At 45.8% G+C, this 71,767-nt stretch overlaps 1 protein-coding gene across 4 annotated transcripts; it reads left to right on the forward strand.

The window, feature by feature from the left end:
* Positions 1 to 20,978: 20,978 nt before the first annotated feature.
* PITX2 (paired like homeodomain 2) lies at positions 20,979 to 55,470 on the forward strand. 4 transcript variants are annotated; one of them, XM_083754736.1, is made up of 6 exons: positions 20,979 to 21,482; positions 26,810 to 26,865; positions 27,675 to 27,812; positions 46,780 to 47,067; positions 49,645 to 49,850; positions 53,969 to 55,470. In XM_083754736.1, exons 2-6 carry the CDS (start codon positions 26,820 to 26,822, stop codon positions 54,530 to 54,532), a joined length of 1,242 nt encoding a protein of 413 aa, XP_083610862.1. In that variant the 5' UTR covers positions 20,979 to 21,482; positions 26,810 to 26,819; the 3' UTR covers positions 54,533 to 55,470. The 4 variants fall into 4 exon arrangements, with proteins under 4 accessions (XP_083610862.1, XP_083610859.1, XP_083610860.1 ...); XM_083754733.1 differs by lacking the exon at positions 46,780 to 47,067 and having other exon boundaries at positions 20,982 to 21,482; XM_083754734.1 differs by lacking the exon at positions 46,780 to 47,067 and having other exon boundaries at positions 20,982 to 21,482; positions 27,714 to 27,812.
* Positions 55,471 to 71,767: the final 16,297 nt, after the last annotated feature.

Genomic DNA, 71,767 nt, shown 5'->3' on the forward strand with positions numbered 1-71,767 from the left:
CTTTAACTCTGCTGGGCAAAGATTTCAACACACTAGCTGTTCTTGAGTCTCACAATAATCAAGTCACCTTTGGTGGGAGTTTTCCACACATAAGGACAGACATATTCAACCTGTTTTTTATTGAAGGGATTAGAGCAATTAATTAAATTAAAAAATCAGAAATATATTCCAAACAGTTTGTATTTATTGCAGTAAAATTTCAGAGTGAAGACAAATTTATCCTTTGCAAACATTGAAAGATTTCCTAGTAGTGATAAAGTAATTTAATTACAAAATATGACTGTAATCACAAGCCATGAAATCACTGTTGGCTAAAAGACTGGCTGATTAAATGTAGCAAGCAAATTAAATACGGATGTACTTGAGTTGTAGCCAGCTTGAAAGCAGAACCTTCACTGCCTTTTGGTGCAAAACACTTGTTTCAGGGGGCAATCGCTGTAGAACTGTACTAGAAGTTCCATGATTGTCCTTCATACAGTGGTACCTTGGTTCTCGAACAGCCTAGTTCACGAACAACTTAGAACCCAAACGTTGCAAACCTGCCCAGCTGCTTTGGGGGGAGAGAGAGAGAGAGAGAGAGAGAGATCGTGAGATCACGCTGATTGGGGCAGTGGGGAGAAGCATTTTAGGGGTAGTTTTTCAACAGCCTGGAATGGATTAATTCGTTTTGCATTACTTTCTATGGGAAAGAGCATCTTGGTTTTGGAATGTTTTGGAACAGACTTCCGGAACGGATTAAGTTTGAGAACCAAGGTACCACTGTATATCCTCTTGACACTTTAATCCCACACAAAGATCATTCATATCCATCCAAGTGTCTGATTATTAAAGTTGTGGAGATTCCTTCGGTGAAAGAGATTATGTGAGTCCCTATATAGGTGGACAACCTGAAGGCCTCATATCCAAAGTCACCTGCAAGCAATCAGTTCAGTCCTGTGCCAAGAGCCATCTGTACCTCCACTGGTGGCTCACAGGATACGGCAGGTGGCTAGAGAGAAAGAGAAAAGTGGGGTTAGCAAGATAAAGAGAAAAAGTGAGTGGAAAACACAAAGGGAGCATTTCATGGTTAGGAGCACAAGTCCCATGTTAAACATTCAAAGTGAATCCATTAGCATTGTAATCCTATGCATATCTACACAATGTAGGTCCCACTGAGCTCAACAGGAATTTGTAAGCATGTATAGGATTGTATGGAGCTTGGAATGAACAAGTTCAGTTTAACAAAGTTCATTGAATTAGTTCAACAATCTCTTAACTACACCCAAAAGTAGTTCTTGTCATTTCTGGGAATAATGGATGTGGGGGTATAAAACTCAGCCCACCCCACCATTTACTTCTTAACTTTATTTTTTTGTTTCTAAAAATATATATAACAAACAATTCCCATGTACCCTCACTCCCCAAGAAACAGTCCGTGCATATACAATGTAAATAATACAGTTAAACATTACATGTGTAAATAGTTTAGCATTGATTATATTTGGTAGTATAACATTGACCAATTTCTAGTTCATCTTCAGCTTAATTATTTTACATGTGCTCTTTAACTCTTTAAACTCTTCGGCCCTTTAGGCTGAAAGATCATAATTGTTGGGGAAAATAAATTAAACAATTCACACTCCACTTTCTATGTGTGTTTTGATATTTTATTAGTGTTTTCTTAAGTATATTTTGTGCTGCAGCTTGTAACACTCTGAATTTTGGAAAAATATGGAGCACTTGCATGAACTTGAATTGAACTGGGAACTGAACATGAACTGGTTTTGTAAAGGGCTGAAGATGAACTAGAATTAGTTCATTTTTTGACATCTTGAGCTTGAACTAGTTCCATTTTTTAAATAAAAATAATAAGAAGCTTCCCAAGTTCTGAAATTCCAGCTTTCATAGCCATGAGCAAACCTGTTTCTTTCAGGCGCACTTCTGTAATATGGGCATAAGAATATTGACATGCCTTACAAGGTTATTGCAAGGGTGACTGTGATAAAGAATGCAAAGTGCTACATTAATATTCCGTATACAATGCACCTGACTTAGATTTTATTTGCTTACTATGAACAGCTGCTTATGCTGAACAAAAACCTGGTAACCATTCTCCTTTGAAAACAATGCTTAAGGGATTTTGATCTTGTGAGCCACAGTGCAAGCATGTAAGCCCATAGGATTTGACAACTGGGTACCAGTACTGATGCAAGGCTACAGGTGCTGGCCTTCCACTGGCTTTAAGGCCAGACTCTAAGGATAGTACTAAAGTATTTATCCTCTAAACACTAAAGGGTGACCATCCCTACTATGGTGGTACAAACTTGTGTGACTTGGGACAAGCGAACTGGATGAGACACTTAGCATGGGGATTTGTGGGTCTCTTAGAGCAGCAATGGATGGTGGTTTCTTGAGTCTTAAGGGGGCAATGGCTGTAGCATACATTATAACAGATCTAGGTTTTCCACTTGTTTAAATCAGGAGCCACAGCCAATCAATACTGGTTTTCTACTCTGTACCAGGTACCAGCATAGTACATGCATTTTCATTGAGCAGTTTATCACATTCATACTTTACATATTTTTTTTTGTTTTACACCTAAAATATAATGTATGAAAAGGTCATTGGGATTGGCAAAATATTTCCCAGAAGAGAATCTTTTTTTGAAAAAATGTATGTTGCCTGTTTTCACTGCTGTGGCTACAATTCTGTAGTGTAGCAGAGATGGGGGGAGATGTGTACAATGGAAACTAAGTTTTGATGTCACTGGGCATATGGGCTTTAATAAGGAACTAGATTGTTTCTTCAAAATCAGTATGTTTGGGGGGAAAGACAGAGAAGATAAAAAATAAATAGAAAATGAAGATTCATGTTCTTCTTTTTCAGTCCGGATAATCTTATGCTAATTGTATATTGTGAGGCTGTATGGTGTGTTTGTGTAGTAAGGATAAAAGCTTAGAAAAACATAAACCTGGCTTATATAGTTCATATTGTTGGTGTCTTATGGTAGCCAAAACGGGTTCCAAAGCATTTTGTCTAGTATAAAAGGAGACCCCCTGTATTGTTGTTTTCTAAACCACTATTACACATCATGAGATGTAGTGGTAAATGTGCTAGTTAGACATGATACTTATTCTATGTCTATCTGTTTAACAGGGAGGAAAGGGAAAGGAATCAACATTACCTGAAAGGTATGTAAATAGAAGTTCGCTGTGGTTAACAGTTACTATGGATGATGTATTTACAGAGCTGCTATTTAGAAAGGCACAAATCACATTCCCTCCAAAGAACAAAAGATCAGTAGCTGGAGAATCTTTCACAGCATTATCCCACTACAGTTGCGGCCAAGTTCATAGATGCTGGCAAGCACCAACCCACAGCCTAGAGCAAAGAACCAATTGTTCAATAAGATAGTCATATACTTGGGTGTGACCGTGTGTTCAGCTGTTGAATGGGATACACAGTTTTATTTTTTGCTGGGCAATGTCCAGATTTATATTTGAAACAGGAGGGCTCTAAATAAGAACACACACACAAAAATACCATCAACAGATACTACACAGTTTCTCTTCAGGACCGTTAATTTTTTTCAGTCAGATCCAACTATGAGCTAATTGGATCCTGATGTTAAAACCTGAATTCCACTTTAGAAGCTTGAAACTAAAACATACTGAATAATTTGTTCTGCTGAGCCATTCATCCCAAATGTCACAGGAAAAAATTAATCTCAGGCTAAAACTGGCCTACCTTCTGTGAGAGGAGAAAGCTACTAATGCGAAAAAGCCAATGTTTTGTGTTTGCCAAGAAACAAAAGACTTGTTCATATATACATCATTCATAACTTGACTTCTTATCACTTAATGACTCGCAGTTGAAGGTGAAAATTAACTCCATGCAAAGCGCTTGCCTGAGGCGATATGAAGGTAGTGGCTGTGAGGGCACATTCACACATGAAAGATAGCATTAAGTGATGATGAAACCTGCGTTTGTGAACCAGCAAAAACCATTTGCACTTCAGGGGTAATTTATGAATAGCAAGCAAACTCAGTTATCCAAATACTGTTCTGTCTGTAGCCAAAACTCCACCACCAGTACTCAAAAGGGAAGTATCAACAGGTTTGAGAGAACCCAAGGTTTGAAGAAGTACAAAAACTCTTGGGGGAGCAAGGGAAACACCCCAAAAAAACAGCCCAGTGGAGGCCAAGTATCCTCCATGGTCATGAAATGCTGATTGATTGAGGGGTGGGAATTCCAGGGAAAGGCATCATGAGGCAACTCCACCCAAGGGGCTTTTTCATATCAAGAAGGGCATGCAGCTAGGGAGGGTACAGAGTGCTGGAGAAATCTTTACTAGAAAGGGGGGGACACCCCTGAGCCATCTTGCAACCTCAAAAGCCCACACTGACCAAAACTCTAAAGGAACGATCAAGTTCCTTGAGAATGAGGAAGAAAAATCAAAGCCTTGTTCACAAAGAATGGACTTCATCATCTCACTAGTTCAAATGCTGTGTGAGGACCCTGTTGATTCAGGAGATCTTTGGCCTAACTAGCATCCCCACTGACATACCGAACAATCCTAAAATGGTATGGAGAGGAGATCACCTGGTGGAGTAACTGCTATTTCCTAAGCCCAACTAGCTTGTTCTGGCCATAGTGAAAAGTGGGGCTGGGTTTTTTTCAGGAGGCTCTTTTCCATTTTGCTCAATTCCTTCCCAATCAGTCAGGCCAGCTCCAGATCTGATGTAGCTTTATGCCATTTTGTGAACATGTCTGGGGAATGGCAGGGCTTTGGATCCAAGGCCTTCTACAGTCTGCCCCTGAGACATGTCCCTTTTCAAACCCTGTGCACCGGTGCACTTTATAAATAAAGTGGAAAGGAAAAATAACGATTAAATAAATAAATAACTTTGAGGTAAAATGTGGGTATTTATCCTCTTTGAGAGGGCATGCAGCCATCTTGTAAGCAATGTAAAAAAATGGGGTGGGGGGAGGCGAGAGGAAAAAAATGTTCACATCTTTATCTCTGGTGATTTAAACAAATCTCTATCCAAGCCATGGCATCCTACAGGCAAAGCATTGATATTCTAACCCACACCTCCTCCAAAAGGGTTTTTCAAACAGTATGTGACGAATTAGCACAATCCTTTTCTTTTATTCCAGCAAGGATATGCAGACATGCTTTAGTCTCAAAAAAACATTTGTCAAATACTTAAAATTGATTCAACTATATAATACCTCTAATAAATACAACAGATCAATGATTTAAAACTCTAAGCTTAAGGGAAGATCTTTCTTCAAATCTGAATGCTATTTGAGTCTTATGTTACCTTAAAACTCAATGATAGACTAAAATTGAGATTTACATTGAACAGAAGCAGTATTTCCTCACATTACTGCACAAAGCGACAATGGTTTAGCCTTGATGATAGAAGCATTAAAGAGAAACAAAGGAGGATGAGACGTTTGAGATATCAATCCATCGCAAGAATGCAAAGGATGAGGTTAGAGTTACCAGAGGTCTCCAGCTGCAAAGCAGCTGACCCATTTGGTGCAATCTACCCAGCACTGCTGTGGAGCAAACTCTGTTCTTCATAATGAGACATGTGTGGGATTTGTGCTGTGGAAGAGGGGAATAAACAGCAGTGCTGATTGGGAGATTATTCCCATTGATTTCAATGGGAAAATAAATAATCACCACCCAAACTACCCCCAATACCACATTTGTGTCAGTTTCTTTTTTGGGTAGACTTTTCTTACAAATCTGGGTGATTTTGGCTTGCTTTGTGTCTTATAATTGTACAGGCCTAGACTGACCATAAGAATAAGCATCTTAAACTGCAGCATCCTCACCGAATTGGAACTTTTAATATAGGTACCTAGAGCATGAAATAAAATGAAAAGGGCCGGCCCTATTGTTAAGCAGAGTGAGGCACCTGCCTCAGGCAGTAGGTGCTGAGATAGTGTGGAGGTAGCAGTGGTAGTTCCCTGGCTGTAGCTCCTGAGCACTCACAGTTGACCTCTGCTGAATAAGAGAACTGTATAAGCTGCACAACCTGGCCAGGTGCTCTAACTTGTCTGATGCTTCAGGTGTAGAGGAGAGCACTATCCTGTCATCAGTTTTGAAGTAAGAGCCAGCTGCCAATTCAGAGAGCTTCTCAACATGGAACTGGGAGAGGCGCCATTTTGTCTTTTGCCTCAGGCGGCAAAATATCATGGACCAGTCCTGGAAGTGACGTAAGCAAAACTTCAGAAAGACTTATTAAGAAAGAAAGCAGAGCAAATGGATTTTTTTCAATGAGTCAGGCTGGAGATATTTCTCCAACAGATAGAAAGTTGAGATTTGCAACGCATATAGTGCAAAGCGATTACTAAAAGCACTGAAAATGGAACAGTTTTCTACATCTCACTCAAAATATGAAGCCTGTTGTAACAGCAGCCAGAAGCCCAGAGCCCAGAGCTAGACTGTCACTCCTGAGAGTTGTATGGGTGAAGCAATGGAGCATTTCAGCTAACCTCAAAGTGCGAGAGAAGAGACATGTACTGACAGCCAAGAACAGGAGTTGGAAAAAACAGTGTAAGCCAAGTGTGACAAATATGGATGCAATAGATGAGTTCACCAGCAAACATATTAGCAATGCCCGTTTGGAGAGGAGCGGTTCCAGGGGAAACAGAGAAGATATTTAAGATTTCAAAATTTTCTAGTAACTAGAGATGGAACAGAAATTTGATTTCGTTTGCATATTAATGGAAAACTGCCCAAATTCACACTTTTTAAACCAATACGCAAACCAAAACACAGCTATCCTTCAAAATGCACACTTCTTGAAATTTTCTGACACAATTTTTCCAACCAAACAATATGCACAAAATATATATATTACGGGAATGAGTTTTATATGCACATCTTAATGAAAATAATACAAAAATGCATTCTATTAGAGGAAGCCGCTGTCAAAAAGACACGCTTTTGTCAAAACTGACTACAAAAAAGTTTTTATTATGAGACATTTGCAGGAAAATGCTTGCAATATTTTTTTCCTTTATAAAAATGACAAATTGCTGCAGAAATGTAGAGGTTTTAATTGAAGACTGGAAAAATGAGAAACTTTAGAGAACCAAGCTGACAGATTAGTCCAACCATATGTAGTAAGTGTGGCAAAAGTAACCTTATTCTTGATTTAAAGGCTTCATCCCATGACCCTCTCTGCTACAAAACAGCTTAAGACATGGTTACCTTTGTAAGGGATAGTTTGGTTGGTTCTTCCCACCACGATATGATTATGGACAATCCTATCCTGGGGGGGGGGGGGAGCTTCTGTAAGACTTAGTTAAAATAACTGTAGTTGCTGCAAATAGATGTTTGCAAAATCACGACCTAAATCTACCTTTCCTGGGGGATTGAAAACTATTTTAGAATAAGTTTCTCTCAAGTATCTTTCAGTTGAGTGATCTTTCAATTGGATACTATGCATTATTTCACCACAATCCATTTTCAGATATGCGCCCCAGTGGAGTCCAAGCAAGCACAAAAACACACACTTTTATCAGATAACTACCATGTCATTGAGAGCTATTTTATCTATATTATCACATTAAGTCTACCATAAATACAAAGACATCACATAATAAATTTAATCAGAAAAATATTTTCTAAAAGCATTTAAGTGTATTGTTTTGACAGATGGTGCCAGAACGGATTCATATAAAAGTAAAAGATTTGAAAGCCATATTCAGCCAGCAAAGTAAATTTACTATTTTGCTGCCAAATGAAACCTAGTGCAATTTGCAAAGGAGTATTCCACGGGAGAAGCAAATGTACCATTTTGCTTCCAGATGAAACACATTTTCAAAAAAAAAAGAGAGAGAGAGAGAGAGAAAAGAATACTGTATAATAAAGAGCCAATTTTTTGGCATGGTTTATTATAGGGAGTAAAAGAACTTGGCAAAGCTCCCAGACAAAAAGCAATCTACTGCATGCCACTGAATTTGCCCTTAAAAGAGTGCTTTTCCCAATTGGCGCTTAATGTTTTATCCCTTTCAATGTACAGTGAAAGGGAGAATTACAGTTCTCTTCCACAACTGTCTCCATGGAATAGTGTCAGCTTTTAAAACAGCACATAGACTTTGGTTCACATCCTGCTCACCTCCAACAAGTAAGTAGTTTCATTAAAGTCATCAGTTGACAAGCTGCAATCCAGAACCCACTTACCTCAGCATAAGTCCCATGGAACCCATTGGCACCAGGTTCTTTGCACCCATTTGAACCTACCCATGCCTTGAGATTGACCTCAGAAATCTTGTTTGCAAGCCCACCATCAAGACACCTTTGACTGATGTGCATGAGAGACAAGGCCTTCTTAATACTGGCCCCAGATTGTTAGAACTTCTTCCCTGAATATATATGCATGATTCTGACTATACAGTATTTTGAACAGATCCTAAAAACATTTTTTTATTATTTCAAACAGGTTTTTTTAGGATGTATTTATTTTAACTGGTTAATATCACAATATTGTAACTTTTAAAAATATTTACATTTTCTTTTTAAATTTGCTGTATTGTGCTTTTGATCTAAGCAAGTTGCTTTGAGAGGGTTTTGTCAGCATTTTCATTCTCCCATTGCTAGATATGGGATTGTTACATCACATGTCTGTGTCTATTTTCCAAGGCTTGGAAAGTGTGAGAATGGAAATCAGTCTCATCTCTTCCGCTGTGTTGTACTTTTGTACTTTTTACTTTCTCTTGCTCTTTTAGAAAAGATGTAAGAGGACGCCATGATTGCTTTGTCCTGTATATATTGCTTAATAAATTACTTAGAATGCCACACATAAGCTCCACATTGTTTCTGCTATACTCTGATGAGTGAGTACTACTGCAATGCGCTCTACGTGGGGCTACCTTTGAAGGTGACCAGGAAACTACAACTAATCCAGAATGCGGCAGCTAGACTGGTGACTGGGAGCGGCCGCCGAGACCATATAACACCGGTCTTGAAAGACCTACATTGGCTCCCAGTACGTTTCCGAGCACAATTCAAAGTGTTGGTGCTGACCTTTAAAGCCCTAAATGGCCTCGGTCCAGTATATCTGAAGGAGCGTCTCCTCCCCCATCGTTCTGCCCGGACACTGAGGTCCAGCTCCGAGGGCCTTCTGGCGGTTCCCTCACTGCGAGAGGCCAAGTTACAGGGAACCAGGCAGAGGGCCTTCTCGGTAGTGGCGCCCGCCCTGTGGAATGCCCTCCCATCAGATGTCAAAGCGATAAACAACTACCTGACATTCAGAAGACATCTGAAGGCAGCCCTGTTCAGGGAAGTTTTTAATATGTGACATTTTAGTGTATTTTTCATCTCTGTTGAAAGCCGCCCAGAGTGGCTGGGGAAACCCAGCCAGATGGGCGGGGTACAAATAATAAATTATTATTATTATTATTATTATTATTATTATTATTATTATTATTAGTGTGCACATATATTTGGATATAATAATAATAATAAATTTTATTTATATCCTGCCCTCCCCAGCCGAACCCGGGCTCAGGGCAGCTAACAATAATAAAATAATACAACATTCTAAAATCATTTCATTATAAAATTAATTCAAATCAAATTGATGGCAACCATTGGGCTAGAGTTCTGTGAAGATTGCCAAAGGAGGGAGTCAGGCTGTGCCCTGACCAAAGGCCTGGTGGAACAGCTCTGTCTTGCAGGCCCTGCGGAAAGATGTCAAGTCCCGCAGGGCCCTAGTCTCTTGTGACAGAGCATTCCACCAGATCGGAGCCACAGCCGAAAAAGCCCTGGCTCTAGTTGAGGCCAGCCTAACTTCTCTGTGGCCTGGGACCTTCAAGATGTTTTTGTTTGAAGACCGTAAGTTCCTCTGTGGGACATACCAGGAGAGGCAGTCCCGTAGGTATATGTGTCACTGGTGCACACCAGGATCGAAGATTTATGAACGTCCCAGGCTTCGCTTCACAAGGAAGACGCCCAGAGAGGTTTGTCTCGATCCAGGGTCTGTGTGTGCCTCCCAGGCATGTTCTGACAGGTTTTACCCTGAAAGCTGCCATATAAATATTTGAAATACCGGTAAGTAAGCAAACACATTCAGAGAGACTTACCTCTAACCAAACTTGCATAGGATTCGGCTGTGTTTATGATCTCATTCATCAAAGCAGGATGTGACCCTGTATCATTATATATGGAGTTATTGTTTCTCTGGGTTAATTTTCATTTCATTTAAGCAGTCTCTTTCTCTTTACTTGCTAATACAATTCTACTAACAACTCAATCCTATGCAAATATATACATGTTTACTCATAAGTCAGTCCCATTGTATTCCGTGCCACTTGCTCTCTTGGAAGTGTCTTTTGGATTGCAGCCCTGGTATTACCACGATTAATGTTAAATCATTTCTGCTGTGAAACAAGTAAATTTATTTGAAATGGCATAACGGCACTATGATTGCTTTTCAAAGAGTTTCCTAAACTTTAACCCACAATGGATTTTAAAGCTAGCCATATTCTCTCATTAAGTTCAAGCCATTGTTACATCATTGGTCACACTAAAAGCTTATCTTTTCATGCTGTTCTTCTCCTAGTGGGGAAAATCAGAGCTCACTGGCAGAGGACATGGTTTGCATGCAGAAAATCCCAGATTCAATCCATGAACTTTCTCATTAATCCCAGGTAACCTGGGCTGAGAGGCCATTCAGAGTAGACAATACTGAGTTAGATGGATCAGTTGTCTCACTCAGTGCAATACTTAATCATATGTACAAATTGTCAAATTGCATCATGTACACAAGACCATATATGGAAGATATTGTTTGATTAATTAAACTAGAACAGTTATCCCTACCTGCTTCCACATTCAAAGCTGCTGACAGATTAGGATCTCCATTCAATCCCTAACTATCTGCTGGAAGAATGAAAAAAATCGACTCTTTTACCACTTTTTAACTACTCTTGTAGAAGATAGAGGTGTAATTATAGCAGATTAAGGCATAACTATTAAGAAATCCTAAGAGCCACTACTTAAGCTACTTGTTGACCATTAATCAACATCTGAGAACTAGACTCATCCAAGTTGTAAGTTTGAGCCCCATGTTGGGCAAAAGATTCCTTTATTGCAGGAGTTTGGGCTAGAGTTCCTTGCAACTCTACAGTTCTATGGTTCTATGATTCTATGATCCAATGAATTGAAATAGTGGGAGATTCAGTATGGATAAAAATAAGTACTTCTGCACACCCCACATCATGAAACTGTGGTGTTTGTTACCACAAGATGTGCTTGTGACCATCGACTTGGTTGACTTTGAAAGGGGATTAGTCACATTCATGTAGGATAAGGTTATCAATGATTGCGACTCGTGGTGGTTATATGCAACCTCCAGTGCTGTCTCAGAGGCAGCATGCCTCTGAGGACCAGTTGCTGAGGAACAGCAGGAGGCCATTGCCTCGTGCTGGACTCAATCAACCTTCAGTTTGATCCAGTAGGGTCTTTTTACACTATTAATACCAGTGCCAGGACTCAGCAGTGGATCAAGTCACCAGCATGGAATGTTGAAACTCATGTACCACACAGATAAAAGGAGTTCTTGGGAATCACTGAAACTGCGTTTCCTTGACAAAGATGTCAAGGTGAAAGAAAACTAAAAATCACTGATGTAAATCTCATTATTTTTGATATATTTTGATTGATCTCAAAATAAGAAAGGTAGACCTCATTTATAAACAAATAAAAAGAAAACTTTGGCTATCGTAAGGGGAAGAAAATCTGGTCAAAATGTTAATGCCTTTGTTTGTTTGTTTGTTTGTTTGTTTGTTTGTTTGTTTTGTCACTTTATCTCGCACAGGGCAACCCAAAGTGACTTGCAACCACCTTCAACTTGCAACCACCTTCAGGAGGTAGAAATCTGCTGTTGAGTGTATGCTTCCCGATCCATTATTTGGCATTTCTTTAGCATGCTCTGCCAGAAAGAGAGAATGTCATGAGGAGATACTTCTTTTTGTTGCACCTCTCCTCCAACCAGGAATGGAAGATGCATTAACAGAGTTCAATTATGTATTCCAGCCGGGAGGGGGGGGCAGCTATTCTCCTAGATCAAGTAAAACAATAGAAATACTTAACTAATTGACCAATCACATCTGTTCTGCCCCACCTAACAAAAGTCCTGCCCCCCCCATAACAAAAATCCTGGCTATGCCCATGATTCCAGCCAGGCTAAAACAGCAAAGAACAAAGCATAGCATGGGGGGGTCGTATGGCATGAAGAATGTCTCAGAAACTATATAAAGAGAGATTTGCCCCCCAAATCTGATTTTCGATTCTCTTGGTTCACAGTACCCATAATCACCACTCATGCTGATGTCCAGCAGTCAAACCCAGAGCCAAGCAGTCCAGAAACCATTCAGACTGGCCAATCAGCCTAAAGTCAACTCCTTTATCTGACCAGGTGGAACCCCATTGGCCTCTTATATCACCTGACTTCTGATGAGCTGGTACCTACCATATTCTTCTGGCCACCTGAACCAAAGCAAGGTGGAGGCCAGCAGCTTCTTCATTGGCCAAGGTGTATTAATAAAGTCACCTGGGTCCTGCCATGCTAGAACATGGCTCCTGCCCAGTTTGGTCTGGCCCCAAAGTTATGCAAGTTACGTCATCAGCCAAGGGACCTAGCTGGGCTAATATAAAGGAAGGCACTGCTCTCCAAGGGAGAATAACCTGACCAAACATGTCACAAATGCAATCATTGCCATACCATGAAAACAATGGCAAGTCATCCCACTCACTCAGGCAGTCAAGTTTCTGAGAGACGTTCCTGGAAAACTCGTCAGGGCTGCCTAGCCCTTGGTAAACACCAACTCACACGCACCAACTTCCCTCTGAAATCAAAGGGAAATGTTAACAGCTTTGCTTGCTCTCCAGATAGTTCCACTGTTGAAGTACTGCGAAGTGCACCAGTGGGTTCTTTTTCAGTCTCTCATTGCTCAGTATGGGGCTTAGCCGGAGACAGAGCGCACTTCCTTGATAGCGGTGGGGCTTGTTTTCCAAGTACAAATGTGAAATCCGGGCATCTAGTATTTAAATCCAAGCGCTTTGTTGAACTGGGTGTGGATTAAGAAGAGAGGGAGTGGGGAGATGCATGGATAGCCATCAACGTAAAACAATCAGAAGAATGGATGGAACTTCATGATGGACCTTTCCCCTCGCCCTCCCAGTCTCAAACATATATTCGAGTTCAAGATACTTAACTCATATGTCATTGTGGTGGATTCGATCTTGAGTTGTGTCTGTTTGTTTCCTACACAGATTTCCCTTCTCGTAGGGTCAGACCATTGGTCTGTCGATCGCAGTATTGTCTACACTGACTGGCAGTGACTCTGCAGCGTTTCGAGCCGGAGACACTCCCAGACCTACCTGAAGATGTTGGGAGATCGAAAGCAGATGCTCGACCACTGAAACACGGACCTTAGTGACTGATGTACCCAGCTGGCTAAGGGTGCAGAGTTCATCTACATCTCCCACGAAGTTCAAACCCTTTCTGGTTCCTTTCAAGTTCGATCGGACTCCCTTTCTTGGCAGCATCTTGTCATGCATTTTCACAAAGCATCGGTTCTTTCCGTCCTCCATCCATGTTGCCTCTTTCCTTACTTGCTTCCAAGGAGAGCCTGGGCAAAGAGGGCAAAATCCGGGCAAAATCACCAAACAATGCATTGCGCTGGTGGCGGGTGGGGAGGAAGAGAAGAAGGGGGGGGGACAGACACTTTCTCTGATCTGTCCAAAACTTCGAAAGAGCGGGCTGGCTTGAAAAGCGCTCCCCTGTCTTCTCTTTGTAGAAACTGGAGAGGGATTAAGGGAACAAACCGGGGGGGGGGGGTGTTGAGTAGGTAGGTTATTATACAGAAACACTGAGTCAGATGATGATCACGAATCCATTTAGCAGGGGTATTGTCTGTGTTGGCTCTCCAGGGTTGCAGTATCTCCTAGTCCTACCTGATGCCCGGGATTGAATTTGGGACCTTCTGCATACAAGCCAGATGCAGAGCCACGGGCCGGAAAGGTAAACCGCAGGACACAAACCTAACAGAACTGCAGACCTTCCGGCGTCAACCACGTCTTAGTCCAAGATATGGGCTGAGCCAGCTACCGTCATTCAGTGACCAACAGACCTGAACACACTGCATGTGCCCAGAGACACATTCTCTCTACTTTCATAGACCTTGCATTTGGAACAAGCTCCGATTCTAGAGGGGGGGATGCGTCTATCCGTATCAATCCTTCTCGCACCTCTGTTTTCTCTCCATCCTCATCCAACTGGACTTTTCTGGAGGCCTGTTGAAAAACCTCCCAAAATTCTTTTACCTAAGGTAATGGAAAGAAAGACCAAAGGGGGGGGGAAAGTGTTTCTGAATAATTAGGAGAAGTTGCGAATAAGGCAACTCTGTTGGTATCAAGGGTCTCTACCCCCCCCCTTTCTCTCCCCGCCCTCTTCTCTCTCCCCTCTCCCAAGCAGTTGATGTGGTAATTAAGAATTTGGTGAGAGCCCCGGTCAGGTCACCTCGTTTCTCAGATCAGAAATTCTTTCAAGTGTCCTTCTGCGTCGCCAAAGATGACAACAGCAAATCAATAAGTGCTTGAAATGAAAGGGGGATGTTGCTTGGCCCCCAGGCTACAGATTTTCACACCGCCAGCCTCCCCTCTCCACCCGTCCGTCTCTCTCCCTCTCTTTCCCCCTCCCCTCCCTTTCTTCTCCTGAACTTGTAGCATTCCTTTGCTCTGTCTCGCCTCCTCTAGGAAGAGCTGGCCTTTTATGCCTCTGCTCAAGAAGGAGGTAAGTGCCCCCCCTCCTCCCCGTTAGCCTTTCTCTATTGCCTGTGTGGCTCTCCATCCAAGCCTTGCCTGGGAAGAGCCGGGGAGGAAGAAGCGGCCGAAATGTCGAGGGCAGCGGCCAAAGAGCGCCAGTTCCCCTTTCTGCAGAAACCAGAGAACTGCTAGGCGCCACGACTAAAATAAACGCCATACCGTCGAAAAGGCCCTCCATGCCTGCCATTGTCTTTCCTTCCTGCTTGCTTTGGGGAGACGTCCCACCTCACCCACCCACCCCCCAAGTGGTTTAAAGCAGAGTGAAAATAAGTGGGGATTGCGTTCACACGGCTGGCTTCGCCCCTAATGAGTCCGGATTCAAACCGTATTTCTAACGCACCCTTCTCCCATCAGCTTTATTTTCCCTCTCCCTCCCCAGCCCCACAAAAATCCAATCCCCGGGACGTTTTAATGAAGTAATTCATTGCTGAGTCAATGCAGACATTTATATATTCTTTTAGCTCAAGTGGTTAAGCGCCGGTTGCTTCGCGGTGATGATAAAACCACCGGAATACACGAGGTAGTGGGGCAGGTTTTAATTTATATGCAAATCAATGGGTCCGTTTGGAGGGAGGGAAACTCTCTGCTCTCCCCCTCCCCCTTCACCATTTTTTGTATTGGCACCGTTGGATTCAAGATGAGCGAAGTGGAAACAAAATCTGAGGCCAAATAAAAGGGGTTGGGGGACGAATCGAGAAGCCAGCGAATCAATAAGGTAGGAGGGGAGTTGTTCACACACTCACAAGAATATAATTGGAGAGAAATTTGAAAATAATAATTCAGGACTGATTATCACTGCTCAGCAAAGCCTTCTGAAGAGGATTAATTAGGTGTTCACCTGTTTTCAGGGCCAGCGATGGAGAAACTGGAGTCTGGACACTGGGTTATTTTTCTCGTTATTGGTGTCCCCACTCACACCCTTCCCACAAAGACTCACGAGTAAGACATCTCAACTAAAATGGAATAATTACCAGATGAATGGACCTCTTTCTATTATTATCCCCAATGTCAGCTCTCTCATTAGACTAGGTGGATGGGAATCATATCTTCGTCGTCGTCGTCATCCAGCAAGGCTTGCCGAAAATTGTAAACGTGCTGCCTGATCTTAAGACTAATGTTTACTCAGAAGTAAGTCCCCTAGAATCCATTGGATCTGACTCTCTCTAAAACGCACTTAGGACTGCAAGATTTGCAGTACAGTCCTTAGCATGTTTTCTCGGTAAATAACCAAGCTTACTTCTTTGTAAGTGCGTTTAGGATTGCATTCCCAGGCCCGCATAACTTTCGATTGACTTTGCGCGTTCTTATGAGGAACAGGAAACTCTCTTGCCTTCTAAGATAGAACAACAACTTTTCCCAGTTCGTTCCCAAACTAAAAACTGTTTGGTATACTCGTTTTCCTGAAAGTGATTGACTTAACATAGAATTAATTTCTAGGTTAGAGATTTAGACTGCAATCCTAACCCCATTTACCTGGGAGTAAGTCCCATTGAATACAGTAGGACTTACTTTTCGGTATACTTGTTAGGACTGTGCAATCCTAGGCTCCCTCACTCAGAAGTTATTTTCTTATAGGTAAGAAAGTATAGGATTGCAGCCTTAGGTTGCAGTGCCATAAATATGTATTTAGGGAAAGTGCCATTGAACTTAAACAAATTTACTTCTGGCTAAACGTCCGTAAGATATGGCTGTTTGTTTGCAATCCCAATCATCACTGAAAGTCAGTCCAACTGAAATTAATTGGAATTACTTCCGAGGAAACACGGTTAGGATCAAATGTTAGGCTCCCAGGATATGGGTGCATATTGATCCAGGAGAAATTTGCATTAACTCCAACAGGTTGTTTCTGTCCTCCAAGAAAATAATGTCCTGAATCAGATCAACAAATCACAATAAACTTTGCACCCGTTTATTTCCGAGAGCCAGGGGTGTAATTCTTATTTAGCCTGTTTGGATTCACAACTGTAAAACCTCTGGATAAACCTTTCAATAACTGTCACAACCGATTAAAGATTGAGTTAGTCTAACTATCTGAGTTGCAACCAGACGATTAAACAAAACTGCAGTCGGGTCTCTTAATACACATGCTATTTAAAGAAACCAGCTATTTGGTTTAGCTTTGTTGTTTTTGCTAAATGAGACAGATAAACAATGAGTTGAAAATTCTGGTGAACACATTGCCTTCATCAAGAGGTGCGCCTAAGGTGGTCACAACGAAGTCTTCAGCTTGTGAAGGGAGGGGAACCCTGCCATTCAGTCAGTTCCTCGGCTAGAATCCTGCCTCTTCTCATCTCTCCATTCATGGAAATCAATGCCTAGAGGAACCTGCCTAACTGACGACCGATGGCAGGATCGCAGGCCAGACTTGGAGGAGCCGAATCATGCTCTTCTCCATTAATCGAATGAATCTATTACTCGGTTGAGGTTTTCAGAATGATCTAAAATGCGCGGGGGGGGGGCGACAAAATAATATTTTTTAAAAAAATCTTTGCATTTGGGGAGGGAAAATGTATTGTTATCCGGCAAAGTCATTGCTTCAGACAAAGATTAAAATAAAAGGTAAACTTCTAGGAACCCAAGTAGTGAAAACTAGTCAAGCCAAATATTTTGTTTACGTCTGCCCATCTGTTTAAAGTTGCTGGTGTTGCTGTCTGGGAGGAAAACTGGAATCTAAACAGGCGAAAGGGCCTTTACCTAGCTTAGGATTCTATTTCATTTATTGGGAGAAGGAGAAAGTGTGCTGTCGGGGGAGGCAGGGAGAAGGGAAAGAGAGAAATTGAAATCCGTGTATTAAAGCAGCTCCATCGTTTCCAGACACCCTAGAACCCCTGTTCCGCGGCAGCATGTCTAATGTATTCCCCCGTGGTTCTGGGCATTAATTAGTTGTTTAATAGGAGTATGACTAAAAATGTAAAAGAAGGATTAGGAGCGTGAAACGTATGTCCAGATCCTTCCACACACTCGAGGAGGGAATGAAAATCACTCTGTATCTTATGTTTCTCTACAAGCCATTTGCATTTCCCACCAGCTGCTCACTTCAGCTGCACCGGCGATGGAAGTGCCCGGCTTCGAGTCGTGATCCGGGGCTGAAACCCCCCCCCCCCCCAGTATTGACGGCGGGCGGGGGGCGGAGGCGGCAGCAAGGGAGGAAGAGCGGGTCGTCGGGCAGAGCAGTGCGGAGTAGCAGCAGCAACTGCACGCTGGCTGGCTGGCCCGCACAGCTCAGACAGACAGAGAGGGAGAGGGAGAGAGAAAGGGGTTGGGGGAGGGAGGTCTGTGGCAGATCCTAATTTAAAGTCTCTGGAACAGGCAAGTGGTGAGGAACAGGCGAGGCTCTTTGCATGTGTCTCTCTGGACGGAGGCGGGGGGGGGGGGCGAGCCTCCCTCGCATTCTTCAGACGGGTTCAAAGCAAAAGCAGCCACAACACAGCGGATCTGTTTACCTTTGTTATTTTACCCGGTACTGTCCATACATTAATTAGGTACACGGAAGCATGAATTTATTTCAGGAGACGAAGGGGTGTCTGGAAGCTGCTGACGGCCAAACAAAAGGATTTCGGACCGCCTCCACACAAATAGAGTTTAAGGTTAACCCTGCTGGATTTTTTTTTCCGCCATGGGACGGTGGTTGTCCTGGCTTTCTTTAATGAGCTAGGAAAACTCGATTAAATGTACTGTAACCTGTTTCGCTCGTCAGTAGGATGGAAAGAAAGAGCTATTGCCTTGGACCGTTTTCGCACACTTCTATGGTGTTTTGTCTTCCTGCTAGAAATGCGTGCCTGTCCGCCCCGTCCAACATTACGCACATAATCTCACACACCCAGAGATTTCCGGCGCAAAATAAGATGTGGGTAGAGCCACGATCGCCCCTTCTCCAAGTAGACCGCCTTCGCTTGACGTAGTCCCACCCTAGGACGTTTTGCGTTGACGTTTTCACTTTTTGGCAATGTTGTAAATAAGCGGCGATGGAAGAACCGTGATTCTACCAACCCGATTATTAGCGAGTTTACAACCCAATCGTGCCCTGGTGTACTTTGAAACCTCTGATTTCAATGCGATATATTCTCAAGGAAGTGTGCCGAGGATTGTAGACAAGTTATAGGAATGTGTTCATCCTCAACAAAATTAGAGAGAGAAAATTATATTAGAGCCTGATCCATACTACAGTACCAGTACTCAAAAGTAAATCACGTGTCCCTGGGACGCTTTAACGGCAGAAGCGACCAAAATGACGTCCACTTATTTGCATCACCAATTTGGTTAAATTTTCCACCACCTCCCAAGTAACGTAATGGCAATGGCAATAACCTCTAGCCTAAAACAGCTTGTTTTCTTTGTGCGTACGTAACATTTGTTTGTTTAGTATAGATTTTAGTTTTACTAATTTCTGAAATGCAGAAAATGCAATAAAATCGAATTAAGCTGTTAATGATAGGAAACTAAAACTCATTTTTACAATGGAAAGGCTGGTGGTTTTTTGTTTTGTTTTTTTACAGTTGAACTTATTTTATTGTGAGTAATAAATACAAGTAACATTTTTAAAAACGGCAACCCAGTTTTGGCAGTGTTTGTATCTAGTATGTGCAGTTTAACTTTTGTCAAGCATATCCGCCATCGTCTTCCATCGAGCTTTCCTAGTGTTTCTGTTTAACACATGCAAAATATTAATGAGCAAGGTAATAAATCGACGTGATAAACTTTTTTGGGGGGATGAACATATGCACTCTTAGTAGGGAGGAAGGTGGAGTCATCGACCTTCCCTCGGACATAAATCCTACTGAGCTCAAAAAGGCTTACTCCGGAGTCGTGAGTAGGCCACAGATCCACTCCTGCAGACGCGACTCCAAACGCTGCTGAGCTTTGAAGCACCGCATCTTCCGCCTTCCACTCCTCTCTCTCTCTCTCTCTCTCTCTCTCTCTCTCTCTCTCTTTCCTCCCCACCCCCAAACGTAACCTCGTCATTTTAAAAAATGAGTTATCAGTGACCCCACGTGAACTTGATGGGTGCCCATACAGCAAAGGAAATTCTACACTTAAATGCGCATCTGGGGCTTGTACGTCGCAATCCATTCCTTTAAAAGTGGCCAGAAACTCTTCTCTTTCCCCTCCCTCAACTTTCCCAGCTGCGAACTGTAACGTGGACATGTTTTGTTTTTTCCCCTTCCCGCTCCCTCTTTTTAGCTAGAAATGACTTTGAACTCTTGCGAGCGTCCTCGGCGGAGTGACCCGGCCTCTCTTCGCGCTGGCTCGCAGCCCCACGCAGCCGTGCATTTCCTTCCCACTTTCCTTGCGCCGCTTCCTTTCCCTTTCGGGTCTTGATCTTTACCTTCTCCTTGGCCTCTTTTGTTCCTTTCACTACCAACTTTCCCTCTGGGGATCCACACACACACTCTTTCCCTTTCGCCTTGCTACGGCTCGGTCTCCTTTCGCCTCCTTGTCAAAGAAATCCTGGCCACTTGCGCGTAACAGGGCAACGTGTTTGGGCGGTGGGGGGACATAAACCTTTCAAGATCTTTACATCGCTCCCTTGAAACCTTCCTGGAAAGCGCCTCTCCCACTTTCATGCATCCCCCGCGCTCCTAACGCAGCTCCTTCGCCTTTCTGCTTTCCCTTTGTGGTGGGCTGTCGGGGGTGGGGGGTTGGCTTTGTCACGTCCATATTCCTGGGACCATCGGTTTCTCCCTCGACCCAGAGATCTCATCTCCTTTTGTTTCTTAGGCCATCCACCACCTTGATTCCACCTAGCGCTATTTCAGTGTCTACCTGGATTTCGGGGAATGTAGGCTAGGATCGGGGCCTTTCCTTGCACAGGGCGCTTCCACGAGGCTTACTCTCTCAAGGCAGCGCGCAGAGCATCGCCGCCTCGGTCTACTGATGGTTTGACTCTCTGCAATCCGCCCAGCCTTCAGGTCGATCCGTCTGTCCATCTATCCATCCTCCTCCTTCTCTCTCTCTCTCTCTCTCTCTCTCTCTCTCTCTCTCTCTCTCTCTCTCTCTCTCTCTCTCTCTCTCTCTCTCTCTCTCTCAGGTCTTCTCCCAACTGCGCCCCCTGCACTTCGCTCCCCCCCCCCCCGCCCAGTCGTCTCTCTGCTCCGCAGCGGAGTTGAGTTTGGTGGAATCTCTGCTGACGTCACGCGGCTCCCTGGCCAGGCAGAGCGAGGCGAGAGGAGCCCGAGGAGAGGCAAAGAAAGGCAGAGAGACACAGGCAGCGTGTCCGCCCCGGGAAAGCACAGCGGTCCCGCAGCGAAGCCGCCAGGAGCCAGCCAGCCAGCCTGCTTGCCAGCCTGCCGGCCGTCGAGCCGCGGCCAACAGCTCCCTCCCGCCGCGGCCCCCTCGACGGAACGCCGCGCGCCTGCCGGCCAGCCTTCCTTTCTCCTTGGGGATCCTTGCCTTGCTCCGGCTTCCTCGCTGTCCCAGGCTGGCCGTAGTGGTGCTGCTGCTGCTGCTGCTGCTGCTGCTGCGCTTGCTGGAGGAGGCGGAGGAGGCGTCTGTGGGCGACTCGAGTCGTCCACCAACTCTCATCTCGAGCCTGGGATTTGCTAAAAGCTTCGGCCCAGAAGAAGACGACGACGAAGGCGGCGGCGGCGATCGGGGAGGGCGAAGGGGGGAAAACAGAGAGAGCGACGCGCGCTTGCAAAGGGAGCCGGTAAGCAGAGCCAGGGAGGCCCGTCGCTGCCTTTGGCCCGGCGGTGTGAGATAATGTGAATCGGCCAATTGGTTCCACTTCGCCAGACTCGCCCCGAAGGGTGATTTGTGGCGTTTGGGGGGCGAGCGGAGGGGGCCGTCTGGGCTGGCCGCAGACCTTGGGGTGTGTGTGTTTGCAGTTATAAATGCGGTGTGTGGGCTGGGGGGCTTTGGGGAGGGTTGGCTGTGGGCTTGCCAAAAGCAGTGCCCCCCACCCCCACCCCTTTTCGCGCGCTCGCAGTTTAAACCAAGGACTCCAGCTTAAACCAGACGTCTTGGGGGACCGGCCTCCTCCCCCGAGGGGGATGTTGAAAGAAAAGAGGAGTCGAGGCGAAGGACCTGCTGCAGGCCTTTCTGATCTGGGGCCGTTTGCAGACCCATTTGGCTACCTCCACTTTCTCGAGCCGTCGGTTTGGAAGGGCTGGGCTCTCGCTAGGCTTGGAAGCGTCAGCCAACGCTGATCGCCAAGGAAAGACAATAAATTACCCTTGTCTTCTAATTGGCGTAACAACAGTAAACATAATAGTCATCTCCATCAGTACCACTATGATGAGGGGTGCTGCAGCTACTCCCACGACTATTTGCACCAGAAAGCTACTAACGCGCTACCAGTTAAGTATACAGTACCAGCTGCAGATTACTAGTTACGGTATATTAGGATTTAACACAAACACACACCGAGCTTCCTCCAAAGGTTCGTGGCCAGTTTCACTCCCTACCCCTAAAGGTTAATCCGCTGCGTCTTCAAATGCAAAATGAATCATTTTCCTTTACACCCACACACCCTCCCTATTCCCCCCCTTCTTTTTAAAAGGCATCAGAAAAAGAAGTTTAATAAATTAACAAAGGGGTTGCACTGGCAAGAAGAAAGTGCTGCTTTCCTAGGAAATTTGCCTAGTTTTGCAAAAGTTTCTTCTCAGCGCGCGCCTAAGTAAACGGTATTCCTCTGGAGGGAAACGTCATGCATATTGTAGTTTTTCTCTCTCTCTGTCTGTCTGTCTCGCATTTAAGGTTTGCAGATCCTTAAAGTAACGGAAACAAATACAGGCGATGCCTTATGCATATGCCGCTTGTATATTTTTGTTCTCCTTTTGGTCCGGGCCTTGTTTCAGTTACAAAATAAGGCCCGAATTAGCATTTTTTTAAAAAAAGAGTTTAAACTGACTTATGTGTGTACAAAATCGGTTAGGGTTCTGCTGCTGTCTGCAGTCAGCCACCAATTCAATTTCCTCACTTCCTAGAAAGACAGAAAAGAAGCCCCTCCAAATTCTGGTTTCTAATCTGCCATCAATAATATTTTATTTTATTTTTCTCTCGGTAATTATCATTTAATTGTATGCCTCGCTGCATGTTGCTGATAAAAATATCTGAACAGCTTAAAGACGCGAATTTTGCTAAACCATTTTTAAAAGTGTGGGGGAGGCTATCTTTATTATTATTTAATTGTGATTCGCGTTGCTTGCTTGTAAAATAGTTAACAGCGTCTTAAACGGTGCAAATTTTGCTACACGCCTAAAATAGTATTTTAAATCATAATAATACAACAAAATTAAATAAGGGACGAGCAAAAGTGGGTTAAAGATCGGATTTGCAAATGAACAAGAATCTAGTTTTAGTTCTGATCACCCTATTACCCTCCCCCAAATGATTTTCTAATAAGCCGCATTGATTTAATCAATGGGATTCCTTCCACGTAAATCAGTTTAGCATAGGAAGCTAATATTAGTAATATGGCGGAAAGCTTGTGGAGTTACTCGTGAAAAGTTCCTACAGATCCCATGTAATCGGCCTGATTTACTTACCTCCCCCCGTTTTTGTGATGTAGATATATGGAGAAACAAACAGTTATGTAGTTATGGATATAATTAGGACCTGGGTCTTTCAGAATCGATTTAGCGCGACAATTTATTTACAGCGCTAAATTGTGCCCCCCCCACCTCCGCAACACACACTGCAATCTGACAATCGGTGGTGACTCCCCCCCCCCAATAAATGTGCTTAGGTTTGTGCTGCAAAACTGTTTATTTCTTAAGAGCCCTGGAAACCCTGTAGTAAAATAAATATTAATATACATATAAATGGCAGAAGGATTTTTTAAAAGTGTGGATAATTATAACTGTTGACATTCCAGGTGGTTATATGTCTGTCTTTGCAGGATATAATCTTGTCCAGATTTTGGAAGAAGGTTGGAGGGGGGGGAGGCGACTTAAAAACAGAGAAAAATAAATTGCGCGTCTCAGGTGGTTAGATAAATTAGCCATCAAGGTAGGCGTTGAAACAGGGCGACCAAATTTGTCATGCGAGGCTTGTCTTGACAGAACCGGTTTAAGGATCATCAGAGAGGAATTAGGGGGTTTTCTTAATTGCCTTCCTTAACAATTTCACCACAGCACACATACTAGGCCTCTTTATTGGAAAGGGCGTTTCATACACTCAGCGAGCCATCCTCTTTCGGCTCCCTGGAGCTGGGAATATACATGGCTCGGCCCTATTAGAATTCTGAGATTTGTCTCAAGAAATAAACATTCACTGACCTTTCAGGTGCCCCGATCCTCTGCATATTTACCTGGAATGATGTCTCATTTATTTCAGTGGGACCCACTTGGGTATTAAGCTTAAGATCTGGCCGTTAGTTGAAAAGAAGGCCCATAGGCTTCGAAATAAGGCTGCGATCCTAAATCCACGTGCAGCCTGGTCCCAGGGAACTGAGTGAGACTTCTCCCTTAAGTAAGAACCTACGGATTGCACCCTTCAATTGGGGGGGGGGGGAATAAGTTGCATTGCAAGGGGAAGAGTTTGCAAGTAAACGCGCTCAGGATATGGGTGATGCTATTAGGATATTCGATTAGGGGTCGTATTCGGAATCTTCAAAAAAAAATGCTGTCGATGGCGGTTCTCCCCTCTAAAATCTTAACCCGCTTCTTAGTCATATTTATTTATCCGATCCAGATTTCTAAAGAAGGATAAGCACCGGCTAATAGAGGAGCGCCATTGAAATGGGGGAGGGGGGTTTCAAAGGGGGAAATTACCCAAACGATGATGACATGCAAATTTTTCACCCAAATTATCATAAGTAAACATCTGAAGCCTGGACTAATAAAATCCCATCTGTGTTACTTCATATCGAGTTAGTAGAGAGCGCTGATAATGATTTTTGTAATATCTCCCGAACAGACATCTCAATCAGGCACTAATCCTGAGATTTTCCCCACCTTTAAAGAAGGGGGGGACCCTCAGAATTACTAAAACCCGCAGCTTCCAAATGTGGTACCCCAGAGCTCTTCCGAAGAAGGCCTCCTGAGGGTGCCCTCCGTGTAAACCAAGCGGGGTGGGAGCCCTGGCTAGGCGGTGGTCTGCGTTGGGGGACCCTCTTTTCCTCTCGCTCCGCGGGTCATCAGCCAATTCCCCTGAAGGTGTTTAGAACGGTCTTCGAAATCCCTTCTACAAGAATAGGACCGGGAGGTTCTGTATACCTACCTGGTTGAAGGAGTCAGCGAGCTTATCCTGGTCAATTTCTCCGGGGCTACAGAGAGCCAAAACTCACGACGGATTGCACAAGCTCCGTCTCTGATCGGGGTGAACTCAGCCCTCATTTTAAGGGAATCTCCTTCTTAAATTCGGGGGCACCAAAATTTCCGCAGAATGAAAGTCCCTGGACTGCCTGGCACAGTCATTCACGAGAATGTCTTCTTTCTTTTTGATTTTGTGTATTTTTTTCTCTCACTGGGGGGCGGGAGAGAAACACACACACACACACCCCAATGTCCCTGAAAATAAACCCGGCCACTTTGAATCCCGGCTGTTTTTCTAGATTAGCTCTATAGTGAGAGCTACGGATCTCAAAATCCCTTCTCCTCCTTTACTTAAATGGTGGCAACTTTTTAAAAGCCTGACAAAAGGGGAAAGACCGCGCAGGGTTTAATTTTCAATTCAGGGAAGCAGCTGGTTGCCTTTTTTGAATGGGTTTAGGCACGCCTAGCTCGGCATAGGATCGGACTGAGCCTCATTAATTAGCTGTCAGCCCGATCCTAACCCTGCATTTACTGGGAATTAAGTCGCGGGAAGTTTAGTACGACTTGCTCCCAGGTAAGTGCGCAACCTTATGCGCCCGATCCTCCTGTTTTCTCCTCGATGTGTAGGAAGTGTCTGGGATCGGAGCACCGGAAGTGCATCCTACTGAGTTTCACTCGGGCCTACTTTTGCAACAAAGAATTAAAGGGTCAGGATTCTACATCACCAGGGTAGGCCAGTCCCATTGACAGCAGCGCGTCGCTTCAAATTTGGCTAGTGAAGGTCCCCCTGGTAGCTTAGTGAAACTGAACGAAGCTTTTTACAGAGGAAGAAGGGTAAATTCCATTCAAAGACATTTTTATTAGACAAGCTGAGCAAAGCTATTTTCTCTCTCTGTCTTCCCAGCAAGGCACAGGGTGGGTAGCGCCTGACTACAGCCACAGGTTTGTTTTTTTTACAAACCTAAGGGAAGTCCAATCCCAACACCCCTCCCCACAATAATAATTCTTTCAAGTGTTTCTGAATTGAGACGGTTATGTCAAGTGAGAAATATCCCTAGAGGCGATGGGCATTACTCAGATTCCACGCGTCAAATGATGCACATTAATTTACATTAGTTTTGCATTGGTGAGGATGCGGATAATTGTGTATTATTATTATTACTATTACTACTACTATTTTCTGCCTTGTATCTTCCATAGTGGGTCTTTACAACACCAAAACTGAGACACAAGGAAGGGGAAAAGTTGAATGTCCAGGTACCACATTAATTTTCTCCAAAACCAAAAAGCCAGAACCGCACTACTCAGTCAAGCCGACTCTCTTTGAGTTCCAGGAGAGGTAGTTCAATCGATTTTAAGCAAACAAACAAGCCTCGATTTTCCTGGACTGGGAGTCGGGACTAAAAAAAAATCGCGTAGGGATCTCCGCCCTCCCCTTCCTCTTGCGTTTAAATGCCCAAAGAGGAAAGAAACCAGCAACACAAGCCTAAGCATACTCCCCTCTCCGCCCACGAAGTTAAGTCCCACCGAATGTGTTTAGGACTGCAGACACCTCCCTCCAACCAAACATCTGCCGCCCCCCACTTTTCACCTCCTTTCTTCTCCAGTCGGGGGGGGGGGACGGATGGTAAACTAGGCAACTGTTACGAGTTTTGTTTTGTTTTTCTTTCCTTTGCTTAAGACTTCTTTTTAAGAGGCGCTCGGCGTCCTCTGTTCGCCCAGCCGAGCTTCATTCTGTGTGTCTTCTTAACGCCCATATGCATCTAATGTTTTGCAGATAACGGGTTATGGAGTCCAACTGTCGTAAACTTGTATCGGCTTGCGTTCAGTTAGGTAAGAGAGATATTTCCCATCGATTTACACTTCGCAAGAATGATGTCGACGTGCGGTGTGCATTTGTTTTGATTTGTGGGTGGGTTGTGTTTGGTTTTTTTAAAGTCTGTTAAAGCACCTGGGTGATGGGCACGCGGGTGTATGCATAATATCTACCGAAGGATGTCCTGGCAAAGAGGACCACCCCCAGTGGCCACTTCCATCTCCATCCCATTTGCAGCCCGATCCCTAATCCAGTTGAGGGGGTGTCCTGTGGCCTTTTGGCTGTTTGCTGGAGCCCAGCTCCCATCAGCCAAAGGCCAGGGGAGATAAAAGTTAACCGATTTCCGAAGAGCCAAAGGTTGCGTAATTTATTTATTTATTATTACAGTATTGCAATGCTTCTGTGTTGAGAGTAGGAATCGAGGGGTGAAAATTCACTGAAGGGATCGGGACTAGCCTGGCTTTCAGTCTTCGAACTCCGGCTTAGCTGGACTGTGTTTCCAGCGCCCTTGAGTTCCCTATCCTGTGCCCATTGGCCTGGCTAAGGCAGGCTGCCGAGGTGGTTGCTCCGGGTCCAAGGCAGAGAAAGCGGAGGAGCGGGGAGTCCCAGGGTTGGGTTGGGTTGGGGGGTATGAGACGGGACTGCCCTTTCCACAAACGTGTCCTAAGCGTGCTTGCTTTCCAAACGCACTTTCCCTAACTCGCTGTCTCTCTTTCTTTGTCCCCCCTCCGTCGCTCTCTCTGCCTGCTTGCCTGGCCTTTCCTTCTCCCGATCCACGACCCTCTTTTTCTTTCTCTTTCTCTTCCTCCCTCTCCCTCTCTCTCAGGGGTACAACCTTCTGCTGTTGAATGTCTTTTCTCCAAAGACTCTGAGATTAAAAAAGGAGAATTCAATGATTCTCCAGAGAGCAGGAAGGAAGCTTCTAGCAGCAAACTGTTCGGAAGGCAACACCCCAGCGCCAATGGTGAGTCTGCCCACCCCTTTCTGGTCAGCCTCGCACTTGAATCTAGCCTCCCCTACCCCCCCCCCCAATATTCCCATCGGTGTCTCCTAGGAAAGGTTGATAGGTGCGATCTTGTATCACTGCGCCCAGTCGAACGAGATTCAAGTTGCGACCACAATGTATAGCGTATTGTGTGTGGGCCAGGAAAGCGGTGCGCGGGTGGGGCGGGGCACTTCTATTGCTTCTGCCTTTTAAAGCTTTCTTTAGCAGCTGTTGGAGTCTACGCGGCCGCCCTGGTGATGTTTGTGCGCCTCCCTGGCCCAATCTCCCCTCTTTCTGTTTTAATCGCCAGCGCTGCGCCTCGACCTAAAGGAAGTGCAACAGCGCCCTCTGCTGCTCAGGTCCATGGGAACTGCGGGCAGCGCGGGGTGTGGGCGGGGGAGCGGGTAAATTCTGGACGAAAAGGCTTGTTTGCCAAAGTTAATTTGGTTCGGGATTTTCCGCGTGAAGGGTGTAACAATTGTACTGAGCTTGTCTCTGTGGTCCCGAGGTGTTCTCGGTAAGCAGCAATCCTCTCCCGAAGCAGGGGGCGATTCCCCCCACCCCAAACAGCAGCCGCCTCAACCAAACTCCCATACAAACTTTCACTAAATTCAAGGCAGGGGCGTCTTCGCCTTAGACGTGCGGTGTTTGCAAAAGAGCAACATGGCAACATCAGAGAGCTGGGAAGGGCCGGAGGCATCCGCGAAGGCGCAGTCAGGTACCCTTCGCTTGCTGCCTGACATCATTAGAAGAGCTGGCATGTTCCTTTCCGAAAGCAGCTCAATCCTTCTGAATGTTTACTTGGAATATATATATATATATGGAACAAATCCCACCCCACTTAAAAGAATGAGCACCCACCCACCCAAAAAGGACCACAAGCATAACTTAGTAGCTTCTCAGTTAAGAACCAAAGACCTGGCGTGGATGGGTGAAATAAAATGTTTTTGATCTTTAAAAAGCCATCAAAGGCTCCAGGCTTACAAATGAGGTGCCACCACTGGAGAGGCCCCATATAAAATGCTTACAAAATAATAGACCTTAGCTCACCACAACTCTCTGACACAAAGCGAGCTCTGCTTGATTTTACTTGGAGCAGCTTAGAACGAACGAGTTACACAGTATCTCTCCCAGGCTAGAAAACAAAGACATTGCGGTGCCATGATTTCTGCCGTATATGATGCCAACCTAATTTTGCTGGCATAAGATATAGTAATCTAAATTAACATTAAAGGAGAAGAGACTGTGTTAAGAATGTAACTTCTGTGATAAACAGTGGCATGAAGTAACATAGACTCTCTCTCTAACGCACACCCACCCAATGGTCAATTGTTTTCAGTCGACATCCACTGATTTCCTAGACTCCGATTGGATACCAGTTCTTTTTACATAGAAAACTGAAAGCCTTGTATAATTTTAAAAGCTGGGGGGGGAGAGGTTAGTTTTAAACTTTCCTCTTGATGACCGGTAGGCATATCCCGTCAGAAACACGCATTTTTCCACAATTTAAAATAAAATACAAAACACAATCCTTTATATGTCTACTCAGAAGTAAATCCTATTGACTTCATTGGGGCTTATTCCGAGGTAAGTGGCATAGAGTGGCCGCATTGATTTAAGCTCTGTGTAATAGATCAAGATACGCTGATACCACGCTCACTATACCATACATACCACACCCAGTTCTTATACCAACATTTACAAAAGCATCGCATTTTCTGCAGTGAGGGGTGGGGTGGGAGAGAGCTACTTTAGAGTAAGGATTCGATGCTTTACATCCTACTATTGAAATCAAGGTGTTAAAATCCCGGTTTTGATCGTGATTGAAAGATAAGTCAAAGGCCTTCCTAGTGCACTTTTACTTGGAAGCAGGTCGGTTTTATCTGGTGGTGAAAGACCCATCAATGAGTGAAAAGTCATTTCTTCAATTCAAGTAACAGGTGATTACAGTGGTACCTCAGGTTAAGTACTTAATTCGTTCCGGAGGTCCGTTCTTAACCTGAAACTGTTCTTAACCTGAAGCACCACTTTAGCTAATGGGGCCTCCTGCTGCTGCCGCGCCGCCGGAACAAGATTTCTGTTCTCATCCTGAAGCAAAGTTCTTAACCTGAAGCACTATTTCTGGGTTAGCGGAGTTTGCAACCTGAAGCGTATGTAACCCGAGGTACCACTGTATTATACCGTCCGTCTATCAAGGGAAATGAGAGTCTTAACGTTGGAGGTCACTTTTTAGGCTGCACTTGCACTTTGTTGTTTAGTCGTTTAGTCGTGTCCGACTCTTCGTGACCCCATGGACCAGAGCACGCCAGGCACTCTTGTCTTCCACTGCCTCCCGCAGTCTGCTCAAACTCATGCTGGTAGCCTCGAGAACACTATCCAACCATCTCGTCCTCTGTCGTCCCCTTCTCCTTGTGCCCTCCAGTTTCCCAACATCAGGGTCTTTTCCAGTGCACTTGCACTTACCTGAGAGTAACTCCCATTGAGCCCAATTTGGCTTACTTATGAGGAGACATGCGTAGGATCGTGGTGTTGAGCGTGATGTGATTTGAGCTACACACTTGCTTGGGAACGAACCCTATTGAATTCTGTGGGACGTTCTTCTGAGACATTCTTCTGAGACATCAGACTTAGAGGGTTGTGTCATATATGGTGTCGTAGATCGATCGGAGCCCCACTGAAAAGGAGGACTCTGTTCTGTTTAATATATTCAGATGCCCAGATGTGCTCCTCAGCGCCTGTATTCGTGCCACCTTCAGAACAGAATCTTTGATTGCTGACTAATTAATATAGACTCTGCTAATTGGCCGCATTTACGAACTGAGATGAGGACCTTCTAATTCCACGTGGAAACACCCGCTGAAAGAGATCTTCCTGCGCTATTCAGCCAATCTGAAGGAGAAGCATGTAGCCCGCCTTAAGTAATTCCGGGATGCTCCATCAAACGCCAGTTGCACTGACATCCAGCAATCCGATTTCTGAGCGAGAGCTTAGATTTGGAACCATTTCCAAATGCTTGGTGACCTTTTCACTCTTCTCGCTGAGAAACAAGTGGCTATTTTTCTAACCGTTCATTAAGAGCCTGGGGTTTTGTATCTACATGTTACATTTCCTGCCCTGCACAATGATCCGTGAGTCTGTTTTTCGCCCTCTGAAATCAGAAGGGAAATTGCTATGTAAACATATAAAGACCATTGGTGGGGGGTGTTGTTGTTAAAACACACCGACAAGCAAGTTTAGCCTACGAATTCGATTCAACGGCTGCCATCGGATACACGCTTACCTGGAAATAAGTCCCAACTCAATGGCACTTCCGAGTAGACATCCACAGGATTGCACTGTAGGTTGATTAGTTGCACTGGAAAGAGTGGCACGAAACCGGCTTCAGACAAGATATTTCGGCTGAAGTAAGTTTCGGGCTGTTCTGTCCTACCTAAGGAATCCATTGGCCTTCACGGTATAATAGTAATGCTATCCATTAGCCTTTGGTACAAGGTGACCACCTTCATAGCGGAAGGGACTGGCCAATGTGTGGAGATGACAGAACTAAACTGAGCAGCCAGACATGGCTAGGCAAAGGGTAGATCAGGCTCAACTGGTAGATCTCTGGGCGACTTGCAGTAGATCCCAAGGATTTCTGAATTAAGGATAACAACAGATTCTGGTGGTGGTGGTTATTGTTTTCAAAATTAGGCTGGTGGGGGTAAGGAAGTTTGGGAAGAAAACCTGGAATGGATTTGTGTGTCTATGGATGGGGACCTCAGTTCTGACACTGAAAACAAAGTCCTTGGCTGAGATGCACTCTGGGTGCCCTTTTCCTTAATTCTTTGTGACCATAGCACCTCTTGTTCTGGTTTGGGAAGAGAGAAAGGAGCTTCCACAAAGCTGAAGTGAGAAAGTTTGACGCAAATGTTTAGCTTTGATTGCCTTTTTAAATACTGTAAGTGAGATTTAAGTGTTTCCTTTTCACCTGCCACACCAGCCATGCTTAAGAGCAGACACGATCCCCAAACGCTCTTTCCCAGAGAAAAGTCCCACTGATTGAGGATTGGAAAGGCTTGGCCAGCGTATTAAATCCTTACTCCAAAGGAAACGATTTTCAGAAGGGTAGCTGTGTCACTCTGTTAAAGGGAAAACTAGCCTAGTCTTGTGGCACTTCGAGGATGTCCTCAAATGTATTCATAGATTTTCTAACTCTAGACGCGTTGGGCTTCAACTACAAAAGTGCGGGATCTGCCAGGAAGGTCTCCTGCGCAAGCCCCATTGAAATGAACGGGGGCTCCACCAGTTCAGGATGGCCTGGCTTAACAATTTCTTTTTCTTCTTTGGCATCACTCATGGCCGAGTAAGATTGTCTTCCATGAACATGGAAGTGAGTCCGTAAGTGACTGTGGAAGCCAATTCTGGATCCACACGTCCTTCTACAGTCGGGAAATAGGGGTTTGTTTTTTTGGGAGGGGGGAGTTGATAACGGTGAGGGTTTGCCAAACGTGCCTTTCTCTTGGCACGTTTCTCCCTTTCGTTCTGAGTTCCATCATCTTCAATGTCCATGACACCTTTGGTAAAAAGACTGTTCTCCAATCGGAACGCTCACAAGGCCAGCGTTTCCCAGTTGTCTGTATTTATGCTACATTTTTTTAGGTTTGCCTTGAGAGAGTCTTTAAACCTCTTTTGTTGGCCGCCAGCATTATGCTTTCCATTTTTAGGTTCGGAATAGAGTAGTTGCTTTGGCAGACGATAATCAGGCATCCGAACAACATGACCAGTCCAACGAAGTTGATGTTGAAGAATCACTGCTTCGACACTAGTGATCTTTGCTTCTTCCAGTACACTGGCATTAGTTCGCCTGTCTTCCCAAGTTGTCTAGTTGCCACGTTGTCTAGTGCAATGGGACTTGGATGTGACTGGTCTTCTTGCCAGGTGGGGTAGTCTCCGTTCATTTCAACCTTGCTTCCCGGCTGATTTTGGAAAGAAGGAATGAGAGGAGATTATCTGGATCGGGTTTTGAGTCCCTCAGTAAAGAGGAGTGAATTGTCAGTCGCCTGGATGTCTCTTTTCAGTTCGCTTCTTGAAACTTCCTCTGCAAGGTATTTTTGTTAAAGCCAACACAACCCTAGGCACTGCAGATTAGGGCGTTGAAAATGCGAGTATTTCTTTATATTTTAACCCACAAGTCCTCGATGGTTGATGAAAAGCAAGAAGTATTTGGGGGGTAGATGCTTTAAAAAAAACAACGAAAATGCCTGCATAAACTTCCCGTTAAAAGTTTGTAGCATTTCCCAGGTAACAGTAACATATCAAGTTCATATATTGACTTTCCGAAATGAGGGCAACATTGTAGGGGTTTTTTTGTTTTGTTTTGTTTTTTAAAAAAGGATGTGGTCATTGGTTAAATCCTATACATATCTACTCAGAAGTAAGTTCCCCTGAATTCAATAAGATTTACTTCCAGGTAAGTAGGTACAGTATGCCAGCCTGTTCCTGGTTAATTCATGCATGATAGGCTAATTTAATTCAATTATTTGTTTATTGAAGTGGGGGTGTTGAATTAGATACATATGTGAAATCCAATTAAACTGAAGTAGATCCGGGTTTCATTTAGTTTAACCCCAACACCTCGGCTGCGATCCTGAAAGTCGGTTCTTGCATAATAATAAATCAGTATTTCAGATAAATAATAGCCTCTCTCAGGCGTGTAAGATGCACTTCTGTGTGAACATTCGTGGTAGGGGAAAGCAAGTTCGACTGGCTACAGTGGGTCTACTTTCCAATTAAAGGTGTAGATGATCTGGGGCCCCTGCGTAGTTTTTCGATCCCATAGGAACAGCCCTGTCTGTCCACATCTTGCTACAGGAAGACTATATGGCATTTCCGTCACCCGGTTCCTAGGAAGCAAGCAGCACTTTGCTTAAATAGGAGCCCGGCAGAAGCTTCACCAAACCTTTCAGAGCCAAATCGAGGAAGGGCCGTAGTTCAGTGGTAATACTTTTGCTTTGCATGCAGAAGGTCCCAGGTTCAGTCTCCGGCACCTCCAGGTTAGGGCTGGGGATGACCCTTGTCTGAAAGCTTGGAACCTCCCTGTCAGTGAATGTGGACAATGCCGAGCTAAACGGACCGGTGGTCTAAGGTAGCTCTATCCCTAGGGCTAGACAGATCAGCTCGAGGAGGGAGTATAGCAGTGCTGATCCCTGAAAAGCGGCATATAAGTCTCAGAAAAAAACAAATGCATACCTTTAAAGTTTAGCTAAGGCCAAATACTTAGTTAACAGCAACAACAACATTAAATGGGGCCGCAGTGTTATTATTTAGGCAAGGATCTGACAGATTAATCGAGTTTTAGACACAGTGATCTAGTAAAAATATGCCCTTCTTAATTAATAGACCTCCTTTTTTAAACTTTATCATTATTTTAAATACAAGTATCAGCACCGTCTTAAGGGAGGCATTGTGTTCCTTGTGAGAGGAATTCTTCACATGGGTCCATCATTTAAACAAGCCCAAACCATTGCTTTTTTAATGTAAAGCCATTGCTTTTTTTCCGTATGAAGATTCAATGGTTGCATTAGTCGATTAGTTGACTGAAAACATGCGATCAATCGATTAGGATTTGCTTGATAAGTGCTACCTGTTGTTCACTAATTTTTAAAGCCAAGCACAGCCAACGTTGCACCCCTTTCCAAGGCTGTGGTCCTAATGCACAAATACCTCGGAGTCAGTGTCCTGCATGTTCGTTTGATTTCAGTGGGAAAAACTTATTCTGTGTTCATTCAGCTCAGTGCTGTCTACACTGAAGGGAGCCTGTGGCGCAATGGGTCAGTGTGGGTCTGACTTGTAACCAGAAGGTTGGTGGTTCGAGCCACCCAGGGACGGCTGTGGGCAGAATTCCTGTGTTGCAGAGGGTTGGACTCGATGACCCCCCCACACACACCTCTTCCAATTCTACAGTTTTATGGTTCTATGAGTCTCCAGGGCTTCAGACAGGGGACATCGCCAGTCCTACCTGGAGATGTCGGGCATTATATTTGGGACCGTCTGCAAGGCTGAAGGCTCTTCCACATTCTGCTGGCATATGCTGAATATTTCTTCCACTGAAATCTGTGTGGGGTCTGTCACCTGACCATATCCATGCCTACTCGGAAGTTAGTCCCATTGAGATCAATGGCGCTGGTTCCAGTTCTTCTAACGAGGACTTAGAAGGGCTAAATTCTGTCTCAAGGGTACCCATTCAAGGGAGGGGGGGGACACACTTAGATCAAGAATACCATCAAATCAATATTGCTGTGAAGCTCGGGGCAAATACGCCTGACCTGTGGAACCTTTTTCGGATCTAGTGAACAGGAAAGAACTGGAGTCGCGTGTCGAGCCCTTTTCCAGGGAACAAGTTCCATTCAACTCAGTGGGACCTACTCCTGGAAAAAAAAAAAGCTTGTTGAGGATTGCTCTGTCAGCCAAATCGTTTTCTTGAGGACTCGGAATCCATCCAGTCAACATTTCGTTTATTTCTTAAAATAAATTCGATGCCGCTATTCATTCCCGGAAGTTTCAAAGTGGTTTACATTCCACAACGCAACAAAAGCGTCCTCGTTATATGTGAACCCTGCTTCCCACGCAAAGTTGGTTTACAAAGCGGCTTCCAATTAAAAATTCAAAGTGATAGTATAAGTGTGTGAGCGTGTGTGAGAGTGAGAGTGAGAGTGAGAGTGAGTGAGTGAGTGAGTGAGAGAGAGAGAGAGAGAGAGAGAGAATAAATCTCGTTGAGTCCAGTGGGACTTGATTCCAGGTATATAGAATTGCGGCTGCTCTCTGTGCGTGCGTTCCTGGGAGAGGAGGAGTGGGGGGGGGGAATCCTTGCAGCTCCTTGTCCTAACTCTGTTTTGTTGTTTGTCTACCGGGATGCTCTGGCTGCACTTCTGAACCCCCTCGCTTGGACATCCATCCCACTGAACTCAGGGGGACTCGCTTCCAAGGCGGCGGATGAGGCTATGTATCTAGTAGTGCAGTTTCAAAAGGACTGGGGAGGTACAGGCAACCATAGCATAACTAGGTTGTTTCAGATACGAGCGTCTTCAGGTTGCTCTGTACTGTATACACTGTTTACTCGAATAAAAGACCTCTAAGAAGTTTGCCATAGTTTGCTAGAAAATGCTCTCTCATTCATTTCAATGTTACGTCTTTCCTCCAGCAAGCTCTCTAGGTGGCCGACATGGTACTTCCCTTGCCCGTTTTATCCTCACAACAACCCTGTGAGGTAGGCCAGACCAAGGGGCTGCTTCACAAGGAATGGGAGAGGAGCAAAATGTATTGGGCTGACTCCACAAAAGTACATAGATTAATGAGATTCATAAAACTGGATTTTTAAGCCTGAATAGAGGGCGAACTGCTGAGTCTGAACCGGGGATCCGAGTTTAATTATCTGCTACGTTAATGCTTCCCTAGTTATGGCACGCTTTGGCATATTAGGTAAATAGGGAAGCGATGCCTATCCAAACTACATCTCCCAGCATCCCTGATTATTGGCCAACCTGGGTGAAGCTGATGGGAATTGGAGTCTCATATCTTGAGGTTCACATGTTCCCGTGATTGGCAGTAGAAATCAGATGCCTCTCAAAAGCTCAAAATAAAGTTGAGAAGCCATCTCTTGTTGGGTTTTCTCCAACACACCTGTTAATCAGTGATATACTGCACCTGACCATGGAGTTTCCACCTCACCCCGACTTACAAGGCTGTTGTGAGGGGCCGGGGAAATCAGATGACAGAACGAAGCATTTTTGTACGCATGAAAAGTGCTTTGCATAATACTACTGATAAGATGACGGTGGTGATGAAAAAGCCCAATTTCATCTTCTTTCTTTGGAATTTATTTAAGGAAGCGTTGTGCAGGGAGGAAAAGCCGTACACCTGACGCTAAGAAGAGTGGAGCGTAAGAGACTAGATTTATTTTACTTTATTTTCGGCTTGAGAGGGATCTTCCGAGAGGAAAGCTCCTGGAGGATTTGCAGACGAGGCAGGGAGGGGAAGTCAGGAAGAGAATGGGGGGAAGAGAGGGGCGGGTGCTCCTATTTCTAACTCGAAACCTGTCCGCTGTGCTAAATAACACGCAGACTTGCCCACATATCCGTCCCCAGCCGGGAGAGCCTGATCCCATCTCCCCAGGCCAGCTGTTCCGAAATCGAGTCCAATGTCGCCTTCCAATACTACTCCAAATGGAGATAACAAGTTACCTTTGCTTTCTCTCTCTCTCTCTCTCTCTCTCTCTCTCTCTCTCTCTCACACACACACACACACACACACACACACACACACAAACGTCGCCGTCACCGGACCCTAATATATGCAGCAGTTGCCAGATCGACTGCGGGTGGAGGGAAGGAGCAATGTATAACGAAAGCTTTAGCCGTGCGCAGGAATATACTAATGGCACAATCTGATGCCTCGTTAATCCTATGTAAAAAGCTTTGTCGCCTTCCCAATATTGACTGAATGGGTAATTAATGGCTCTTCATCTAGGCGAATAGTCGGTAATCCGAGGCAGGCGAAAGACAACAAGCCAATGGGTTTTAAAAAGAGAAAGAAAGACAACGACAACAGGTCTATCCAGAGGCTTTGCCCGAGCGCCAACCGAGTCATTTTGCAGAAGTGCAGACCCGGGCGCTTTAGTGAGATGGAAATTGGTGGGAAGCTCACCTGCTCCAGCAAAAAAGATATATTTTTTTTATTTCTCCCAACCAGTTACCTCAGGATAAAATGGCTGGAATTTGTTTTTTAAATTTTATTTTCTCCCTACAGCGGTTTCAAGAGAAACTAGTTTTTCCCGGGTGTAGAATTGGGGGGGGGGGCTGTAAACACAGAGAAAGGGAGTCCCTATTTATTCCAGATTGATTAGTGGCCTCGGGAGGGAATTTAAGGAACATCCACTATGGGATGCTGAAAAGCCTGTTGATCTAGAAGGTGCAGATTTTGTTATTGCAAAATTCCAGATCTTGACAAATTAAAATTTGCCTGGCTAAATCTAAGTAGTAACAGACCCCATTTGCTCTCCCTTGGGTCCGTTGCCGGATCAAGGATGGACAACCTTGACCTGGGACCATAGTAAATGTATCCGGCCAGGGCAGACGCTACCAGATTTTAACCAAGGTGAGATTAAAAGAGAAAGTAAGTGGGGGACCTCGTTCAAGTTGTAAGAAACCTGAATACTATTACATATTTTGGATGCTGGATGCAATGGCCTGAGGATGAGTGAGCAGGTGTGCTCCTGATTTCTACATCTCCATTTCAAAGCATCGGAGATGAACTCAATTGTTGGGGCGGAGTTCCCCACGACTTGCTTACCGAAGATTCATCTTGATTTGTTTGCGGGAAGGTTAGACGATGTTGCCTATTTAGCGAGCATCCACAGTGATTTGTAGGAGAGAAGATTCGACAACGTTGCATCAATTTACTATTATTATTTATTTCTTGCATTTATAGTCCCCCTTTCCTCCAAGGGGTTCGAGGTGGCTTCCCTTTCCCTATATAACCCTCACAACAACCATGCGAAGTAAGTCAGACTGAGAGGCAGTGGCTGAGCCAAGGTCACCCTAGTGAGTTTCATGGCTAGTTGGGGGTTTGAACACTGGCCTCCCAGCTCCTAGTTCGAGACCCGAACCACTACATCACGCTGTCTGTCCCACGCTCTCCAGTGCATTTTTCCGTCGCTTCCTTTGGAAGTCCCGTCTTTTTTGGGAGTGGGGAGTTTGGGTCCAACTCTAATTGCGCAACCAGATTTTGCCGGTATGTGATTGAACTCCATTCGAAAATACCGACAGCGCCCTCCGTGTGTTAAGGTTGGACACTATGCTGGACAGTAGATGTGAGCCGTCTCTGGCAGACTGAAGAGGAAGTCCGCAAGTCCCACCAGGTTGGTGCACACACGTTCCAGAGGGAAGTCAATGGACTCCGTTTAGGGTTCAGATGCTCAGGGCTAGATCCACCAATCTGTGAATATTGGCATCCTGAGAGTGGCAGAGGGGAACATGCCTGCGGACACGTAAGGCTTCTTCTTAATCAGACTGTGGAGCGAAAGAAGCAGGAAACCAGGCGGGGAGGAACTCCAGTAACCAATGCCTCCGAGACCCACTGTGTGTGGCTAAGGTTGCAGCCAGACAGTGGAGATGCAGGTTATCGGGCAACTCTGAGCCAATCGGTCCGATCTACTTCACAAGGCTGTTGTGAGATAAAAAGGCCGTTTGGAAACGCGTGGGTGGGATGACCACTAAATATCAAGGTAATGATAACCTTTTATTGATCCAATATATTTCAACTTAATAATAATAATAATTATAATAAACTAACACCAAGTGGTTGTCGTCGTCGTCGTAACAGTAGCAACGGTAGTAGCGGCATTTATTCTATTTAATAATTCTTCTCATTGGTGGCAGTGGCCTCCCTTGGTCAGAAGGGCGAGATATAAATGTAACAAACAAACAAATCGCATTCCATTTCAGTTTTATCCTTAAGAATATTTCTTCCATTTGTTTGTTTATGGTGTTGTTCTAGTAGTAGCAGCAGCAGTTCCAGTAGCAGTGATAGTATGAATGGACCAAGGAAACGAGGGGTGAGAGAAAGAAAGGAGAACGAAGTACAGTCTTGCGCTTCCTTCGCTACAGTCTTTTCAGATTTCAAGTGGGCTTTACCGACGCAGAGGGGGGGGGGGGCAATTGTAGACAAATTTGAATCGCTCTGGAAGCGTTTAGGCCCCGTGGCGTCAAAGTTTCTGCAAGATCCTTCCTGGTATTCTGGTATTCTCTTCACTCTTGTTTCTTCAAAGGCGCGTGCAAACGTTGTGTTCGTCTCCAACCTGTTGAAGTGATGCCTGCTGCTAGTCGCGAAGGCTAAATGATATCTCACCCCCAGGAAAAGACGGCTGGGAAGAACAGCGGTTAATGGAGGGCTCTGGCGCTCAGGTCCTGCTTAGGCGCTCTCTATAAACACCCAGCTGGCCGCTGAGGGATAGAGAATGGTGGTCTGAGCAGGCCTTTGTTCTGATCCAACGGGGCTCCTCTTGTATCTTCTTATACCTTGATTCCATAACTCTATTCCTAACTGGTTAATCAATTAAGAGCTACAACAACTCAGAATCCTGATACTGGGACATTTGCTTACTGATTTCTGGCGATCTTCGTTCGTAAAGTATAGGGCAACCCATAGGAATTATTTCAGGACAATTCTATTGTCTATTAGAGAACTCAACCCACAAACCGGTTAAAGGTAGTATTAGACTTTAAGCCGAATCAATGGAACTAATCCGGTTTAAATCCTAACACTTCAGTTTAGCTATGCATCCCTTTATGGCCAAATGCTTGCCTTACTGGAGCGTAGCTTCTGCTTCAAATGATCGGCTGATTGGGGGGCTAAGTCTCTCTTATACCTGAATTTACTCTGGATTTTTAAATTGGCTTTTTGCTTCTTTAAAACATAGGGGACGTTGTCTCTTGTGCGGTTTATTAACCACAGTCGCTTAAGGATATCATTGGTTATCACTTAGCTATGGTTATAAGTATCCTAGAAAATCGAAGTGTCATTGAAATATCACTGAAAGTATGAGATTTGTTTCCAAGACACAACGCGGTTCCCAAAATGTAGCGCTTGGAAGAGGGTGCGAGACAGACCCCTTGATTATCAACCGGTGGTTAGGGAATATTTAATATAATAAGGCAAAGATTGTCACCAAGATGAAGAGGTGAGATCTAAACAGACTCGCGTTTCGAGTTCAGCGTTTGAATGGTCATTTGGATGGATGGATGGATGGATGGATGGATGGATGGATGGATGGATGTGAGTCTTCGTTGGCCACAAAGCAAGGAACGCACCCTGGTTTCCCCAAATTTCTTTAAAACTGTCAGCGTTGTACTTGGCAAGAAGTAGTCATTTCCTTCTTGCTGTTAAAGAGTCAAGGATTCAGTCGGGGATGGCAGTCAATGATGAAGGCGGGTTGGAACAGTAGAAACGAGGGTAAATTTATAGAACTGGATGGATCATTTGCTAAGCGCAACGTGCAACTGCTGGACATTGTTGCATCCAAGGCCACAAGATGTTCCTACTTTAAAGAAACTCACCCTATACTTGTTGACTCAAAAGGGTAAGAATGTATAGGATTGCAGCCGACGCAACGGCCATCGGGAAATTATCCTGAACTCTGCTCATTGCCAGGAATGGGACTTGAGCAATGTCTGGTGGGTCTTGTGCAAGAAAGTCCTAGTTTATGGAGGGGGCTGGTGGTAGCGCAAGAAAACGCCGCCTTGTTCCTGCCTTAGGTTGCAATCTTACGCACATTCACCAGGAAATACGTTCTAGCGAATATTGGACTGCCTCCCCCGCCCCCGCCTTCACGTCCTGCTCAGGAATAGAGCGATAAACAACTCAGAGTGCAAGGAATGGTGTGGGACGCGAGGGCAGATTTTGTTGGGTTGGTCGGATGAACAAAGCAGTTTAAGAAATCAGAACAGTTTCGCTGTTTCTAGCGTAAGACTGGTCTCCTTTCTCTTTCCAAAACCAAAGGTTGGCTTTGGCCAGTCTGAACTGCAAAACAAAACTCTGCCGACCGACAGGCCCTGAGCTAGCAATGGATAAAAGGAAAGTGGTCCCACACACCTCTCGCGAAAAACACACTTTTCTGTCCCAGAAGCCTCCCCTACGGAAGCACGATGTCCCCTATAAGCCCCTGCAGATCTTGTCCTGATTCCTTATCTAGAGAGAGCGGCCCACAAGTTGTAGTGATGGCGACCAGCTTGGATGGCTTTAAACGGCTATTAATTCACGGAGGATAAAGTTGCCAGTAAGCCACAATGGTCATCTTCTGCCTCCTCTTTCGGAGGCAGGATGGTTGTGAATACCAGCTGCTGGGAACGTCCTGTTGCGCTCAGGTGCTGCTTGCAGACTTCCAGCAGGCATCTGGTTAGCCTGAACGAGCTACCCTACTAGATGGGTCAGTGGTCTGATCCACCAGGGATTTTCTCATGTTCCTTTTGGAGGTACCACTTTAGATCTTGCCCACAGCTGGGGATGGACCATGCTTCAATGGCAGAGTACTGCTTACGTGAAGAAAGTCCCAGGTTTCAGGTAGCATGTGGTGTGAAAGCCTGAAACCCTAGAAAGTAAACAGTCCTGGTCTGGATGGAGCAATGATCTGACTCAGCATAAGACATCTTTGTTTGCGGCTATGACAGGTACATTCTCGGAGAGGGTAATTCACCTTGGTCGGTGGGTGGTTTGTGAGTCATGCAAACGCTATGACACATTATATTTTTTTTACAGTCTTTATGTTTAATTTTGTTTCTCTTTAATATTGTTACTTATGAATTCCCTATCGATTCACACACCCCATTTATTTTCTCGATCTTTTCCAGAACACACCTCCCCCCGCCCCCAAGACTTTTGAGTAGAGCTAGCATCTAAGGCCTAGCATGGAAGAATCTCCCAGATAAGTCCCGGAGAAGGTGCATCCCTAACTATCCCAGCAAGACGAAACCTGGGCAGTTTTCATTTAGGGAAACGCCCAGATAGTCACACAAGAGCCCACATGTTCCTTGCAATCTGCCTAGGTCTCATTCGGTAGTTTACTTATCAGAACAGTTAATCCCGCTTTGACCCATTTTAAACACATTGACTTGGAAGTTCCCATTGATTGCACTTGAAGGTTCTTGGAAGGCAGTTCCATCGAAATCAATGGGATTTGCTTCCAAACAATTCTGTTTAGGGTTGGGTTGTTGTTTTTATGCGGCTAATCATTGTCTTCTACATTACACCAAAATACATGCACTTCTCTTTGCTTTAGCTCAGAGCACACAAATTCTCCTCTGACCTCCCATGCCAAGCAAAGGTTTTAGGGTGGTATACGAAATTGCAACGGATAGAAAAGATACCCCAAATACCTGAGCATATCCTAATCGCCATCTTTTGGACATGTAAGGTCCATTAGCCAAACTCTTCGCTTGTGTTTTTATATCTTTATGATTTCTGGACTCCAGGAGCAAGGTGCATATTTTTTGCTTGTATAAAACGCGGGTGAATGATTCCTTAACGCATTTTTTAACTGCGCATCTACACACGGAAGATATTTTCGGGTTAAGAGGCTGCAGACCAATAGCAACTTTTCCTGAGAGTAAGCCCCACTTACTGACAGGTAGACATGGATAGAATACTGCACTTGAAATGGATCTTGTCGAGAGGGGAAGGAAGGGCTGTAATCCGCTTTAGGGGGGTAGCATTTCGAATTTCTTGAAACGGGATCAAAGTGCCGATCTTGTCTATATGGGAACAGACATTCCAGGCCACCGTCCATTTCCTTCCTCTCTCTCCCCAATCCCGTCCAGCTTGCTTTGCAGCGAAGGTGGAGGAAGCTTCCGCCCAGTCTCCCAGGGTGGGTCTCGCGTTCCCATCCTCGCTCGCCGCGCCTGGAGTGGCTGGTTGCCTCCTGCAACGGCTTCCATTGATTCAGAAGGGCCTCAGGGGATTTGCGTGGAGTGTGAACCCCCCAGTCGCCCCCGGGAGGTTAAGCAGAAACCGGGATATGATTAGTAAACAAATTGTGCAGAAAGGCGCTGGATTCTTATTGACTTACTTATAGGTCATCTGCTGCCGGTGCTGTGGGAAAAACTATTTACTTTACACATATACTTTATGATCTTGGGGGAATTAGAGGAAATTCAATAAGAAAACGGCTAGAATCGTTTAAAAACCCCTATTTAAAAGACTTAAGGAAATTAGAGTCTTATCAGATTAAAATCCACTACAAATGTAAGAATATTGTCTCCATCGAAACGCAGTGGGGTCTAAGGAAAGCGGTGGAGGGGAGAGACAGAGAGGGAGCGCCTTTGTCAAATCGCAGGGATAAACCACGTCATTTAAACACCGGGATAATGAGCAGAATGTAAATTAATTTGACCTTCTTTACCAACAGACTGCTAAAACAATACGCAGACTAGTTTAGCGGTCTCGAAGCGAAATGAGGAGGGATGAGATGGAGGCAGAGAATTCAGAGGACCACCATTAGTTTGGAGGAGGGTGGTGGTGATATTGGGGATGGTTTGCAGAGTCCCCCTCTCAGCCAAGCTGGGTGCTTTTTATCTCCACAACTTGGAGAATGGAGGCATTTGGACCAACTGCGCCTTAGCTTGTCCAAAAGCCTTCTGAGATGAGCTAAGGCGGGTTTTAGCGATACCATATGGAAGCTTCAACCTCGCCGTGGCCCTCAGGAAAATTAAACCATGGCAAAGGAGTACTTCTACTCGGGAGTAATCAGAGCTGATAACTGCGAATATGGAGTCAAGAGAGGTAGTTATTTCGTATTAACGAATGTGGGAGCGCAGGATTGTGATCTGTTGTATGTATGCAGTGCTTAGATGATTCTTGGGGCTAGGGAGAAATTTGGCAAAGTGCGTAACACTGAGGGATCCACTAGATCGGATGTGTTTTCTATCATCTTCTAACTATTGGAGTTAATTCTCTTTTCCTGTGTCGGTATAACAGCCTCCGTCCTCTCTCGGGAATCTCAGATCTAAATGGGCATTCTGGCCAAGCAAAGGATCCCCCCCAGCTTGGTTAAGAAAAATTCTGTTTCCAACGATTCTCTTTTCGATCCAGCAAAGATTGTGCTATATTGCCACACTTTAAAAAAAACCAAACCCGAAGAATATTAGCAAATCCCGCATGCAGAGCGCGATAGGAAGCTCATATAAGAGCATTTTTTGAACTGAATTGTCTTAATTAACCTAACTTTCTCTCTCGCTCTAATACAGATAGCTGGATAGACATATATTCTTGTGCGTAAGAATATATCAAAGTCCTTTTATCGTCATGGCAAAAATGTGACATGGTGCGTGTGGGGAAAATAATTCCGGGAGAGAGAAGGAACGGAAGTTTTCCTTATTGGGGATGCGATAGTAAAGAATGAATTCTGAAGACATTTATTGGGAAGGGGCTCCCACGGTTTTAAATAGCGCTTACCTGGGGTTACGTTCCAAAGACTTGTGGTGGGGTTCTGTTAGTGCCTGAAATCAGAGTTTAAACAAGGATCAAATTTAACCTAGCATATCGATCGTATAGTCTATTTATTTGGTTTTCACTTAACATAATTTACATTGTTTAAATTATATATATATAGGGTCGTCTTCTCCAGTCCGTCCGTCCCCAATAGCGTTTGAAGAAATGTATGGATGACATTATATTGGCATATTAAAATAACCGGATGATAAATTAATTTGGGGGGTTATTTTAACTGAAAATAAAGAAAATGATGGGACCGACCGCGCGATGTTATTGCACGTTGGACTTCTCACGGGACTTTCTCTCAACTTTTTCCCAATAATTGGTTTGCAAATTAATATGTTTAGGACTGAGTTACAAAATATGAAATAGAAATATGGTTTAATGGGTTCTTTGATTTTTTAAAAAATAAAAAGTATTGAATTTGAATGAAAATTTGCATTCATGTATATATTTTTATTACGTTTATATATCGCCCTTTCAAATTCTGTGGGTGGTATGTATAGACAATTGAAAAACTGGCCGTCTCTCGATATATATCTTACTTTGGACTAGTAGTAATTCACGTTTTCCAAAATGGCAATTTTAAACGATCGTGTTTTGTGTCAGTGAACATGGCATATTTCCCGAGTACTTTTTCATTCGTGACTGCGAGCCGTTCAGACGCTTGCCGTCTTAAGAGATGTGCTTTCCTCACGCTTCCAGCCGGCAAGCCTGCTTTTAAGGCTTGCCATTGGCTTGGTGGCGCATTTATTTTTTAAGATTTTCTCCTTAAAGTGCGATTTATTTTCTGAGTCGTTGAAACGAAGCTTCCGAGGCTGGAGAAAGAGTCTTTTCAATGCAGGAAAAACTGTCTCTCCCGGAGAGTTAGGTGTCGGTTTCCTAGCCATTTTATCAAAGTTATTTTCGGGGCACATCTAGCTGTCTCCTGATGTTTTTTTTAAAAAAGTAAGAGTTGGAAAGCGTTCTGCAAATTGCAAACGCCATCAGAATAAAATTGTGTTTGTGAATAATCATAACAATATTGCTTCCATCGGAGATGACTTTCCCCGTTCTTATTTTCTAACTCCCCACTTTGCTCCCTTGCAATGCAAGCCTTTGAGAGAAGACCTGACTGGAAGAGCGGTAGGGGAGGGGGGGAGACAAGAGAGCAAGACTTTTAATATAGCCCTGCCCTAAGTTTCTGATAGGGTGGTCTTATTATAGCCTTCGCCGGGGCGTAGCGCCTCCTGATTGGCTGCGGCGCGCGTCACTCCGAGTCTCAGCGGCGAGTCTAGGACGTGGGGGAGGCAGGAGGGAGGGCAGAGAAGGGGGACGGGTGATATCATCGCCCCGGGAAGGCCGCCTCTGGGTTTAAGTTGTTAGGCAAACAGGGAAGCTGCTGAGCTGCTCGGGGTCCGTCGCTCGCCTGGGCTGGGTAGACCGGAGCGAGGGGAGACGTGCAGCGAGCGAGAGGGGCTTGCGCAGCTACGCAGCGCTGACCGTCGAGGCTCCTGCTCTTGCAGCAGCCGCCCACGCCTTGGATCTAATACAGTCGACCTGCGCCTGTCACTCTGGCCCGGCCCTCGAGTCCGTCGGCAGCCTGGTGATTTATTCATGGTCGGCGCGGTCCGCCGCGGGAGTCTACGGCGGAGGGTGCCTTCGCTCTTCTTCGGGGTTTCTCCTGCTTTCGCCCGCAGAGGCTCATGCGACGGGGCGGCCGCCCGTCGGGAGGAGGTGGAGGAGGAGGGCAGCGACGGCGGGGGGCAGCAGCGTCGCCTTGAGAGCCGAGCAGGGCAGCCTGCTGCGGGAGAAGTGAAACTGACACAGTGAAACTGACAAGGAGGCGGCGGAGGAGCTTCTCCGGCCGCGTCTCCCGCGCCGAGGGCTGCGCCTCTGTCCACACACGTAGCGCGCACATCCACACCCAGTGTGCAGCCCCCGGCAGCTCGGGCTGGCTCCCGCAGCCCGATGAACTGCTTGAAAGAGCCGCTGAGACTGGAGCGGCTGGTAGCCGGGAATAAACTGTGCTGCTCCACCTCCCCTTCCTCCGCTTCCTCCACCTCCTCCTCCGCCTCTTCCTCCTCCTCCTCCTGCCACCACCACCAACACCACCAGCCGGCCCTGGTCATGGCTTCAGCCCTGACCCCCGGCCAGCCGCGCTCGGCCTTGGATTCTGCCAAGCACCGGCTGGAGGTGCACACCATCTCCGACACCTCTAGCCCCGAGGCCGCAGGTAAGGGTTCTCCGCCGGCTCCACGCTGCTTCGCTTTTCCTCGCCACACCATCTCGTTATTCTGATTATCAATACAGAGTCTTGGGGGATTAAACCAGTGTCCCAGTCCTGTGCTGGGGACGCATAGTGAGGGATTAGAAGGAGAAGGGAATGGAAATATAATTGCGGGTGGCACTGCCTTTGTAGCTAGATTCTGGGAGACATTTGGTTTCTCCTTTTCTGTCAGGAAACAGCGGGTGCGCGGGGAGGTAGAAGAGTTGCACACACGCCCGGCAAATCCAGGCATTTGTCACTGAGAGATAGAAACCTAGCAGGAAAGGCAGCGGGACCAGGGCTTGTAACTGGAATGCAGTCTCCGTCGTGATTTAGCCAGACCATCTCAGTAAAAGAGCGGTGATTGACCCTGTCACTCTGAAATGTATTTAAAAACAAACAAGCGGGCTCTCTATATAACAGCACTTACTGCATCTAGTACAAATGTAGTCGAAGCTCTAGGTGAAATTTAATTCCAATAAAGGTACTGTATAGGAACCCTGTAGGATCCTGGGGGGAAAGAGAGCTCAGATTTGCCCATGGATTTCCATCTATCCCTGGTGATTTCCTTCCAGTGAGTCTAATTTAATGTAGTAGGATTGGATTCCAATGAAATATGCATAGGATCGTGGTGTCAAAGGATCCTTTGCACGCTTGCTTGGGAGTAAGTTCGACTCGAATCAATGGGAGTTACTTCTGAGTAAACGTGCATGGGCTGTTAAACTGCTTCTTCAGGGGCGCACTTCAACCAGCCAGTCCTAGCTGAATACACTGGGACTTGCTTCTGAGTAAGCGTGTTTAGGATTGGGCTAGTTACAGATAGGTAGCCGTGTTGGTCTGCCATAGTCAAAACAAAAAAAATTCCTTCCAGTAGCACCTTAAAGACCAACTAAGTCAGTTCTTGGTATGAGCTTTCGTGTGCATGCACACTTCTTCAGATATGTTAGGATTGGGCTGTTTGATTGCAATCCGAATCGGACACTTACCTGTTGTGGACTGTTCTGTTAAACTGAGTGGAGCCTGGAGGATCGGCTACTTCAATTTAAGTGTTAACCGAGGATGCAATGACATATATCTTCATCCAACCCGATCCTACCCATGTTTACTCGGAAGTAAACGTGTCCGATTAAAATAAATGATATTTGCCTTAATGAAAACATGCCCAGGAATTGCAGTCGTATGTGCTACAGAGACTGCAACTATCACCATGAGCGAGAGTGTAGGGGTCTTCACTGGACTTAATGGGAGCCATCCCAACACTTTGAGATAAACACCTTTACTTCTGAAAATATGTTCCATCTTTAAAGACACTTCACACTCTCATTAACTTCAAGGGGTGGCATTAAACTAAGTTTTACTGCGAGCAGACCCACTTTAATGAATGAACATGCCTTTGTTTGGGCCATGGATTTCAATAGATCTACTCAGAGTAAAACTTGGCCGAATACCATGCAATGTAAGTGGAAGTTAGACCGAATCACCGATTTAGGACACATTATTGTAGCATAATTTCTGGATGCTTGATCCGTGAATCAGCACCAGAGTGGCCTTCTCTAGATACAGGAGAACGATGTAGCATAGCACACCAGTATGGCTGCAATCTTTGTAGGTATTTCGGAGGAGAGCCTCAGTAAATGCAGAGCCGTGTTCAATTTTAAAGATGTGCATGTGCAGACAGCTGTATTGATACAGATGCAATATACACGAAGTCTGCAGCTGTACAGCGTGTACTGTCAGTGCAAGAGGTATTTATACCTGTTACATATAACGAATGCATCTAGGTGTAACGCTCAATTGGAATTAATTTAGGGCAACCCTGAATCACATACTTCTTGTGGTGTGAGGGGGGAAAGCTTTCAGTGACATCAGGGAAGGACTTCCGTGTGCGTAAGAAGGTGGCCTTCAGATTTGCTGTATTAATCTCGTATTGGTGCACACTTTTCAAAGGAAGCACTTGGATTGAAGTCGATCTACATTCTAAAACTTAACTCCTGGGATATAAGTGGCAACGTTTTTAATAGCGCTGAAGGACACAGCCTGACTTTTCAGTCCGAAGCACAGTTACTTTTCAATTTATGGCCTTGGGTTTTCCTATTTATCTGGTGTGTGTGTGTTTCATTCGGATCCTAAGCGCGTTTATTTCAGCGCAAACCTCATTGCTTCCAAAGAGACTACTTCCGTAGGCTTTATTTGTATTACAGTTTTAGGAGAGCAGCTTTTGGATTGGGCTTGTTCACTCCTCGATCTTTAAATAAAATCTATCGAAGTAGATACCCTGCGTTCCGATTAGGCCTACTGGCTTCAAAACAAATGCGCTTAGAACCGCATGTTTCTCCGCTGGTTCGCAACGACCCGTCCCCCCCCCTCCACGGCTACTTCGGCTCAACCGCTTTGGGAAGAGCGCCGACTGCGGGCCGCGGGCCGGTTCAGCGGGGCCGCGGAGCGCTTGGGCTGATCCCCTTCTCCCTCCGCCCTTTTTCTCCCCGCCCCCCGAATCCCAATCCGCGCCAGCCTGTTGACCCGCGACTGCCTTTTCCTTTGCAGAAAAAGACAAAAGCCAGCCCAGCAAGAATGAGGACGCGGGCGCCGAGGATCCGTCCAAGAAGAAGCGGCAGCGGCGGCAGCGGACGCACTTCACCAGCCAGCAGCTCCAGGAGTTAGAGGCCACTTTCCAAAGGAACCGCTACCCGGACATGTCGACTCGGGAGGAGATCGCCGTCTGGACCAACCTCACCGAGGCCAGAGTCAGGGTAAGGGGAGCCCCGAGAGATCTGCTTTGTTCTGTGTGTGTGAATATGGATGTGTTGGGGTCCTTTGGAAGAGGCAGCAGCCGAGGCGAACGAACCTGAGTAGCTTGGCTGGCGCAGGGAAGGCGCCGCTTTCGATTTGGCCTCCTTTTCCAGGCGGGCTTTGGCCCCGCGCAGCGCCTCTCTGCTTCCCTCTCAGGCCGAGGCAGGCTGCCATCTTCCCCGAATATGATGGATGGCTGCGCGGCGTGTTCTGAACTGGATGTGTACTTTATGGGAAGCGTCGCCAAGAAAGCTTCCCGGGGCAGGCTCCGACGTGTGCGCAGCAGCCCGAGATGCGCAACACACGAGGCCTCTGACTCCATCGAAGGCACCCAAAACTTGCCCTTCCTTGCATTCTTCCTTCTTTCTCCCCACCCCTCGCTCGCCCCAAGCACCCTCAGGTTTCACAACAACGGTGGCTTTCTCCCCACCCACGCCACCCCTTTCTTGCCAAGATTGATGGATCGATCAGAGTGCTAAAACGCAGCAGAATCGTGCAGTCCCGTCTCCGGGAAATCAAAATGGGGGAAAACCCAGATCACAGCCCCAAGTCTGTATATATGGAAGAAAGTCCCATGAAAAGGGAGGCAGATACCTTCTTCGCTCTGTAGGGATAGTAAGTTGCAACGCGGTGAGCCTTTAAAACCTTTCGAGTTTAGCCTATTCCCCTCCAAGCCGGCTTGCAAAGAGCTTTAGAACTGGGCTGTTGCAATTCGTGGCTAAATTACTTTAGAGTAATCCCATTAGGATTGCTATGAGGTCAGGAGATTTGAGGATTAAAGTAAGTCCCAGCGCAATCGATTATGTTCAGCTTGTCGCTTACTCTCTTTAAAAACAACAACAAATAAATACATAAAACAGAAAATAAGGCCTCCTCCTCCTCAAATGTAAACCATGTTTGTTTTAGTTAGAAGTGTGGAAGTCTTCCCAAACAAATGTTACCTGGAATAACGACATTTGTAGTCAACAAGACTTACTCCCAAGAAAGTGTGTAGGGAATCAGAGCTTTTTTAAAAAAATAAAAAACGCCTGGTACCTAAGTTAGTGTAGATCCCGTTCATATCTCTGTTTCTTATTCCCAAGTAAATGCGATTAGGACTTGGGTGTAAACAGCGCAAAAATAATAATAATGCTTTAATATATATATATTTAAACTGCAATTTAAATTGGGGTCTTGGATTAGACCAATACGAAATGCGTATATTGCATTCATTGGAGGAATCAGTTTTTGCTACAATGCTTTGGAAATAAACAAATCGCAGAGATTTTAATTAAAAAATATGGGAGCCTGTAGAGTTTGGGCTCAGCTGCTTAGTGGAAATAAACAAGGAGTAATTAAAAAAAAATCTAAAGGGACACAGAGGAATCTGGCTGTGTTGGCTGTTGACTCAATTCAGGCTGGGTGTCTATTCAATAGCCGCGCATTTAAACGAAAATGTCTAGATTTAAGCCGATGGAGCCTCCTGCCCTATCTTTAGAGTCCCCCCCTCTCGAAAACAAAAGGAGCTTAATTTTATTGAAATCTGCCTCTTTTACTTCTAAGCAAGTAAGCGCACTCACGACTTTGTGACTTTTTGGTTAGGCCTAATTAAGGTTTTTACCATACCGTGGCTTTGAGATTTATTGATTTTTTTTGTAATAAATCAACAAAGCTACCTACATGGTGTGTGTGTGGGGGGGTGTTCTAAGTAACTGAGCGGGCAAAGCAGTTGGGTTTAGTGGGGTTTGTAATTCTCTACGAACCGTGGTTTTACTGGGGAAGAACTCGCTGGGGTGGCCTGCTCCCCAGTGAGGATGCATAGGAGAGCAGTCTCTAAGGGCGAAGAGATGCAACTAGGTCAGTTTATGTGGAAATGCGATTGTAGAAAAACTGGCTCTTTTTCTATAAGAAGCTTGCGCTTTTGTGTTGGGGGGGGGGAGTGTCAGCTTGCCCTCAAATCCCTCCTGCAAATGTGCTGGCCTGTAACGTTTTAAAATTATGACTTTGAAAACGCTGGCAGTGGAGAGGTGAACAATTCCCCTCCCCCATTTACAGGTTTATTTTCCCCACTTCTTTGAAACCTGGAGACGGCCATGCATGTGCTTTGGGGAATATAGCGTGTTATGTTTGGGGGAAAGTGTTGGTATTCGCGGGCGCTGGGTATTGGGTTTTATTAGGCGTCTGAGAGCGAACGGTGAAGTCGAAAGGGAGATTTGCGACGTAAAACACGGGCTGTGTAAACAGAACGGGAAGAGCCCCGCGACGGTTCGAATCCACATAATAACTTTGCAGGCGGCCGACTGGCAAATCAGGCGGCGGGATGTGGATTGGAGCGAGACACACGCCTTCGCCATTGTCTGCGCGGCGGAGGCTGTTGCCCTTTAGCACGTAGTGAAAAGGGCAACTTTGCCAAACGAGTAGAGGACAAGATGGGGCGGACGTGGTTTGGCTTTACTGGCGATTAGCACATGAAAGGGACTGGTCCCTTTAACAAGCTGTTGAGGTAAAGATTTATGACGGCTTGCCCAGTTATTTTTATTTCAAAAATATTATTATTGTTCCTACGTCTTGTTTCTAGAGAGGAGATATCGATGGGATTAAAAATGCATTCTGTTTGGGAAAGAGGGCTGAGATGGTTAAAAGTTGGATTCTCGGTGCAAACTCAGTGTTTTCTTTCTTTGTCGGAAATCGAGGGAGGGGGGAACTGAAAGGTGGAGGAGGGGGAAGGAGCCCATCCCCTTTGTTCGCGATCTCCCTGAACAACAAAATGAATGGAGTGCGAACCGAATGAAGGATTCCACCTACAAGCGAGCAGAAACCAAAGCGGCAGATAGATAATATATAGGACGTTTCCTTGGCCGGGTGTCAAAGCCTGTGATGAATGACACGAGCATTTGCACTACAAGAGATATTTTGTCATATATAGGTGGAGATATTCAAAAGCAGCTTCAGCCAGGGCCCAGTTAAGCGTTTTTCGTCCCTCTGAAAGGAATGAGGCCGGCGCTCCAAGGAGAAACAACGGGGATCTATTGCGTAGCTCCAGTGCATGCGGGATCAAATGTGCTCCCACCGCCACTGTAAATTGCTTTATCAGGCTGTAAAACGCGCTAAGAAAGAACGGGGGGGGGGGCAATGCTCTTATGACCGGTTTCTGCTTCGGTTTCTGGTGCCCCAGCCTTAACAGAAATACTCGGGAGTTAGTATCGCCAATTTAAGCGGGACCCAAGCAAGAATGTAGACCTGAGGATCCTGTGCACGTTTTCTGGGCGCAAGCCCCTCTGAGGGGCTCTGGGTTCCAGCCGTAGATCCCGATGCGATGCACGTTGACCGGAAAGTAAGTGGCACCGAGGGTCAATAGAGATGATTCCCAAGTCAATAAACTTGGACTGGCAGCCACAAGGTCGGCCCCTATACGTGTTTTCTGGGAACTGGGAAGCAATTCCCAATGTCTTCCAGCTAATCTCTGAGAGTACAGAAGAAGCCATAGGATCATAAACGAGGCTCCAATGATTTGCAGTGGCAGCATCAGGAAGGGGGAAAAACATGGGGCGGGGCAGGTTGAAACGTGAGTGCATTTTGTGGGTGCTTCCTCCCCCCTGTTAGATTTCTGGAAGAAAACATAGGCATCTTCTGCAGGCCCCCATCCTCAACGTATTTTCTCCGCCCAAATTGTGTCTGATGGCGTTATTACTTTTCAAGGCAGCAGGCTTAGAGGATTTGCAGCCTCGTTTCAAAACCGTCCCGTTTATGGCTCAGTGCGAGTTTGTACATGGAAAGTGCTTCAGGACTGTGTTTGGGGGGGGGGGTGTTAAGAGCCAACTGTGCGTGGTGGAAGGACGCTGTGAGAACAGCAGGCCCTTCTTGGGTTCTAGACTTTCCTCTACCCTTCATGCTGTACCCCAAAGTTGACGGAGCCCCAGGGCTCCAGGAGGAGGACATTATTGGTGTCCTCCTCAAAGTTCTGGAGATGCTTGCGCGGCGCGCGGGTCTGCTTTGCCTTCCCTACAGTGACCGGCTTTCTCCCCCCACCCCCACCCATCCTTCTCCTTGTTTTGTTGCCCCCCTCTTCCCGTTCACCCGTCGCTCCCCTCCATTGCAGGTTTGGTTCAAGAACCGCCGGGCCAAGTGGCGGAAACGCGAGCGGAATCAGCAGGCGGAGCTGTGCAAGAACGGCTTCGGGCCGCAGTTCAACGGGCTGATGCAGCCTTACGACGACATGTACCCGGGCTATTCCTACAACAACTGGGCCGCCAAGGGCCTGACGTCGGCGTCGCTCTCCACCAAGAGCTTCCCCTTCTTCAACTCCATGAACGTCAACCCGCTCTCGTCGCAGAGCATGTTCTCGCCGCCCAACTCCATCTCGTCCATGAGCATGTCTTCCAGCATGGTGCCCTCGGCGGTCACCGGCGTGCCCGGCTCCGGCCTCAACAGCCTGAACAACTTGAACAACCTGAGCAACCCCTCCCTCAACTCGGCCGTGCCCACACCCGCCTGCCCGTACGCCCCGCCGACCCCTCCTTACGTTTACCGGGACACGTGTAACTCTAGCCTGGCGAGCCTGAGACTCAAAGCCAAACAGCACTCCAGCTTCGGCTACGCCAGCGTCCAGAACCCGGCCTCCAATCTGAGCGCCTGCCAGTACGCCGTGGACAGGCCCGTGTGAGAGAGAGACAGGGAGGCCTGCCGCCTTTCGTCCCTTGTTTTGTTGTTGTTGTGGTTGCGTTCAGAAAACAAACAACTCCCCCCCACCCATTTTAAAAAAAACAAAACCCAGAGACACAGGAACAAGCAGGCGCACAATTCTGAATGGACGAGGGAGGAGGCCTCGCTTCCGCAATCAAAGGACTTGAACGTTCGAATCCAAAGTAAATGGGCACTAATGGAACGGGAGATGGAAACAGCGGAGTGACTTCGGAATTGAGACAAAATGTAACCAGAAAGAGAAGGGTTAGGGAGAGGCACAAGAGATACCACTGAAACTAGCGAGTTTGTTTTCAAAGGATATTCTCCTGCTACCTTTCACTGAAGAAGAAAAAAGTATTTCCAACATCTACAAGGACATATATTATAAATATATATAAAATACGGACAAACGTTTGAATCGCTATACTATGACATTTTAATGTTCCTATAAGCTTGTTATTTTTTATGTTTAGCATTGTTAACATTAAAATAAAAAAATGACGGGAAAGGATGTATATATATATCGAAATGTCAAATTAATTTTATAAAAGCAGTTCTTAGTAAATATCCACAGTGTTTTTAAAAGTTAGGCTTTAAAATAAAGCATGTTACACAAGACATTAGGGATTTCTTTTCTTTTTCTTTTTTTCCGCTTGCGAGCAAGGGAATGTATATACTAAATGCGAGACTGTATGTTTCTAACATATTATTAATTATTATTATTAAAAAAGAAGAAGAAGAAGTCCCATTGTGTGAATATCGGTTTTAGAATAGTACCTCTGGTGGATGCAATGGCGACGCTGAAACTGCAATGTAAACATACCCTGTGTATAACATTTCGTATAATAGTGTTTTCCTTTTCTGACAACATTGGAAAAAATGTGTTTTCTTTCATGGGAGTAAAATATACTGCATACAGTTTGGTCTGGATTTTTTTTTTAAATTTGTTCAAGCGCATAGAGGGATATCTCCACATATTGTCCAGCAGCTGATCTCCAGCCTCCCCTCTGGTGTGCGCGGAGGAAACCTTCCTGCTCACCTCGCCCGTATACAACCACCAAAGTCCATTGTTACTAGCAAATACGTCTTCTACGCCTTTCATTTTTAGTCTTGTTGGTGCAGTCCTATGTATGTCTACTCAGACGGAAGCCCAGCTGAGTTAAATGGAGCTGTGCACAGGATTGCAGCCCAAATATGTCGCTGGCGATGTAAAAGAAGGTAGGAAAGGGGTGGGGAGTTCAATCTCTACAAGGGTCGACCCCATAAGGTGATCGTTCTCCTCCCAAGGAGTTGGGTTCTGCTGTTATTGCCCTAACCTAACCCACCTCTGTTCAGAGTCCTGTTGACTTAAGGACATACGTAGGTGGCTGCCGAATACTGAGGCAGACCATTGCTCTGCCTCCCTCAGCAGCGCCAGTACTGGCCGGCAACTGCTCTTCAGAGCTTCTCCTGGAGAGTTCTAAACGACGCTCTTAAATCCAAGTGAAATCACTGGGACTTAAACTTTGTTTAACTTTGCCTTATTTGTGCCGAATAATAACAACTGAATCAATAAAACGGCCAGGTTATCTTCTTATCTGTCTCTCCATTGTCTGCTCCTACCGCTCTCTCTCTCTCATCTGTTCCTTTCTGAGGGTTAAAAAAAAAACAAAAACCAACAGAAATTATTTCCTTAAACCTGTACGGATCACCCCCACCCCTCCAGCAGAAACCGAGAAACCAGAGCCTGCTGTGTCTAAAAGCACCTCCGCGCCTCGCGTCCAGCTCCGCCAGAGGAATCCGGGAGAGGGTCGCTGGTTCTGGAGCACCTCCTTTCAGAAGGCTTGTCCTGCAATCTGTAGCCGAGGGGGAAAGGTCGCGCTCTTTGTGTTGGGCGCGTAGAGATATTGACCCATTCATTCTCAAACTGCTTGTTCGCCAAACGATACGGGATTATAGTTTTGCAAGTCTGCGGGTGGGGGGGGGGGAGAGCAAATCAAGATGAATTACGGCGCGCGCCCGGAGCGGGCAGCACCAGTTAGAGAGGGAGAGGAGAGATGGTTTAAAAAGATGTTCCTTAGGTGCGCATCGCAGGAGTTAAGCTACTGGCCACCCTCTTCCCCCCTCCTACTCGTTGCCCAAGTCTCTGTCTCTCTTCCTCTCCCCCCCCCCCCGCTGTAACCTTACCAATAGGTAGAACACACAAATGCGCCTTTGTGTTCCCGGTTTCAAAACATAGATACCAGATAATGCGTTTAATTTATGGTTGCCAGGAGCTGCACATTAACCTTCCCCCTCTTTCCGTCCCTCCCCCTTTTCTCCTTTTGGGGGGCAGAGGGCGTTACACTAGATCCCTCAAGTCTACAAAAGGCCCCCACCCCACGGAGACTGCAGAGAAGAGAGAGGGAAGGGAAGGGCGAAGAGGACTCGGAAGAGCCTGTGCACCTGAATTGCGCACTTACAGAATCATAGAGCGTAGAGCTGGAAGGGACTCCAAGGGTCATCTAGTCTAACCCTCTGCAATGCAGGAATCTCAACTAAAGCATCCAAGGCAAAATGAACATATATTCATTTTGCCTTATTCATTCAAACAGCAACTTCTTCTCAAGCAGCTCAAGGTGGAGTTCCTGGTTCTCCCTCACCTCCATTTCATCCTCACAAAGACCCTATGAGGTAGGTTAGGGTGAGAAAGAGTGACTGCCCCGAGGTCACCCTGTGAGCTTCATGGCAGCGTGGGGACAAGATTCAAGCACTCTTTCCACTGCACCACCAGGCTGGTTGACTTGGAAGTTCAGTTCCGCTGAAACCCAGCAGAAGTGGTAGCCAACTAAGTTTTTCTCAGAGTAGGCCCATGACTAAATTAGGCATATTCATTTCTATGGGTTTAATCCGAGTAAGATTTAGCTGGAGACCATCCAAATTATCTGCCATCCTCTAAACCACACTGGGGTCTTAGCAATCTGTTTTCATGTCCCCCCCCCAAAAAAGGGGGCGGGGAAGGGAATAGATTCGTCTCCGTCTCCTTACTTCTTGGGAATGGGTAGTTAGAGAGATGCCCAAGGAGTCCCTCAAAATAAGGAATTTGCTGCAAGGCCCAAGGAACCCCTGTTCCCTCCTTTGCGAGGGCCGAAGGGCCTTTCGAACATGCCAAGGTCCTTGACCCAAGGAAGGCCAGGTTTTTCAATCGATCGTCCTTCTCCTCGGGTCAACACTTCCGACCGGAGTGTGAGAGGAGCCTGGCGGCATTTCTCCGTGGGTTTCTGTGCGTGCTTGTGCGCCTTTGTGTTTAAACGAATGGTAATTATTAAGCCAATTGTTCTCAACGACTACCAGCTTGCATTTGATAACAGACGGAGATCTCGCCCTTTCTTAGCCAATTGATTCCGTCCATGCATTCAAAAATATTTTCGTGACCACAGACTTCGTATCTCATTTCCGGGCGGGCCGATTGACGATGAAAATCGGGTCATCTCTGGAGCTACGAACGGAACTACTCGGAAGTAAGTTCCTTTAAATTGCTTCTGCTTTGGGAGTGGGGGGGAGGAGGAGAGAAGGGGTCGACCATACCGAGGAGCCTCTGCACACGTTTACTTCGAATCCCCAGGTAAGCTTGGCGAGAACCGCACCAGACTTGTTTTCTGCCCCCCCCCACTTTCGCCCCCCCCCCCCACTGTTAGGCCGAAAGGGAAAATGCCCTTGTTCTCCACAACACCCTTTACTGTGGTTATTTCCCACAAAAAAACACATCACGCATCAAGCGACATCTCCCCTCCCAGGAGCCTCTGGCGCTCCTCAGTTCAGCCAGAAATCGGGGGAGCAAGTACCCCTTGCCTAGTATCCCAGAAAACCCCTGAATTAAATCCCTCCCCGAGAGGGAGTGGAATTTCTTCTCTTCCTTCTGCCCCGTCTAATAAGATAAAAGCCCGAGGGAAAGTGGGGAGGGGGCTCATTTTTTCCTGAGAAAGGAAAATAATAATAATGAGATTATATTTGGAGTAGGCAGTAAATCACAGGGGGGCCTTGGACGTCCGGGGGTTGTGTTTCAAAGCAAAAAAAAACCCCACACAAAAATCACACGGAAAGTGGTGTCTCTCTGTGTGTGTGTGTATATATGTGTGTGTGTGTGTGAGAGAGAGAGAGAGAGAGAGAGAGAGAGAGAGAGAGAGAGAGAGAGAGAGAGAGAGAGAATGAGAATATGCAAGGCCAGAGAAGAAAGCTGGCTCAAAAGAAGAAAGCATCGCTTTCCCAAGTTGCAGGTCTTAAAGCCCCAAAGCCATAAATTAACCGGCTGGTAATGTGGAATCTCTCTCTCTTTCTCTTGAGGACTCTATTAGAAATGCCGACGAGAGATTCGAGCGGCTGACCCCAAAGGCGGGTGCGAGCAAACAGGCCTGTCTGGCTACGAATCCACATCGCAATCCACAAAAAAGGCAGCCCGACTCCTTTCCCCGCCCTTCCCATCGAAGGGCGTCACTTTCCGCGCTGCTCCCCGCTCCGCCCCCCCGCCTGGTTTCCCTGTAAAGTAGGCAGGCAGCGTTTGAAGGGGAGATCTTGGCACGCCCCCCCTCCCCGCGTGCGTGTGTGGATGGACAGAAGTGGGCCTGTAAGAAGAGCGGATGTTTTGAAAGTTTTATGAATATAGACGGGCTATTGATTGCCTTCAGGAGCTCGGCTCGGCTGAACCCAGCACGTTTCGTCAGGGAAGGAATTAAAAGCTGGAAGGAGAAAAAAGCCAAGAGACTTGGGCGGCTTCTTGATGTTTCTGCAGCGGCAAACGGCGAGCGGCTGCCTATTCCTCCATCTTCCCGAGCATTCGCTTGCTCCTGACGACGGAAATAAAGATCGCCGCCTCTTCTTCTAGGATTACTGGATCAATAAACTAAGATCGCTATATTTTAAAGCTTGTATGTACACACACGTGGTGGGGGGGTGTTAGCTTCGTTGAACACGGGGGGGGGGCTTATCTCCGAGGAAACGCGCTTAGGATCGGGGCACACTTCAGGCACCCAAAAGCACAAAGAGAGAATTGGGTCTCTTTGTTCCTCGCTCGTAAAACTGTTAGGATTACGTTCCTGGAAACACACTTCACAATTTAGCGGTGTTATTTTGTTTGCTGTTGTTTTACATCTTCGGTTCTTCGGCATTTTAACAGTCTGCACTTAACGGAAGGTAAAACGTCAAAGTGAGCTTGAAGAGCTAACAGATAATAAAAGGGAAGAAAAACCAGAGGAACTGAATCCGCGAATGCCAGGGAATTTATTTCAGGAAGGACAAAACGTACTTGCAAGGATTAGGGGAGGGACGAGGAGAACTTTTCATTGGGTTGTTAAATGGATTTAAAATGTAAATTGTGCTTTGCATTCCCACTAGCACGATATACACACCCACCCGCTGGGGGTTTCACCAGGGCAACAACTTTAACTATATTTTATTCAGCTCTATCTACAAGACTTCCAAACTTTGGACACGGGAAATGAAGTACGTATATAATCTCTGAATTGTTCCCAAATTGTGTTATTTCATTGACGGTCAATGAATATCGCTGAAGAAGTGTGTGCGGTTTTTGTGAGTGTTTTATTACCTTTTCACGCCAGCTTTAACGGTGCATGACACACACAATGACTACACACAGACATACAGGATGCATACCTGAGTATCTCTCGAAATACAATTCTTATCAGCAGAACCCTCCCACCCCAATTTGAAATATATGTCCGGAGAAATATGTGTCCAATCTTTAATCCAATTTCTATTCACAACTGTGCAAGCTGACTTTAAAGGTGTATTTAATGCAGTGATAGTTAAATATTTTAAGGGCATATGATTTGGCTTGCTAAATGCCTCGTTTGATACGCAGACTAGACAGATGTAGCTCTCAATAGTCGTCCCCGGTAGGCCGGGACAGTTAATCTTCCAGGAACCAGGAAAGATTTACGCTTTTCAAGATCCGTACGAAGACTCGGCTAATTAGATTGCTGAACCTCCTCACCCTCCCACAGGGTGAGCAAGAACACTTACCGAACACACACGCACCATTCCTGTCCCAACCAATGAGTCTCAAAACACACACACACACACACACAGAGAGAGAGAGAGAGAGAGAGAGAGAGAGAGAGAGAGAGGAGAGAGAGAGAGATTTAAAGCGAACTGAAACTCCTTAAAGTGAAAACACACAAATCAACTTGGATAAGGGTTACCTATTCTCAGATCGGAGCCTTCTATCCCAAGCCAGTGTACTAAGTCGCGCTGAACTCGGCTGGTCTTGTTACTAAGTAAACAGGCGCACGGTCCTACGCTTTTGTCTACAATGCATTTCACGCGCCGGCCACTGTGTGGAATCCACCGAACAACCCCACTTCAGCCGATGGAGGTGGACTGATGGTTTAGCTCTGAGAGACTTCAAGCGGATGACTTGAATCGATCGACTATGAATCGGCAATTCCCAATCATTGCAAACACTCACCTCCCCAGTCCCCAAATTAAGTGCAGCAGATTTTAAATCGTAGGTTGACAATCACTGCCCAATGCCAATAAGTATGTCCTTTTCCTGCAAAAATTGCAAACATCTAGCCTCCCCCCTCCCAGTTTAATCCAAGTAGAGCTGTACCCCACCCACCACAGCTTCTTTCAATGAGATTTAATTCCGAGTTTACTGAAGATAAGTCCCGCTGACTACTCACGTCAAGGCGTAGCCGGTAGGTAATAAAGGAGATACCGGAGAGGAAGCTACTTAGGCTAGCGGCCCTGCATCCCAATCCTATGCTCCTTTACCTGCAGGTAAGTATCACTGATAAGCCAATTTAGTATCAAATAAGTGAACAAAGGGGGTCAGCTGCCCAGCCCTCCAGGCATGAGTGCTTACTCGGAAGTAATAATGATTTCTGTCAACTTCCTCCCAGATTCATGGGACTGCAACTTTTAGCAGTCTTACTTTGATGGTGTAAGCCCCTTTAGAACTCATGGCACTTTCAAGTTAAAGAAAGGTTAAGAATGAGGTACCACCCATGGGATCTAGGGCGGCTCCTCGCTATTAGGGCTTTTCCATGTGAGTCTATTCTGCAACATACCATTAATACAGGAATAGTATAGTAATGGAGGATCTTGACTGGATTGTCCACACTCCATCCCATTGATGTCTTTGTTCTGTAATGCTTTCCTTATGTTACCGGATTATTGCTTTATAATACAGCAAAAATGGAACACCCCCCCCCCAACAACGCCACGGAACATATGTGGCATGAAAAGTTACAGGATTTCATTTAGAAGTTGTGGATATGCAACAAATGGAAACTCACCATCATAAGCACAAATGAACGGGCAATAAAAAGGACCTCTAGAGTGAAATCAAAGTGAGTTAAATCCAAATATTTGACTGCCACTGCGAATGGAACTGTAAGGCTGTGGGACTGACGTAGCCAGGTGCAAAAATGGACAGGGCTCCTGCACCCGATGTAGTGATGGAGAAGAGAAACTACCAGCTTGCAAGAAAACACAGAAAGAGGCAGGAGCCCTTTCCTCTTTTGCATATGCCCTGCCTATGTGACATTTTGGTCCCATGGAAATAAAGGAGCTTTATGTACATGTATCTGAAAGGCCCTAGGCAGAAAGTAGATTGGAATCTACTGGTAGTCTGTGATTTGAAGTAGAACAGGAAGGAGCAGCAGCAACAAATCACCTCTCTCCACCAAATCAGGTGGCTGAGATGAAAAAGGTTGGGGTGAGGAGAACCAGGAGTAGATTTTTGAGTGACAAGACTGGGAGCTCTCAGTTTAGGAAACTGATTCTGAGCACTGATTTCCTTAATTCTAAGTGTATGTTGGCCCCTCTCCTAAGCTACTGTTTTGTACCAGTGTGTATGGACTGTAGTTTAAGAGTTAGTGGATCTTTGGTGTGTGGGTGTGTGTTTAAGGTAGTTTCCACAAGCCTGAAGTCTGCCTGGCCCTGATCACCACCAGAAAATCTACTGTGACAATTGAAACAGAAAAACTTGATGCCTACTCCCTCCCCTCTTTCTTCTCGTTATTGTTCTCCCCAGTTGCTTTGCCTTGCCAGGAGGAGACCTTTGCCCTACATGGCATAAAGAACATTGTCCTGTTGCCCCTTGATTGCTTAGGCCCTCTGATGTGGTGTACAAACAAGAAGATGTTTCTTCCTGGGTTCAATTGTACAAATGATGAGCATATCGCTGAGTAACCAGTAGATAGAGTCTCCTTTGGCTAACCTGAAGCCAAAGGGCAGAACAATGGCCCAGTAAACAAATCAGTAATCTTGTTTATTGAAATAGGCTTTTGTAGAGTAAGCGGTGACCTGAAGGGTGAAATATTGAGTTTGGAGGAAGTAGGGATATTCAGGAACAATTCTGGATGGAATAGGAAACACCTAAGCCATTTCTTGGGACGTGGGTGGCACTGTGGGTTAAACCACAGAGACTAGGGCTTGCCGATCAGAAGGTTGGCAGTCCGAATCCCTGCAGCAGGGTGAGCTCCCATTGCTCGGTCCCAGCTCCTGCCAACCTAGCAGTTCGAACGCATGAAGTTGTTGTTGTTGTTGTTGTTGTTTAGTCGTTTAGTCGTGTCCGACTCTTCGTGACCCCATGGACCAGAGAACGCCAGGCACCTCTGTCCTCCACTGCCTCCCGCAGTTTGCTCAAACTCATGCTGGTAACCTCGAAAACACTATCCAACCATCTCGTCCTCTGCCGTCCCCTTCTCCTTGTGCCCTCCATCTTTCCCAACATCAGGGTCTTCTCCAGGGAGTCTTCTCTTCTCATAAGGTGGCCAAAGTACTGGAGCCTCAGCTTCACAATCTGTCCTTCCAGTGAGCACTCAGGGTTGATTTCCTTCAGTATGGAGAGGTTTGATCTTCTTGCAGTCCATGGGACTCTCAAGAGTCTCCTCCAGCACCATAATTTAAAAGCATCAATTCTTCGGCGATCAGCCTTCTTTATGGTCCAGCTCTCACTTCCATACATCACTACTGGGAAAACCATAGCTTTAACTATACGAACCTTTGTTGGCAAGGTGATGTCTCTACTTCTCAAGATGCTGTCTAGGCCTGTCATTGCCCTTCTCCCAAGAAGCAGGCGTCTTTTAATTTCGTGGCTGCTGTCACCATCTGCAGTGATCATTGAGCCCAAGAAAGTAAAATCTCTCACTACCTCCATTTCTTCCCCTTCTATTTGCCAGGAGGTGATGGGACCAGTGGCCATGATCTTCGTTTTTTTGATGTTGAGCTTCAGACCATATTTTGCGCTCTCCTCTTTCACCCTCATTAAAAGGTTCTTTAATTCCTCCTCACTTTCTGCCATCAAGGTTGTGTCATCTGCATATCTGAGGTTGTTGATATTTCTTCCGGCAATCTTAATTCCGGCTAGGGATTCATCCAGCCCAGCCTTTCGCATGATGAATTCTGCATATAAGTTAAATAAGCAGGGAGACAAAATACAGCCTTGTCGTACTCCTTTCCCAATTTTGAACCAATCAGTTGTTCCATATCCAGTTCTAACTGTAGCTTCTTGTCCCACATAGAGATTTCTCAGGAGACAGATGAGGTGATCTGGCACTCCCATTTCTTTAAGAACTTGCCATAGTTTGCCGTGGTCGACACAGTCAAAAGCTTTTGCATAGTCAATGAAGCAGAAGTAGATGTCTTTCTGGAACTCTCTAGCTTTCTCCATAATCCAGCGCCGCAACCCTAGAGTCATCCGCGACTGGACCTAATGGTCAGAGGTCCCTTTACCTTTACTTTTAAGCCATTTCTCAGGACCAATTTTCTCTTCCCACTTGACCACAACAGGAGTAAAACTGCTTCAAATATGATGGCTAATGCTGAGTCTTACTCTGGGTAAGTAAGTATAGACTACAGCTTTAAACATGCTTAGAAGCATAACATTTGGGTAGCCAACACAGTGTCTTTTAGATGCTGTTAGAATCCAACTCCTATCAACCCCAGTCAACATAGCCAGTGGTCAAAGATGATGGGAAGTGGAGTCCAATAACATATGGAGGGCACCATGTTGACTATCCTGCTATAACTAATAGCAAGCACTCAACCTCTCCTTTACCTTTTTACCTGAGGTCCTCTTGCAAACTCCCTCTATAAATTTCTCCCAAATCCCTCCCACTGCCATGCTTTCTTGCCCTCCTTTCACCCATCGGTGTCTGTCCCCGAGACTTCAGTCATAAGAACAAAAGAACCCTGTTAGATCAGGCCAAAGGCTCGTCTAATCTACCATCCTGTCCTCACAGTGGCCAACCAGATGCCCATGGGAAACCATAAAGCAGAACCATGAGTACAACAGTGCTCCCCTCTTGTGATTCCCAGCGCCTTAACTCATATGTCGAGAGTATCCTCTTCTTTTCCACTAATACATCCATGTCTGTTTTCTGCTCTAAGTTCTCAGGAGCAATACCTTGAAGAAAGACTTTCCTGAACAACTTCTGTATCACGTATCTCTGCAGACCACAAACTTATACATACTAGGTTTATGCCACATTGAGGAAGATCCTTGTAAACTATGGTCTGTTCCCTTACTATCCCCCCTTATAGAGCTATAGTTTCCATGATCACTTCTGGGCAGTGTTATGTCTATAGGTCCTAATTTCCTCTGCCCCACACTCCATTCACCTACTCCTGAGCAGTCTTCAGTCTCGTCTCTGAGTTCAGCCTCAGAGCAAGGACCATGGCATTTCTGCTGTCTACAGCAACCACCTAGCACCCAGATGGTGCAATCCTTCTACCCCTTGCTTGGGAGTAAATTTTACTGAATTCAATGGGACTTCCTTCTGCATAGAAATGTAAAAGATTGCATTGTTTCTGATGAGTTTGGGGCATACTATATGGCAGGGGCATGGAATCCACTGGCTGCATTGCCTCATGCTTGGGAGGAGGTACCTGCCAGCAGTGGGTGGGGCCAGAGACAAAGTGGGTGGGGCAACAGATGTACAACAGACTACATTCCAGCCATGCAAAAGTCTCTCTCTCTCTCTCTCTCTGTGTGTTTTACAAACACCTCTCTCCATCCAAGTAAACAAGAGGCTTTATCACAGTTCAAGGACACATTCCAGCCAGGCCAAAACACTCAAGGAGCCTTGGAGCAGGGCTGTCTCTGTTGCTGGTGAGGTGCAGCAGGGAAAAACAAGTGTGACCCGAATTGCGGGTGTGGCCTGAGAAGTGTCTCCAGAAGGCTGGCTAGAGAGGCTTGGAGGCTTATATTTAGCCAGAAGCCTGCGGTTGTCTGCCGGGGCTGTACTGGATTTGGGTCCCTGTCCAAACTCTGATAGTCCTGAGACTGGAGGGCTTTTACCAAGAAATCCCGTTGCTATATGGTGTGCTCTCCTATGCATTGCATTACATATCTACTCTGAAGCAGCCTCTACTGCGCGTGCATTATAGGAATACAGCTCAAGTCCCCCCAAATGTGAGGTCTACACTTGGTTCTCTTGCCCAGTAGAATTTAGGGGAAAGCCTTTGAAGAGAGAAAGAGACCCCGAGCGAGAGCTTGTTGCCTAAGCTGAAAGGAAGGGGGTGCCTAACATTTGAAGCCTGTCTTGTGCAGAATTGCCCTAGTCTTGACAGCAGTCGGGTCGTCTTTCTTCCGCCAGAATCAAAACACCGAGCCCCATAGCAGAGATGACTTTTTGCCTCGATCTCTTGACCGCCCAAGAGGCGCCTCTGCGTTCCCGCCCTCCTCCTCCTCTTCCAAACTGACAGGGTGATGTGGTTTTTTGGGGGGGTGTTTTTTAAAAAAAGTTTCCAGAGGAGCAAGACAGCTTATCAGCCGAATTCCCAATGCATGAGTCACAGCCAGCAATCCTAAATGCACTTACCAAAGCGTAAAACTACTGTCCTATCCACAGGCAGTCTCATCGTACTCAGCAGGACTGAATACTGAGTAGCTATGCATAGGATTGCGACGTAAGTCTCCAGGGAGTTACTGGAATTTACTACGCAGTTAAGTTGCAATCATACGGTCTTTTGTTGAACTTGCAAATTGATGTTTCCATTGAGATCAACGTCCCCTGGATCTCACAAGTTCGGGGTGTGATTCTGGAAGAATTGAACTCGATTGCCATACATTGGCTTAAACGCGCCCCACTCCACCCCTTTTTCTACGTGGTTTGGTATATGTGTACGGACCAGCTGCGCCGTTTCATGGGGAAGGGAATCCATTAGAGCCGCGGAGATTTAAATGTTTGTATCGGAAGGCAAATGGGACTTCAGGTTTCCAACGCTCTGTCTGGAATAAATTAAAACATTCCACATTATTTCTGTCTCTGCAGCCAGGTAAGCGGTGGACGCCACGTGCTGTCTAGCTGGCTAGTCCGAGAACAGGATGTTGGACTAGATGGGCCATTGGCCCCATCCAGCAGGCTTTTCGTATGTGTGAACTTCTTGGGCAGTTCACGTGGACTTCAACGGGCCTTGCGCAGGAGACCTTCCCCGCGGATTATGCGCTGTGTCTGTAGTTGCTCCATAGCCATAGCAGCAAAATATAATGTTACTTCAGAGTTGTCTGACTTTGCCTAGGCTACGATTTAATTCCAGAAAATCCATGCCTTATGTGCTCCAAAAGTAGTAGCCGAAGTCTAAGGTTACTTTCTTCTGAACATTGTTTCCTGAGTGCATCTGGAGTGAAACGTTCGGCCATATTTCTGTCATTTTTCTCGGGAGATGTAAATCTTTCCACCCCATTTCCATCTCCATCGCCTGAGACAGGAAAGGTACGCAGTCCTAACGAAGCCCCAATAACCAAATGAATCTAACGCACCGATTTTGCTTGGTAAGGCAGCGATTGTATGGACATTTGCCTATAAGTAAGTCTTGTCGAACACAACGGGGTTTCTTCCTGAGTACTCATGCATAGGATTGCGCAGGCTGCAAACCTACCCAAGCTGTCTTAGAAATCAGTCCCGGAGTATTTATTGGAACTTACTTCCGAGTAAAAATAGGATCGGGTTGAGTTGGGCAAGTAACTCCTAATGAAAATAACGAGGCTGGTTTCTGATTAGATAAATGTCTGGGCTTACCTGGAAGTAAGCCTCACTGAACGCAGCGGGACTTACTTCCTAGTAAACGTGCACCTGGAATCATATGATACAACCGGGTGGTTTAATAATCTGGCGTCCGGCGCCCCCAACTGGGATTTTAATGTATGCTGATTCTATGGCAAATCCAGAGTATTTAATGGGGCAGTCTCAAGAATGCACGCCAAGGATGGCGTTTTCCAATTAAGCTCGATCATAATCTGTTTACCCCCGACATTGGTTTCAAAGAGGAGTCGCTTAAGGTGGTTGGCAGCCGTCAGACCAATCCAAACTTCAGAAGTTAAGCCCCAGAAAATTCAGCGGGACTGACGCCCTAGCACCTACGGAACTGGGTGGAGAGACTGACCTTTCATTTTGTACCCTGGCCGTGTTTCCTTGGGACGAAGTCACTTTAATTTCACTGGAACTTACTTTCGAAGTCAGTTTATGTTACTAAGCGCTCTAACTTCGAAGTGCCCCCGCCTACAATTAGACTTGAACCCCCGAAGAAGGGCATTCATAATTATAGCCTCTCCTTTGAGTGTAAGCCCACTTGCGCTACCTACGGCTTACAACAGGCCTTGAAAACCTATGCATGTCTACTCAGAAGTAAGTCCTATTGAATGCAACGAGTAAGCACGCAACGGCTGAAGCTGCAAAAAATGCGTGTCCCGTTAATTTCACATTGGCGCGCAATGAGATCCTAGGCTTCTATATTTATTAGGAAGGAAATCTTCAGAGCCCAGTGGAACTCCCCTTCCCTCCCTTGTGCGCAGGGACCTCAGCCTTAGGATCACCCTTCAGGCTTACAGGTGGAAACTATTTTCTTTTTCATAATTCCTCTTTGAGGGGACCCGCCAGCCATGTAAACACAGGGGAAGGAAAAAGAAAAACACAGTCTTGCTAACCCCTTAACCCTTTCCTGGAGTCCGATAGTTGAAACGGTTTCCAAGGCGAAATAAAAGCCGACCTGTAAAAAAAGAAAAGAAAAAGAGTGTGTGTGTGTGTGTGTGTGTGTGTGTGTGTGTGTCGGAGCTCCTCTCCTGCCCCCAAACTCTGTTGAACATTAACAGCCTGGGAGCTGCATTGCGGTGTAAAATGTTACATATAAAAATGAATCATCTCTAAGTTTCTCGTAAAAGGTCCCATAAAAGTAGCTCTATAAATCTTGGTATGCACTTAATCCTTTCGACTTGACTTCTTACGTTTCCACTAAATATTTGCACCCGAAAAACCAGAAAGCTGCTGTTGCTGCTCGCTATTAAACGACTCTGTCTGAGGTTGTTTTGTCCCACTAAGGCCACAATAGCTGAATGACACCATCACTGCTAACACCACTACAGCTCCGTTTAGACGCACAAAAGTCTTACGGAGGCTTCTCAACAGTCAATAAGCTGGAAATGATATTTAAAACCCCAGAGGACCATAGCGATGCTGACAGAGAATTGCATTGAAGTGGATTATGGGCTAGAGAGGATCCTGGGGCTACTCTATAGTAGGCAGACAGGGCAGTCTACATCTGACTACTCACCACCACCACCACCTTAGGAGGAGAGTGTCCTTCCTTTCCTCCAGTCCGCTCCTCTGGAGTAATAGAAGTGGCTTCAGTTCTAGACAACTGCACCATAAGGTGTCAAATATTTCATTGTCTGCCCCCCATTCCTTTTGGATTTTGGAAAGTTCTCTCTGCTAACCCCCATCCCTTTTGTTTCGGGGTACTTCCATAAAATCCCGTGCTCGCAATCCGGATGAACTGTGAACGCTTGTAACTGTTTGCTCAGAAGCAAGTCCCACCCCGCTGATTGTGGCTTGCGCTCCCGCAAGTGTGCATAACTCTGCCCGGTTTATTGCGCTGAATTCGGGGGAACTTTAATTCGGAATAAACCCGCACAGAATTGCCTTTCGCCTAACTCAGAAGAATTACTGCTGATTCGTCTGCAGGGACCTGGGCGGGGGAGCGAATCATTCCCTCATCTTCTGTGAATGAACATAAAAAGCTTGGATTCAAATTATTGGTTCTCCTAGAGTAGCTAAACTGACTTTTGTTAAGACTGCTCACCTCGGAATATAGAGTTGAAGAACTGTATATTCCAGATGACTCCTGCATGGAGCCAAAGCTGGACTTTCTGATCTCCCAGAGGCTCTTCCATCTCTAAAAACTTGTGCTTCTATTCAGGCAGTTAGGGAATGGGGTCTTGCTGAAACCCACTCGCATCCTATGAATGCTTGCTCTGCATTTGGGATTACTCCCAAATCAGTGTGCAAAGGATTGCAAACGAACACCAAGGGAGCGCTCCTGTGCAGATGTAAGTACCTGGTAGTAAGTTCCATTCAAAACCACGAGGATTATTTTTGAGTTGCATAGGATTGCATTGCGCGGAGGAATTCGGTTTTACTGCCAGGGCTCAGAAATCTGCTATGCTCGCATCCTTTCCCTAAAAATGACCCACTCACGCCGAGGACCGCAATCCTATGCACACTTTAGTTGGACAAAACGAGATTTACTGTACGGCACTCAGCGGCAAAATTCCTCCCAGTTGTTTTCTCCCATCGCATCTGAGAAAAACAAGCCTCTAACAAGCCCAAGGTTAGTTAGGGATGTAATCGGCGCTGACACGTTTGAAAAAGACATTCATGAATTACAGGCTTTTAACTGCGCCATCCGATCCGAAACACGCCTACTCGAAAGTAAGTCCTGCGGATTTCCGACAGAGCTTATTCCCGAGTAAGTGGATATGGGGCTGTAGCCTAAGCAGGCAAAGGACAAAGCTGATTTCTCCAGCGATCTTGTCTGGCTGGAGCGCCAATTAACTGAACTCGGAAGGGCAGTTCCATTTCCCTAAGAGACGGGGAAAGTTTCCTCTGCTCGCGCTGACTGCCGGGCGGCGCGTTCTTTTCATCATCCTTATTAATTATCCCCAGCGTTCTATCATGAACTTGCCCACCCATTCATGAAAAGGGGAACTCTGCGCCGGCGCGCGCGCGCACGCACACCCGGCGAAAAAAGTTGCATCGCGAAACCGGCGGAAGATGGGGGAACTTCTCCCTCTTTTTGCATCAGCTCGGACCGATCTTCCTTAAAATTGCTAGGATTATGAAAGTCTCCCTTTTCCACCCGACCCCTGCATCTGCAAGGCCTGATCCTTCCCCGGGATCTCTCGACTAAACCTTTCCGCTAAGAATCTAGCCTGGTTCAAGGTAAGAGCTATCCGCGTGGCTGGTTCCTCCGTGGAACTTGTCTTCATTCCTTAACCATGGACGGGTTCGCTCGCCCCTTCCTTCCTTCCTTCCTTCGTATTTGTATGCATACCCACATCATCATTCTTTCCCAGAAGAAGTATCTTCTGCAGATGACCCAATCACCAATGCGGTGATAAAGGGAATAGCAAGAAATACAAACCTTCCTCCTTTTATTATTCATTCCCCCCTTCAGTGAATAAATCTGGTTACATTCAACGCAAAAAAAAATTATATTATTGGCCTGCCTGGCTTGGCAGCATCTACGCTGACTGGTAGCAGCTGGGGGGGGGGGGTTCGAGTAGGGGACTTTCTTTACCCTACCTGGAGTGTAGATCTGGAGGGATTAAATCTGGGATCTTTGAAATGCAAGACATATGCTCTGCCACAGAGCTACACTACCTGACGCTCAGCACTCTTGCTACTAGCAAATTAATAATGTTCTTAACAAAGAATAGTGAGGATAACACAGAAATCTGCTTCTGCGCATCCCTCTGTCAGGGCTTTAAATAGGTGTTCAATAGTTAGATGATGGGAGAGCTACCTGATTGCATGCCATTCTTGCTTTTCCTGAATTGTCCCAATTTTAGTAGTTGCATTGCAGAAGCGAGAACAATTTCACCCATTTGTGTGTCATTTCTACCTGCCACAGAGCTTTTAGAGGCACAAACTCCTCATGGAAAGAAAAATAGATTGTGACAGCCTTGCCCCCTCTTACAGAAATGAAATCAAAGAGGTGGAATTCACATTAGCAGCAGTGGTCTGCATATTTACCAGCAACATAATAATTTCAATAATTGGTATGTATATTTACCAACAGTTTATTAATTTAGAGTTCCCCCCCTATATCTCATCATTCATACAGATGATCCCACAGTGGTTAGTAATGAAAGAACCCCCCCCCACAAATAAATAAAATAAAAACAAAATGTCTTAATGAAAAAAATGGTATTATATAATCCCCCATGAACAAG

Source organism: Podarcis gaigeae (genome assembly GCF_964106915.1).
Source record: "Podarcis gaigeae genome assembly, chromosome: 9".
Lineage (NCBI taxonomy): Eukaryota > Metazoa > Chordata > Lepidosauria > Squamata > Lacertidae > Podarcis > Podarcis gaigeae.

What these genes read in the sequence shown, in the direction of transcription:
- PITX2 (XM_083754736.1), top strand. Translation starts at nt 26,820, where the DNA reads ATGGAGTCCAACTGTCGTAAACTTGTATCGGCTTGCGTTCAGTTAG. An exon ending in ATCGGCTTGCGTTCAGTTAG is followed by an intron (nt 26,866 to 27,674) that starts GTAAGAGAGATA and finishes CCTCTCTCTCAG; the next exon opens with GGGTACAACCTTCTGCTGTT. An exon ending in GCAACACCCCAGCGCCAATG is followed by an intron (nt 27,813 to 46,779) that starts GTGAGTCTGCCC and finishes AGCCCCCGGCAG; the next exon opens with CTCGGGCTGGCTCCCGCAGC.